This window comes from Tauraco erythrolophus, chromosome 2 (genome assembly GCF_009769465.1).
Source record: "Tauraco erythrolophus isolate bTauEry1 chromosome 2, bTauEry1.pri, whole genome shotgun sequence".
In the NCBI taxonomy this organism is placed as follows: domain Eukaryota; kingdom Metazoa; phylum Chordata; class Aves; order Musophagiformes; family Musophagidae; genus Tauraco; species Tauraco erythrolophus.
The window spans coordinates 62,625,768-62,697,856 of record NC_141466.1 but is presented as its reverse complement, the minus strand read 5'-3'; the positions used below and the strand labels follow the sequence as shown (position 1 = coordinate 62,697,856).

Below are 72,089 nucleotides of genomic sequence, written 5' to 3'. Positions count from 1 at the left end.
GCAGACCCTGTCTGTGTGTAATGCTAGAACACTGGTAGTGGGGCAGAAATAAAACTGAAATCCAGTTAGCCCTTATCGTAGTCTTATACATCAGCACATATTTGAGCAGTGAAACAGTATTGAGCAGAACCATAGCTGTATCACCAGCTATCATAAGAAATTAAAAGGAACCTCTTCCTTGGAAGTAGAAAGACTTCAGTGCCAATTACTTATAGTGTATGGTGGTCTTGTGGGTAATTAGGAAGCATTACAATGACAGCTCTGAAAACTAAAAAATGGACACAATAATAATGAGATTTTAATAAATTTGTACTGTTTCCTGGTAAAACTAAGATCTTGTCTGGGAGCAGAACATAAGTCAGTTGATTTCCGTACTGTATTAGGAGTGTGCATATTAAAATAGTTGTCAATGAGTGTATGCTTGCTGACTTGGTTATCTCACTTTTCTGGCTAGATTTTATAACTGCTTTTGTGAAATTTTTTCCTCTTTATAGTTTAATCATCTAGGTAATGGTAGAACGATGAATCTGTCCTAGGTATAATAGTTCAGATTCAGTTTTGTTCAAGAGACTACACTGCTATTTCCTGCCTACTGTAGGGACTTGGAGGGGCTCAGATAGGTTAGACTCTGTAGATGCAAATACAGTGTAGTAGATTCCTAGCTGAAAACAACTTTGACTAGCACCCTTGTCAAGTTGAATTTTTTACCACTGCAAGACCTGTGCAGTATTTGTACAGCGAACAGAAGTCTTATCAATAGTGCTGACTCTACCACTGTTTATCAGTATTGTGCATGTAGGTTAAAACTGGTGTCATTGAGCAAACAAACTCAATCCTGAAACCAGTGTCTGCCTGTACCTCCTGTTTACCCCAGTCCTTATCAGAGAAGTTATAAAGAAGCTATTCTATCTGAACTCATTTGGATTATAAAGAAGCAACAAGAAATACCATGCTTTAATTACTAAGATCCCAGATACCTGGACTTTGCACATAACAGATCTCTGTTGGCTGCAACCTTTGCACAGCGCAATAAATACGTCTGCTGCGTGACAGTGAGCTCATTGAGTTAGTAACAGAAAAACAAAGAAATGGCTTGAAGTTAGTCATGTAAAAATATTCTTAAACACAGAAGGAACTATTGCTTTACAGCAAATGTATGTTCTAATTTATTTGAATAAAGAAGTTACCGTAATAGAGGAAAAAAGTATTTGTCTTTCAGTACTGTTAATTAATCAGAGTTTTATAGCAATATATGAATTTTACTCAGACACGGAAGTCAGATATAAACAAACAGAGTAAAAAAGTACCTTTTTTTTTCTCCCTGGGAAAAGCACAGAAAATACATGTGATATTTTCATAAATTTCCTCTTTACATTTTTCAGTCAAAGAAACAGACCTATAGTTGTAGAGCTAAAAATAGGGATTTTTAAGGGAAATGGGCCTGAAAGAAAATTTCTTAAAACATCCAGGCAGTGAAGTACAAGTGACATAAATGGGATTGTGTGAAGTAGTGGCATAAATGGAAAACATAAACTGGTATTCCTATCAGGTGCCTTTCTGTATCATAAGATTCTTAAATGCCTTTGGAAAGCTAGTTCTAGCCATTCTATTTTCATTGGTTTTATTTGTTTTAGACTAGAAAAAGAAATGCAAACTATTAGCAAGTCACTGTTCTTTTTTCTTTAAAAAAAGCAACCCAGATGTAAATTTCAGAAATATTCATATTTTGTTAATTCGTAGTGTTCAAAGTTATCTGGTTGTTTGTAACATACCTGTTTTACAGGGACATAGTGTAGAATACTATGCATGGAAGTGCATTGGACTAACACAAAGCCTAAATTTCATCCATTTGCTTTCAAAGGGCAAGGTAAAAAAAGACCTTTGGGCACATGAAATTCAAGACAGTTAGGATTTTAGGCAGCTAAGTTCATTAGAGTTGTTTATATAAATCTTATTTGGGCACCTAAGGTTTTGTAAGTACTTACTATTTTAGTGAAAAATGTGCCAAAAATGTTTTACGTTTCCTGAAGTATCACAGTCTTGGTTTCTCAGTGCTGCTCTCTTCCTTAAGACTGTTTATGATTTACAAACAAGGCGTTTCAGCGTCAGCTCCTTTGAGAGGTCAGTTCAATCAGTGATCTCTTGGCATTTCTAACACACATGGACAGCATTTATTTCAACACAAAGTACAGTCACAGACAGTTTAATCCAAAAGTACAGCTGGAGGAAGCATCAGACTTGTGTATAACAGTCTGGAGAGTTAAACCAATTGTCCAGGAAATGGAAGTCAGGGTTTCCAGACTCCCCTCAGTCCATACGTGTTCTACCTGACTTTGCTCAGCTTACAGGTGACTGGTCTGTCCTTAGCTGATGATAGACAAAAGTGCAATGCGACCCGGTCACCACTCCTCTTGCTAGATAATTTAGTAAGCTAATTTGAAGAACATTTTATTCTTACTTTTACTCAGATGTTTTACCTATATAGCATAGCCCAGCATTTCATGCTCAGTCAAAATTCCTACCTAGATAAGGTAGGTCCTGAGCAAGCAAAGAATACAAAGCTAAGCTCTGTTTCTGAAAAGGTTTCTGCAATCAGGATATCCTGTAACTTAGAAAAAGAAAGCTAAAATATATCAGACACACAGAGCTTTGAACTATAAGAGTAGTCCAAAAAGTTTAAAACTTTTCCGGCTTTGAGGAGGAGTAGATGTAAACTGCAGACAGATCATAAGGATTGTAACCAAAGGCTGGTCCATTTCAGAAATCCATGACCGAAATAGTATTATTTATTTAAAAAAAACCAAAACCAAACCACCTCCAAAAAACCAAAAACGACAAAACCAACTAAATATTAGTATTCAACTTTCAACTCATATACCAGCTCAATTTATTCTGTCTTCAGTATTTATTTCATGTTAGCTAAGCTGATCTAGCAGTCGACGTACATATGCTTAACCCTAAGGAGGCGTGAACTTAACCTGACATTAAGTTTCATTTGTGGCAAGCTGGGAGTGAGCACATGGAGAACTGGTCCAGTAACGTGGCTGTTCGACTAAACCTTCGTTCTATTCCTAGTGGATAAGCATTCAGCCGTATGAAAAAAAAAACATATATGTGTTAATATGTTTTATAATTCACTATAGAGCAGTGGGAATGGTTCACGACCTAAATTGTACTAAACTGCAAAACCTAAGATTTTGAACCATGAAAACTAGTTCTTCAATTTATCTTTAACAAACAATATTTCCTTATACCTCTGTGTAGATGAATAGTGTGGCACTTACTGACATTCAGAGAAACAAATGGTTAATGATGAAGATAGCAAAATAATCTTTGTAGAAACAGTGACCACCAAATAAATGTTTAACTACAATAAATTTGCCCTAGATTTCTTTGGCAAAATAACGAGGGCACTGAAAAGTACACAGAAGTTTTCCCTGCACTTTTCATTCCCTTTTCATGGAAAACAATGGTTTAAAATTAAAGAAGAAGAGCTCCAATCTCAAAATAGTTTGTTTTCTATTAGAATTTGTTTGTTCATGAGAAATTCTTCTTAAATCTGTGGAGAGTTTTTTAGGAGAAATTTTGTGTCTTAAAAAGGCTTTTAAAAGCTCACAAAATATGTGATGAATCTCAGTTTAAAAGATCTGAGTTCAGCAATTTTCCTTTCTTTTTTTTTTATGGTGCATTTTTATAAATATTTGTGGCTTCCAGATAGTATTAGAAGGGAGCAGAAGTGCAAACCAACCACTGGGAGGGTCCGTAGATACGTGGCACATAATTGCTTTTAGCGATCCAGTAGAGCTGTGAACCCAATAGACTCTGAGTGTAACTTTGGACCAAAATCTTTATACTCCAGTAGTCTTTACCTGCTGTCACCTATTCTGTGAGTGGTTTGAGAGTCTCAATCTGAACATGTTCTGTGCCAACCCTTGTCCAATTCGAAGGTCTGCGAGTGTGCTGATTGTATAAAGACAGAGCAACCGGGATTTTTTAGCTTAACCTCTTCCTTTAACAGATGTTTTTTAATGGATAAGTAATGAAGGCTTACAGGACTGCAAGATTTTTGAAGAGCCTGCCTAAGGCAAGCTCTATTCCTCTCTGTGAACAAAAACTCAAAGGATGAAATCCTGGCTCTTTTGCAGTTGATGGCAAAACTCCCATTGACTTCAATGGGGATAGGATTTCTTCCAAAGTGCACGGAGTATTCCCAAGTCAAAATGTAAGCACACCGGCTTATTAATAAATGCATAATAACACAGCAAGCCAAAGGCAGTATAAATACTTAAACGGAGTGTGATTCAGTTTAAATGCCAATAGCAGACTTAGTTTTGGAATCTGTGGAGGATCCAGATGCCACAGCTAAGATCTCTCACGTTCAGACATCTGGATTCACTGATTGCTATTCAAAAGGAAATAATTAATAAGAAAAAAGTGGCAGAGTGGTGCAATATATGTAATGGCACAGGACTTTATAGTGATTATGAGCTATTTTTTAACGTTTAAGTAAGTGAGAGCTGGATTCTTTTTGTACGGTGCTTATTCCACTTTTTTCCAAGAGAAAGTGAAAAATAACAACTGGAGTTAACAGAGTGCATATGAAAGTGTCAGGAAATTTTGAAATTGTGATTTACAAACATGAGAGAAGATGAAGATTTTAATTAATTTGCTTTTAATTTTATAGCTGTCTCTACAAATTAGTTGGCTTTAGTGTATATGTTTGAGTTAGAGAGGAGTATCTCACCACTGACTGCTTTCTACGAAAAACCAAGTAATACATGTTTTCTAGATTCGATTTAGAAGGGAGACATCTTTCTTCTGTGCAGTGTAACTCTGGCTAAGTGTAGTGGTCTATTCATTTTCTCTGTTCTGCAAAGGAACACTTCTGCTAATTAACTTGATGCAAATGAGAAGATCGTCTTATATAACAGCTGAATTTGCCTGTTGCTCTTCAGTGTCTCTTATCAATGGCTAGTCTTGAAATCATTCTTCCTGTCTGTAAGGGCCACAGGAAAGATGCTTCATTCCGTAAAAGAGGCGGGGTGGAGGGGAGAGGTCTTTCTTATGTGTAAGTTGTTTTTTCTGGGTTTTTTAATCCTATCTTTGGAGGACTGGTGACCCTAACTGGGGGTTGCAGCAACAACCTTTTAACAGAGGTCTGATAAGCCTGTGAAGTAATCACCTTTTGTCTAATCATTTCCACTGCCATATCTTATACTGGAAGCATTTGTAAGTCAGGGAGGGAGGTACTCAGTAAAAAAATTTTCTTTGCACTTATTACAACACAATTTTTAGCTTAAGAAAACTATTTTTCCCAGTTTGTACAATCTTAGGAAGACGTATCATACGTTTTGTATAAGACTGCCACTTGAAATTCACACGTCTGCTTGTGACCCTAAGCTTGGAGCAGTGCTCATTTCTATACTGTAGACTCTAAACTTGAGCAAATATTCTCTTTTATAATTTATGTTAAGAGGCAGGAACTTTACACGTGAACTGAATAGTTATTTACAGTGAATTCATTATCCTTGATACAAGCCATGCAATTCCCTTACACTGCTTTCCTGAGGAATGGGTAAAGGATCCCATTTCAAATTATAAAAGGCAGTTTGTGTTATATTCAGTCTCTTAACTAGTAAATATTTTATTATTGGTTTAGAAAGAAAGGGGAATTGTGACATAAACATAGAAAGCATATACAAAAACTACTTAGATATCTATGGAGCAGTAACTTAATTTCATGTTCCATAGCTTTTCTTATAAGGAGGGGAGTAATTAAAGTTCAGACCATTTAAAAACACCCAGAGGGTGAAATTCAGCTCAGTTTATGTAACTGTAAACACACAGTCATTAGGCATCTATTTTAAGTGACTCATCAAAGTTAGACTAGGTTAGATGCACGGAGTTAGATTAAATAATTCCTAGGTAATTAATGTATTTATAATCTCGTTTAATTTCAGCAGGACTTAAGACTCTTGAGGGATGTATTGTAAAAATTCTTAGACACTAAAATGAGAAAATAAGCACCTTCTGAGATTTTATAAAATCTTTTTATACTTTGGAATTTAGGAGAATGCGTCTTATAAATATTTAGTATGTAGCATTAAAATCTGAACCAGCTGCCCAAGATACCTTTATATTCAGTGGAAAGAAGTAGGCATGTTTAGCATGAGTCACTGGCTTTATATCAGATTTACCTTTGGGAGGAGATGACTTTTGCCTAGAGATCCCTTTTTCTCCCATTAGATATGAGAGGAACCTAGGTTCTAGATGAAATACATATATTTGTATTAGAGATTTTAACATGAAGCATTGTGCTGTAATGTGGAATCTACTGGTGTAGGGTGTCCTTTTCTGCAAGTCTAGGAGGTTTCAAGTAGATGAAAGTAAAATGTTCATACTTCAGTAGAAAAATATCCTCCCAGGTTAAACAGGAGTAGACTTCATAGACAAGGAAGAAATTTACTATCTAGTGTACACCTAAATGTTTTTTGAAATGAGGTGGATAAATCAGTAATTTCCCACATATTTTTTTCTGTGGTTTGCTTTACTCCTTTTTCTACGTGTAACACTGTGATTAGAGCATCTACTTGGTTTGTTGGAAACAAAACATTCAGTTCCCTTCTCTGCATGTAAAAGGATAAAAAAATCATGCTGGTACTTGTCAGAGGAACCAACAAGCTTATATAGTACATCTATTTTAATCCTTTAATTCGTGCCTGTTCCATTTTGTATGTTCATCATGAGGAAGAGAGTAATTTAAAAATGAGAATATTCATTTTGTTCTTTCTATATGAGGTTCTAATAATTGTTTTCTCTAGCCATCACGTGTGTAATGGGACTGGTCTGCCAGTAACTGGTTATCTGCGGATGAACTCTGGCTGTATTTGGAACCCTGAGGGAGATCTATTTTTACCCTAACCAGAAGACCACAGGACTCATGGCACTGAGGAAATTGAGGAAATATAAACTATAAAAATGAGAAAAGAATAATAAACAAAGCAAAAAGAATGGAAATTTTGATATAACACAGCTTGCAAACTTTATTATGAGAGAAGAGAAGTAGAATGGAAATCTTGCATAGGTTTTAATCAATTGAACAATTAAGAATACTTTGACTCCGTGTCAGGTTATTTCAGTATGGGCCTAGTGCAGCCTCTCTACTCACACATACTTCAGAAATACAGGCTATAACCTTCGGTGCATTTTTGTGTACCTGTCCTTATTTTTCAAGATGTTGAAGATTGTTTCCTCAAGTGTCGTTTGCTTGCTCCTCAGCTCTGGAAACATCATCTGCTGTCTCCAGCTGGGCTACCAAACAAAGAATTGACATGGAAGCGGTCACATTTCTTGGCTCTGATTTGTCCATGTCCTCAGGTTGTGCTTTTGTCAAATGACGACTCTGTAGTTCAGAAAGGCAACAATGTCCAGGGACTTCAGTAATGCTTGCAACACATTTGACAACAATTAGTATAGGAAGAACCATAATAAGGTATTTAGTTATCCATTTTTTTTAGGACACAAAGCGTCCTTGTCTACTTCCATGGAACGTACTAGTGGTGCCATATAAGGGTGGTGAGACCATGTCAGCTGTAATGGAGCCTGCCCTGATATCCGTTGAAGTTCTTTCCGTCAGATCTGGCTCTTTTTTATCTAGTAAAATAGCTTTTGTCAATCAACCATATGATGGCAAATTCCCTAATATCAAAATACTACTTATTTAGTTTCTTCTTTTGTAACACCTTCATTATCTGTTAGGTTAGCAAGTTTATGCTGAGTTTCTTTACGGTGATCTTTCTTCTTTTGATCCCATGCACTTTGCTCCTTGACCTCTTCCTCAGTTAGGCTGAGCTCGGCTTGACATCTGTCTGGATAATAAGGACGGCAGTGCGTGGAGATGATCTCGAACTTGTGTTCTGCTCTCAAGCAGAGCCAGAGCAGGGCAGAGCTCAGTGCAACTTGACTGTCCCATCATTCACGCAGCTTCTGAGGTGGGTTTTGCTGCTTTCTCTCAGCATTTTTATCATGACTGATAAAAATCTAAAATTGCCCTTCCTTCTATATTGGTACTTGGATTGTAACAAGACACTACAAAATTGTTAGCAGCTGATGCAGAAATAATTGATGCTGTGCATTTTTTTTATGTCTATAATTGCATAAATCCATGTATAAATATGAATGCAAATTCAAAGACAAAGTATTTTTGATGGCACTGCTTACTTTCTTGGAGATATTCCATGGAAGCAACTAATTCTCTGTCCAAGAAGCAATTGTTCTGAGCCTGTGTCTCTCTCCAGGGTTTCACGTAAATTCCCAGTCAAATACAGGGCACACATTTCACATGCAGTGAAATGGTAGGTCAAGGATTATTACCTTTAAGCAATTTCAGATACTTGAGGAAATTTCACTGTTGTGACCAAGAACTCTGGGAACTAATTTATGCCACAGTTTTCCAAATATGGTAGTGAACACAAACCGTCTCACTAGTGCCTTTAAAAATCCACCGCAAAAAAAGAATGAAAAGTACCACTGAGTGGCAATAGGTTATTAGTCTAACAAGGCCAAATATTTTTTAAAACTTAGACTCTCAAGTCTATATTTAGTCCTGGAAACCAGTAGTCTGATTTTCATTGAAACTAAATTTTTAATCAACTTTTATATTGTAATGTAGGCTACTAGATTCTGAAAAATTCTCCATGGTGTTTATTTTAATTGGTTAAATATGCACTCATATTTAGCACAGTTAGAAGCCTCATTTTAATTATCACCATTTTTCAAAATCTTGGCTCAGCTCTTTCTCAGATCCATCATTAACTTTCATGACTCTATCTATATCAAACACCAATAAATATGTAACTTAACATGTTATGTCTCTCTTTTAGCTATGTTCATGACATCATGAGTTTTTCACTGTGCTAGTGAAACACAAAATAAATATTGTCACCCCACATCACTTGGAAATCATTATTTGGCTGACAGAAGTAGCTAACTGTAAGCCAATGGAAAGATATCTTTAAAATATTAATAAGAATTACTATGGCTAATGACATCATAATAGATTAATATACTCCCCCCTGCAAATATGAGAATAGTTGCTGCTTTCTACCAGTAAAGTGTCAACATTAATATTTTATAACAGAAAAATAAATTAAAGTTCAAAGAGTTAGATGAGTTCTATGGTCATTTAGCAGTTCATTGAAATGCCTTCTATTCCTCATAATTCTTTTCTTGCCACAGAATGTTACAAATTGTCAAGCATGTTCTAATAAACAGCAATCTAAAAGGTTGATTTTCTTAACAAAAAGACCCACTGTAGGAAAATTTTTTTACCAGTTTTTTTGGGAGAAAAGCCCATGAGGGGCAAAATGGGACCAGACAGAGTGTGAGTGTCAATAGAGGCGGCTAACCTTCCTGCTAAAGAAAGTTGAGATGATCCATGAGTGGCTTCTTACGGTGTTGAAATATACATCCATGGGAATGACTGTCCTTAAATCCTGTCCACCGCTTACTCCAGACCTTATTACTTAGTTTAGGGGAAATTATTTTAAACATCATTCCTCTACATCAATTAATACTATGGAGTATAGTGGAGGATTTCCCATGGATTTTCCGTGGCAGGGGGGTTGGAACTAGATGATCTTTGAGGTCCCTTCCAACCCTAACCATTCTATGATTCTATGATTCTATGAGTGTTTAATAAAAACAGTGTTTTATAGGCAGATTTCTTGGGAGCAGGCTGACTAACTTGGGTTTATCAGATAGTTTAGAGGAATAACATTGTCAGACCAAACTAGATACCTTCTTGAAAACTGATGTTTTCTACCAGTTCCAGTCAGTGTGGAAAAACAGATCTGTTTCAATATTCTTTTGCATCATAAATGCGTAGATTTTTGTCTGAGGTGTAATGAGGTCCATTTCTCTAGTCAAGGCAAAATTTGACTAAAGGTTTTAAGGGAAAGAATCTCTCAGAGAAAGGATGTATCCAACTGTAGAGCAGCTGCTCTGATAGAACTCTCAGATTTATTACTATGATTGCATGCATTTTTGCATATACTGATACCACTATGTACATTATTAATTGCAGAGATTATGGAATCTTCATGAAAAGAGGATAATACCCCTTAGGCACCTAATTTCCATTGATACCTGTTCTTGGTGCCTTTGAAAATCTTGCTTTTTGTCTTCCTCTCTGTTTATGATTTCCCTGACATCATAATGCGTCTAATAAGAAAACAGACAAAGTGCATTGCTGGGCCTGAGTATGTCAATGTCATAACAGTTTAATAATCTGTGTTTTTCTGCATAGTTGTCAGCAATTGACACTAGACACCGTTCTCACTTTAGAGACAACATTCCTGAAATCTTTGGTGTAGGTTTTTAGTGGGATTTTTTTGATTTTTGGTTTTTTAAAAACCCAGTAGTGTTTGAGGAAAAATACCATCTGATGTTGCAATGAGGGACTTCACCTTTCAGAGTAATGTTTAACCTTAGGGGTAAATGTTCTCAAACAGAAAAGTTTTTCTGTAAGAACTCCATAGATTTAGTCTACTGATCTTGTAAAAGAAATAACCACTGTGTATTTTCATCATTTTCTTAACTCATTTCTACTTAGCAAAGTTCTGCAACATTTCTGAAGCATAAAACTAGAAAGGACTATTGAAATCCTAAGGACCAGAGTGCTGCCTGCTATCACAAGCAACTGTGTTTTCTTATGCTAGTCATAAATGTATTAAACTAGGCTCTTAAAATGTTTAGTTTTGGCCTCTTAGATACTACCATTCCTCTGCAAAAGCTCATAGACTGATGCCTGATTTCCAGTCTTCAGCCTAGATGTACTTTTGACTGCTTTATTTTGGGCCTTTAACAACATCATCCTTAAGCTTGTATGGCTCTTCTCTCTTCCTGTGGATTTACAGGGATCAGTCATAGCCCTCACAGACTTTTGTAGGATAGAGGTGTCAGGCTGCTTTGTCCTCTCTTGAAAAAACGCTTTTTGTTTCTGTATAGATTCAAATCATCCTTCCATTCCCATCTAGTTTGAATTCATGTTTGCTGAATAGGGGTAACAAGAAGTGCTTAGAATTTTCTACATGACGTCTCAGCAGTACCAGGGAAAATAATCAGTAATTGCTGTTATGTTCTAATGAATAATAGGTAATACATCCATATCGCTAGTACAAATAGATAGAGTATAACTGATAGAGCGTACGATGGCAGCTGCTCTCCACTTATCCTACAGCTCAATATTCACAGTTATCCTCCCCATAAATGATATATAAATGCTTCCCTTCCTCTCTTTTTTCCCCAATATACAAGGTTCTAGCTTAAAGCAGAAGTTCCTCCTATCTGTTCTTGAATGACCTTTCCCTTTGTACTTCTGAAATTCATGCTATTCTTAATGTTCTAGTTCTTAAGATCATTTAGTTCCTTCCTGGGTGACCTTCTAATCTCTTCTGTGTTGATTGTAGGCTAGATCCATGAAAAAATATAGGATTCAGTCAAATTTTTAGGTTCGCTGTTTTTGCTGAGTAGCTCACTATCTCTGATGGCATTGCCATTGCTAAGTACCTCTCTGTATCACTAGAAAGTTCCATAGCAATTCTGTTCCTGCATATGCCCCAAGCTTTGATAGTGAGAATTGAGATGGCTGTCAATTTGATTTTCAGACCAAGCTTAACATTATCTTTCTATCAACTCCTTTCTTCCTATCGTTCCTTTGCTTTTCTTTTTTTCTTTTTTTTTTCAGCACTCATGCTTTCTCTCTGGATTTTTGGCAGTTCTTCCTTAACCCTTCCAAGATCAAACTTTTTTGCTGACCGGCTCCTTTTTCTTACTCATTGTTAATGTTCTGCTTATTTTAATAGTATTTTCTGACATAGTTATTTATTCTGTTAGGCTTGGAGTTCTTCTTTTCAATATTTTTCCCCTTGTTTAATATGGAAATTCCAAAGTGATATTGCAGTAAAGCATTTAGTTACATTCTTCTTCCACACAGTTAAGATCATGCTCCTTCATTTGAATTTTTTCCCTGAGAGTAGTTCTCTTTACATACATGCTTGTCTGTGGCTGAACATTTATCGGTTTCCTGGGAATGCTCGTCAGTAATCTACCTATTTTCCTTCCCTTGTCAAATCTTTATCCTCCTTATTTGGAAGAAAAAAATCTCTGAAATTCTACTAGAAGAATCACTGGAAATAACGCTACCTTCTTGAAAGTTTTCCCTAAACTGACATAATCTAGACCTGTTCCAGTATGAAACCAGCAGAGTCATTGCTTTCAAGCTTACCTAAAAATTAATAGAGAGATTTTCAGGCTTCCTCATATCCTTAATTTGGCAAACATTGCATACTTTTCTTCACTAGATACAATTAGATGACAAAATATAATGACTTTGATGGCTTATTAAATATTTCTTGGTAAGATGCTTCCCAGGCTTTAAGACCTGACCTCTCCTGGAGTTTAGAGGAATCTCAGCATTTTTCCTCCCTGCTTTTCTTCAGTCCTCAGGTCATGGCATTCCATTTAATCTTACTGCTCTTTGTATATTATCTTCATGTCTCCTTGGACTCTACTCTCCCAGGCTACACCTACACTAGTAAACTGAACAGAGCTATGGCGATTGGGCAGTACTTTTTCTCACAGCTAAACAGCACAGTTAACAGCGTGTTTTTAGCCCAGCCCAACGAGCACTTTCCCAAATAATGCCCAGGCATTGCTTCAGACTTATCTCAAGTCAGGAGCCATTCTCAATACACATATTGCATGTAAGCACCTTTTTTGGTGACATGAGAGAATTTAACTTGATGGACATGGACTGTACCATAATCCTTGGCCTCGGAGCCAGAAAGTGATCCTTGGCCCATTTCATTTTTCAGTACAAACCAACCCGATTGTCCTCATAACCCTTTTCCCCTAGAACTAGTTTCATTTCTGTTCTTCTTTGCCAGACTTTTTCTGATTGTGACTCTTATTCTCCACTACAGCAAATCTATTTGTCAAATCAGACTTTCCGTAGGAAAGAATATCTTAATTTCTCTTTATGAAAGTTACTATCTGAATTTCTGGGCAGCCCATTCAATCTCCTAACTTCTCTGTTCCATCCCTATTTGAACACCACCTTTCCACTCCTCAGACTTTTTTCCCCTTATGTTCTATTTTTTAAAACACATAGCTCCATTCAGGTCCTCATCCAAAGATAATACACATTCTAGATTTCTGGACCTACTCTCTGCAAACCATCATCGTTTTCTCTTTCTGGACTCTTAACTTTAAAGAAAGAGGGAAAAATTCTGATCCAAAGTAGCCTGTTTGTGGTCTATTTGACTGCTGACCATTTGGTGTTTCCATCTAATCCTAGTTCTGTGCTGTGGCCGAGTTAGATGTCCATCAGCAGTGAGTAAAGGCAGAAAGCTTCCAGCACACACTGAGCTAAGAACTGCAATGGAAATGTTAAACCCATGTGTAATTTCGTTTCAGAATAATTTTTTATCAAAGTGTAAAGTCATGGGGAAAGTTCAAACGCTTTCCCAACATAAATCTCAGATAACTGAAATTCAACATTAGGCTTGATATTAATCCCATGAAACAGAATAATAAAAATGCTTACATCTGAATTTCTAACTGCAATTTCAAAGAACTGGAGAAGTTTTACATTCTCAGCTTTACCTATTTCAGACTCTACCATCCATCACCAAGGAACCTGATTCTACACTCTACATTCTTCCTTAATCTACATTCTACACTCTTTCTTGGATGCATCAGGAATTATTTCACTTAAGATACAGGAAAAAAAAAAGTCTGTTGATGCAAGTGTGTTGAGAGCAAATTTTATGTTAGAACGTACTTGAATCTTTGAAATTTATTTTCTAACTCCACTAGAGTCATGTCTCATGAATTAGCATATGTATAAAATTGGATAGCTATGTTTCAGCAACTGATTCCACATACGAGCACCCCTCAAATGTCTGCAGGAAAAGTCTGAGTCTCTCAGTGCTTTTCATCTTTATATTTGCAAATGTTTCGTGTGCCTTTATCTTATCTCTCATCTCCTCTTCAAAGCAACCAATTACAGTCTCTTCAGTCTCTCTCAGACCGGAATATTTTCCATGGCTCTGACCAGCCTATCTCTGATCCTTCTCATTTTCAACTATACGTTCTTTGAACTGGAACCACAAGAACTGAATAATAGCTCTATTTATTTCTTTTATTATTGTTACTGTTGAGAACATACCATTGTTTGCATTACTATAACACTGTTACAACATTTTGACACTGTTCTCCATTCTGTTCCTTTGCTATGTTACTGCTTTGCTTCTTTTGGCCACCTCTACACATGGACAACAATTCTGAATTGCTCACATCTGTGTGCAAATTATCTGCCCTCCAAATCCTTGCTATTACAGTGGAACACATCTTATCTAAACTTAGCATCTGAACATTGTAGGCCTGAAGTCTACACTGGACTAGGAAACAGTGCACAAGCATTGCATCATGAGCTTAGGAAATGGGCAGAGAGTTATTTCAGAAAGCCACACAGGAAAGCACTCCGAGGTTACGTGTGATTTATGCAGCAGAAGTGGCCATTTTAAGGAGCTGAAGTGGTATGTGATGAGAATCTGCTAGGTTGTTCTCACAGAGGAATTCCGAGTAGGATAATGGATTACAAGGGCTTAGTGAACAGGAAGATAAAGAGAAGATTTCAGCAGTCTAATACCAAAGCATGACTTAGCAAAATGCTAACTATGAGGAAGAAGTAAAGGTGACATTGGGACAGTGTGGAGTATAGGTGATATGCTGAAACAGAGAGAATAGGAAGAAGAAATGAAAGAATAGCACTAGGAAATAAAATTCTTTAAGTGCAATTGTGGCAATGAAAAATCAAACAGAGATACCGGATACATGGGGAAAGACAGTGAAATGTCAAGGAATAGAAAGGCAAATGGTGGAGCAGTGAGCAGAAAAGTAGCCGCTGAGAGCATCAAATAAGAGCAAAGAGGCAGCTTCAGAATTGAGCCAAATCCTCATATCAGATAGAGTAACATAACTCCATCGTTGTCAACCAATTCATTCCTGCAGATAAAGTCACTTGTAGTGTTACATTTCTCTAAGAAACCTATCCTTTTTTATTAAACTATGTCATAATTGGCATGTTGATACGTTGGGGTTTTATGCCAAAAAGTATAATTCAGAAATATTCATTCTTGCCAACTAAATAAATATTTAGATGTTTTATTTAATTTGATTAAGCATGTTTTCAAATAACTTAGCAAAAAATAACTTCTGGAGGTTTTCTTTCTGTTACTAAATAACATCTGAACTAAATAACATCCGAACAACAGGATGTTCCCTTTCTTTTCTGAGCCCCAGCTGCTATTGAAAGATGAACTTTAACCTATTTTTGCAGCATATACCTTATCTTAGTGTTAAATGAGGTCTGGTTTCATTTGAGTGATCAGCCTAATGAATCACTACAGTGTTGATAGCAGAGACGATTGGACAGTCATACACAAACATAAAACAAAATGCTCCGTCTTCACTGAACCCATTATGTACAGGAGTTTTAGCTTAAGAGGCAACAGTTTGCGACTCATTATTATCCAGAGAGACATATTTTTCAAAGGTGCTGTGGACTGATTTTCAAACTCTCAACCCCCAAGAATCTATATCAGAAGGAATTCAGTGCCCAATGTGAGAATCTGACCACATAATTTGATACTTCAAATTGGAATCATGACATGATGTCACTCTAGCCCCTGGGACATCATCGAATGTGTAGACAACACCAATAAGGGGTAGCATGTGTACTTCCAACACCATTCTTTCTGACTGTATGATGGAGTTAACAAAAATAACATGATTTTACTAATAAAAAGGTACTAATGTTGGAAATAAGTTTTAACCAAAACTTTAGATTTGGAAACTCCTTGATTTTGGCAGAAGTCTATATTAATCAATGCATTGAAGTGTGTATCTGTAGACAAGTAAGGAAATAACCATTCCACATGCAAGGTGTTCACAGTAGAACTCCTATTTAGTGTGTGAAGCAATAGGGACAAGTTAGTATTCTGAATAAATACACTTCTCTTTTGCTGATTTATATTCCATCAAGATCATATTCCAACAAAACTGAACATTTAACTCTTGCTAACATGGATTTTAGGAGACACATTTCCTTCTTCAGCAATACAGTAACAAAAGACAAGTCTTACCTTAGTTAGAAGATTGCCACTTTTTTCTTAGTTAATCCAAAATGATAGCTTCCACATACCCAGTGCAAGCTGTTGAACTCATTCTACCAAGAACAATGAATTCATCTTTTGTTATGGCCACGTGCAGAGGTGGATTTAGCTATACATACTTCACTGACCCACCACAGACCCACAACAGAAAGTATAGATGAAAAAAAGTTGCCGTCCCCATCTCCTCACTTCTGCTCTCCTGCCTCCCCTCCTCCTCTTCCTTCCTTCCTTGCTTTCTTCCTCCATCCCTACCTCCTTCTTTCCCTCCTTCCCTTTTTATTACTGTATTTTTACCACTAACTGAATGAAAGGAGTGAAAGAGCATGCAGAAAGAAATAAGAGCTCATATATAAGCCTAAATTGTGCTATAGGGATATAAAGTCCTTTAAAAGATAATACAGTAGAACTGACAATAAGATCACTTCAAACAGGGGTTTCTGGAATAAAAGCAATATTTGAAGAGGATAATATTTGTCACTGCAATTTTGCTGGAGAGGAAAGGAGTAATAAGAAATTATTGCAGGAAAGAGGATACTTACCAGTAAACCGAAAAATTCATGAAGTACAGACAAATGCTTTTACTTAAAAAAATACATGAAAAATATCTAAGATTTGATAGCACATTTTAAATTAGTAGTTTAGATTACCTGCAAAGAGGAAATATGTAGCATTTTCCTGCACCACAACGTTTCTTAGCTAGGTAAGGATATAAATATTTAATGTAGTAATTAAACATAGCTCAAATATCTGTCTTTAAAATATGAATTCAATTCCTGTCAGTTCTACCTTAATCTAGGCTGCTATATTGAGTTTAGAAAGGAACCCAGAGAGAGTAGAAAGACTTCTGAGAACACTTTTCTAAAAATCAAGCATTTTCATCAGTAGAATTGGACTCTTTAATTAGTAAAATACTCAGGTATATGGGTAAGTGGAAGATATTACAGTGATAGAATGTGAAGCCTCTTTAGGGATACAAGGCAGGGTTTTTCTCAAATCTCTGTGACTCTTGGCCTGTCGTAGAGTTTATAATCACAATCACTACAATAATGTTTCTAATTTTGAAAATATATTTACCCTGGGAAGCAAACTGAACCCACTGCTCATTAAGGCTATATTTCCAAAGGTGACCAGAAAGTGAAAAGCCTTTGATGTCAGTACCAATAAGCTGAATTACTTGTCCCTTTCCTTTCCAACTTTTCAGAGCCTCAAGCCTAACAGGTGCAGTTCATCATCCAGTAATGAAATTTATAACCTGGTCCGTATATAAATTAAAGTTCAGTCCCCACCTGACAACCGTATCTACTATCACTCTTGTGGCTTCATACATTTCATTATCGTTTCTGGTAATGTCATGCCAAAAGTACTGACTCATTTTTTTTCCTTCCTTATATAGCATCAGCGCCTCAGTAGAATGAAAAAAAAAACAACAAACTCTTCCTCTTCCTCAGGTGAGGCATTGGGTAACCTATTTCCTTAACTATCATGTGCAAGCTTAGTCCATAGAGCCTTACTTGTGGCCTTCGAGCAGCTAGTATGTCACAGGGGTCATCTTCTGCCATATTAATTATCTAACATTAGGAGAAAGCTAGTAGTGAGGGCTTCCTATGCTCTGTAAGGCAAGTTAGTGATGGCTAATGTGAAGACATTTTCCCTGTCTAAGGAGAACAGTGCCTTGGAAAGGCTTAGGAATGATCTAGTAAAATTCCAGGTAATATTGTGTGCAAATCTGTGTTGCACAATACCAATCAGTTAAAACTATCAAATTGATGGATCAGCTCAGACACTGAGTGAAGGTGACCTGTCAGACCCTTTGACTTTGAGTGATTATTAAACAGGTCTCAAAAGCAGAAAAAACCTGAACAGAGTGGTGGAAAAATGGGCTCCCAAAACAACTGGAAAAACTTTAAACGTTACTCCTCAGTGTATTTGTGAGCAGCAGAAGCCAGCAAAAAGAAAAACAGCAAGGCAGTAGTTCTGTAAATGATAATTCTTACATTCAAAGCTTCCATTTAATTGATGTGCTGAATGCTAAGTAACTATAGTGTGCATATTTGAGGAACTTGTTATTCTGTAGAAAATTAACATATGACAGATGAGTATTTGAAAAAAAGTAATAAAAATAGGAAAGAAACTGTTTCTGTGTTGATGAACTCAACTTGTAGGTCTGGAAAACAAATTGTCTCTGAGAAGTGGCCAGATGCGGAGATGAGGGAAAGCATCATAGAAAGCACAGTGGTGGTGTGAATTAATTTTGGGAAAGCAGTTGGAATTTTGCAGGCAGAGATGGCATCCTGTGTACATGAAAGCCTGTGGAGACAGCATGAGCTCTGGCAGTATGAAGATGATGGAGGGTTGAAACCATGGGAGAGATGAAGCAAAAAGGTACAAAGATTTTCAAGTTGGAGTCCTCAAAAAACATGGTTCACTGAAGCACTTATTTCATAACACTCCACTGGAATACGATATTTTGACAGGGCTGGCCATACTGAAACATTGCTACCTGGACAAAAAGGATGAAGAAAATGCCACTGTTTTAATGGAAGTTACGAGAACAGCAGCGTGTAATTTTTCTACGGGAAATCCCTGGATTGTCATTGTGAAAGTAAATGAGTTATTTCTTATTCTTACCTTTTTCACAGATGCACTGAACATCTGTCCCAGTGTTGCTAGTACTAAAAGAGACAGTAGAAGATCAATTTTCCAGTGGTGAGCTTAGAACGGGGCATCTGAATGGAAAATATAGATAAATAAGAAGTTGGAAGAAAAGAAAAAAAAATTGAAAAGATGCTGGTTCAGAAATACATTGAGCACTTTACCATGTCACCTTGTTGGTGAGAGAGAATAAAGTAGATGTTTGCATCATCTTTGTAGGAATCTCTCAGCAGAATTCAAAACTGAATTTAGAGATCCCAGCCTACCACAGTTCAAAAGCACATTTCTTTGCCTAGGGACAAAAGAAAATGAAGGAACTGGAGAGGTTTAATACTTTGAAAGGAGAGTGTGAATAAAAGGTTCAACAGAATCAGTACATTTTCTTGTTAGTGCAAAAAGAAGACAGACCCTTTGCCCAGGGATATACTCAAAAAGACTAAATAAACATGTAAAAAGGAAACATTTTCCACTACCTACAAGGAGAGAAATTCTGGAGGAGATGGCTATGCCAAATATTTTTCTACTCTTGATGCCTCAGCAGGCTTCTGGCAGCGGTTCTTAGACAAACAAGAGTGTATGTTTATGCATCTCCAACACCTCCTTTGGGAGACATGGTTTCCCCCAATTGCCATTGGGTTATAGTTAGCACCACAGGTGTTTCACCAGAAAATACAACCATTTTTCTCTGATGAGGGACATGCTCAGACCTGAACAGATGACACTGTGATCTGGGAAACACAGTAGTAGACCAAGACCAGTGTTTCCAAGGAGCTCCCAAAGAACCAGAAGTGCTGGTCCTTGACCTGAATGAGTAACAACAAAAAAGAAAATGTGAACACTGTAGCAGTTATATTTGTTAGGAAAGAGAAGAAGAAAGGAGGAATAAAAAGGAGAGAAAGGAATGTGGAAGGAAGGAAGGAAGGAAGGAAGGAAGGAAGGAAGGAAGGAAGGAAGGAAGGAAGGAAGGAAGGAAGGAAGGAGGGAAGGAAGGAAGGAAGGAAGGAAGGAAGGAAGGAAGGAAGGAAGGAAGGAAGGAAGGAAGGAAGGAAGGAAGGAAGGAAGGAAGGAAGGAAGGAAGGAAGGAAGGAAGGAAGGAAGGAAGGAAGGAAGAAAAAGAGAAGAGAGAAAAGGATGGAAGGGAAGGTACACAAGGATTCTTTGGAATATAAGCAACTTAGTACCAAGCATAATTACTTCCATAAACTGTCTGTATTGCTGTCTTGCAAAAGTCGTTGAGTGAAAATGAGATTCAAAACTTAGTAAAGGATCTAAATGAGTTAATTGAAGAGGGTCTTATCATAAGACTGCAGTGACAAGTCCAAGATAAAATTTCTAGTGGATGTGTCCAGTGGAGGAGTTACCACGTCCCTCTTAACAGTACTATCAAAACATTTGACCAGTGATAGAAAAAGGAAATGTCAGTATCACCAAGCAGGATAAAAGACCGTACTCTAAAATGTATAATATATAATATGTACTATAGAATAGAATATAAACATAATATTATACATATAAGTATAGAATATCTAATTAAAGGATAACTGATTTTCTGCATTTATATTACTATTAGCAAAGCCGTTGTTGGCATTGCTAAAACAGGCAAAACCAGTTCCTCACTGGAAAAGTCAAGTGTAGGAAGGAGAAAATTCAATTTCAGATGAGTGATTTGATGCAGCTTCCTCTGTGCAGCTGTGGAAAAAAGTGTAGTGAAGTGAAGTCTGAATACAAAATTTGATAAAATAAATTGTTCTCTCTAGAATTAAATCTAGGCTCTGAATGCCAGGAGAACTCCTACAACTAAGGCTTTACAGAAACTGAAGTGTTAATGCACAGTGTGGCTAAGAAACAAATTTGAAGCCCAAATCCTATCAGTTTAAGGGGCTCAGTTAAAGTCTGAGTGTTAGGCAGATTTTCTGTTTACTGATGCTCATGTGACAATCCCTAAATACAACAGAAGAAATGTTTCAAAGATGCACACTGAAAAGAAAGCCATCAGTGAATGTATTGCCACACTACTGTGGAGGCCATCAAGACATGCCATATGTACGTACCATAAACACAGGACACCATAGCATGTGTTATAGAATAGGAGCTATTAAAAATGCTTTCTTCTGCTGACTCCCAGCTATATGCTGGCATTAATTTACTGTGCTCGGTTTCCTTAGCTTTTCTGGATTCTACAGGTAACTGTGACCATCAAATCCATTTTCATTGTAAGTGATACACTCATGTGTATGATGTGCCATGGCTTATGAGTGAGAGTTTAAGCAGTTTGAAAGTAAGCAATGCATGTACTCAGACCTGAGCCCTGCTCCTGCTACACATATTATCTTTGCATCTAACCCACATGTGCAACACACACGTAGCTGAAGCTAGGACTTCGTACTCCCAGCTACATGTCCCAACATGTGCAGGAATGTTTAATTATTTACTTGTTCAATTTTCTAGCTCTACAAACTTCAAATCATGGCTATATAGAAGTCCAGGTTCATCAGGAAGGCTGCTCCCAACCAGAATTACATGCAGCCTTATATATAGGGCACTTAAACATAGGATCAGACCCTCTGTCATGATGGCAAAACCGGACACTTATCTACTTCTCAAGCAAGTGCTGTACTTCCAATGGAAATGCAGCTTTTCCAGTCATTTAGAGTGCAGCAGTGCACCCAAATACATAATTTCTTCATGTGTATGTGAGGAGACAGTAGCCTGTTAATACTGCAGCTAGATTGAAATCCATGTAGGACACAATGTCAAATGATCATGCCTTCATCATTTCATTGGACTCCACTGTACAAGGCCCAGAGCATCTTGATCTATTAAGATCTATTTTGAGTGTGGAGTTGGACTAGATGACTTTTAGAGGTCCCTTCCAAACCAAGTTTATTCTCTGATTCTACAATTGCTAAGACTTCCACATCATGTCAGAGATTTTCCGTATCCATAATACCTATGCGCAAATCATCTCGCCATACAAAATTAATTCATCATGTCAGAAATATTGTCATAATTTCTACATTTCATAAGACTGTTAATTCGGTCCATACACGGTATGTCTGATGAATGCATGAAGTAGTGGACTTTGTGAATACCCAGTCCATGCGTGTACATGTGACACCTTCAGTTTATCAGTCATCTTTACATATATGAGCTGCACTTACTCTGTGTTCTACAAAGAATCTGTTCATGTTCTATGTTTTTCATTTTTAGGTAGTACCAACGTATAGAGATACAGAACATCCTAAACCAATGGCAAGATTTTTCAGAAAGAAAGAAGATGTAATTGGCAAAACTAGTGAAATGTATGACAGCTCCAGCTAGCTTATTCCATCAGCATTAATAAATGCCCTGCATTTGCATCAGTCAGCCATGAAGCTTCATTTCAGTAAAGCTTAGTTACCACATGCTGATGGCATTTTTATCTCCTTTTGGGAGTCTTCTCCTTACTAAGTTCTCCTAAGAAAAAAGATGCGAAATGTCCAAAAATAGTTCCTCTCTAAATATAATTTCATAATTGTTTTTAATAATGTTTAATATTGGTAAATAAATTTTTTGAAGAGAATGGTGAACAACCTTAATGGTCTCTGGCAGTACCTAGTGCTTCAACAGTGCTACGTTACCATGGTGAGCACCAAGACCCAAACTGTCCCTATTGCTGAGTAATGTGGACTAAAGGAAAAAAAAAATTCTTAAGGGAAAAGAAACATGGAACACAGCATGCACCTCAGATGGCTCGATCCAAAGACAGTTGGAGAATTTCCATGTAGGTATTTATTTTTAGATCACGACCAAATCTATGCACATTAGAGTTATACAGCATATCCCAAATATTGGAGCTACTTCCAGTGTAGAAATCAGACAGTGAAGTTTGATGTTTCTGATCCTTTCTCTTTTCAAATCTACACCAATACCCTCTGCCTGTCTTTGTCATACAGAGTGCAAAGACACAAAGGTGTAAGACCTGTGATGCAGTCACTGGGCTTCAGAATGGTTTAATCTCTGAAGTCTTCATTTCACTTCCAAGAGATGCACTCAGAGAAGAGTGAGACTTAGCCAAAAGTAATTGAGAAACACAAAGAATGAAATGAGATAATACGGTTTAAAACAGCTTGGTCTGGTGGATAAACTGTATTCTGAGCTCAAAGCCCACAATTTCACAGAAATAGCTGAAATAAGAACTTTATGTTGTGTAACTCCGTGTGAATATTGACTTCTTCCAGTGAGCTGAAAACATAGGATATCTGTAATGATTGAATAAAAAAGGTGACATTTAGTAGTGATCACTACTGTAGGTGATGTTTTCTGGCACCTGTTGTGAAAAAACTGCTGTCCCTTGACTAGGTAATAGAGCAATATAAATCTGTCACAGTAGAGTACTGAGTACTCCAGAGCTCTATTTATCTGCAGTGCTAAAGTGAACAAATAAATAGATTTTAAGTAATAGTCAAAATCTCTTGATGTTTGAATGCAGAAAGGGATCAACTACTATGGGCAAAAATATGATATTTTTGTACAGTCTCTTTGGTAGAATCATAGTACAAAGTAAAATCAATGTTATATGTCACAACGCATGTTGAGGCAATTGTGGACATGAAGTTAAATGTTGCTTTTGGGAAGTGAAAAAGTAATAATCTCCTATTGATTGTTTTATCGTATCTGTGATTGGTATAAGCCAAGGACAGAAACCAAAATGGAAAAATCTAAGAAATACCTTCTTCATGATGCCTCCACTACTGATGAATGCAGGAAATAAATTTCTGCAAGAAATCTCTCTGAAACTGAATGCTTTTGTTAATGTCATCAGACAAAATCCTGATTACAAGAAAGATGTGTCCCGTATTGGAAAGTGCACCCATCATACATCAGTGCTTACCATTTGGTTGAATGGATGTTAGGAGTTACATGATCGTAGTGCATCCTGGGAAATGTAACCTAACTATGAAGCCCAAGAGAGAAAGGGTATAAGAGACTTTAAAGATAACTGCTGTGATGCACGGTAGCATGGTAACATTTCAAGGGAAAAGAAAATACCGCTTAGCTAAGCCAAAATTTGATTTTTGATTTAACAGACTAAGAGGAAATATTTGGATTTGGGAATGTCAAAACATTTCCATTTGATCAGATATGTGATCAAATATATCAGTAAAATTAACTTTACTGAACAAAATATTCTTTACTATTTCTGTTTTTACTGTAATTAGCTTTGATAGATACGAGTAGAGAGAGAATTCAAACTACTAGAATTTTTCATGACATAAACCCAGTCTTTTTACCAATACACGTATTCATAAAAAGAGGGTTGGTTTGTATTTTGATAAGGTTTATCTTCTTCATAGGTTTATCTTCTTTAGATAAATTTTATCATTTTCATATTTTTGCTATTATTAGCAAATAAAAGGAATTGAGTCTAAAAATAAGGAAACAAAAGAGTTATACAGAGCTTACTTTTGACATAAACATATGATTTACCAGAATATTGGAAGTACATGTAAAATTATTTTTAGAAAGTTTTATGATGAAGTCTGGTACAACAAAGGAAAAACTTTCATTCTCCTGCCTGTAAATGGAAGATGTCTAAACTGCACAATACTCTCTTTTTCTCAAATACTCATACTCTTAAGCCTCTCAACATCTATACTGAAAGCATGCTGCAGTCATCATTTCTTCCAGCTATAATTTATGCATTGTAATCGTTCCTGTGTAGACGTGGGAAATTTATTTGAATACATTGTTAGAGTCTTGTAACTGAGGGATTTTGCTTTTAAAACTCTGCTAAAGAAAAAAAGCCAATGACCTGGAAGAGTGACTTATCTCCAGTATATGCTCAGTCTTCTGCCTTCAGGGACTCCCAGCAACGAAAGCAGAGCATTGTCTGGAGCGCAGTGAGGATCTGGGACTCTCACCTTTGGACCTTTGGCAATTTGCTCTGAGCTTTCTAAACCGTTTGCCTCAGCTGCTTGCTACATACTATATAAATGAAGGTCCAAGTCAGAAGGCTCACTCTCCCTCTGAGGCGGTAGGGAAGAGGTGAAGGGGAGAGAAGAAAAAACAGGAAAAGAAAGAGCAGCAAGAGGGTTCGGGGCTCGCCATGGGCCCTGTGCAGCTCTTGCTGCTCTTGCTGCTGCTCAGCAGTGATGTTCTCACACGTAAGTACTGCCTTTTATGTTAGTGCTTTTCACTGCTTTATTTATGAACTCATTAAAACAGTAATACAAAAATCAACAGGACAATGGCTTTTAGAATTAGAATAAGCATGGCAAAGATGTGATCTCTTCCTTTTGTAGGACTGTACAATCACAGGAGAATCCCAACATAGAAAAAGTCACAAATGTTACCTGGTGTCTTTTGATCAGATTTAATGTAGCTTGGGGATACCATACAGACTTCTCCCAGCTGTTCATAACCTATTTTGTGGCAAATGTGAAGATAGAGAGCAATAAAGCAAAATGTGTTGGGCAGACAATACTGACATTTAAAATACAATTTTGTATTAAAGGGACATAGTCATCAGTAGTAGTATGAAAAGAAGTAGGCCAGTAGAGTTTTTTTCCTAAGATCAGAAAAGACAGCCTAAATGAATATGTTGCTGTGGATTGTGAGCTATCCTCACTTCCCAAGAAGTGGATTTTTAGAATATGACACTGCAGTGTTATTTAAGACTTCAGGAGCCTTAAGGACAAAAGTGAGTCTGGGGCCAATTACGCAGGTCTGATTTTATATGCAGATTGGATTCAGCATTAATACACCTTTGTTGAACTAATATGCTGTTGTTGACTGATGTTATACAATTTGAAAGGATGCACTTGTTTCTAATAGTTACTAATAATGTTATTACTGTTACCATTGTAATAATAGTAGTGTTACTGTTGCTATTGCTGTTACTGTAACTAATGTTAGGCACTATTTTTATTGAGTGGTCAACAGTAGAATTCCTAGAATGAAAATCTGGAAAGTGTGCCAAAAATATTGTGAAAAGTACTGGTATTCATGTGTGATATCCCAAAGATTGAAATAGCATCAAATGAATGCAGAAAATTTACTAGATTCTATTTTATTGTATTTTATTGTTTTAAATAGAGTCATCTGGGACATACCTAAGACAGATTGGGGCAAATTATTCTTCTTAACTTGAACAGATTTTCCTCCAAAGAATGAACTCTCAATATTCGGAAAGGATTTAATAGCAGAGAATTGTAGTATTAATCCTCAGTTGTCCTTTTTTAAATGTACAAAAAGCAAAATATAACCATTCACCCATTATGCAATATTTTGTGTGCTCAAATAGACTAAAATTTTAAGGAAACCATGTTGTATAGTACATTTCATCTGTCTACCTGTACATTTTATGCCCATCATTTATAAACTTTCTATTTCACATACTGTAGGGCTTTTAAAAGTACTTGTTAACCTAAAAGCTGATCCTTCTCACTTTAAATCAAAATTATTTAATTTGGTGACTTAAAGATTCTATTCTGAGGTCTTAGTTCACAATATCAAGGAAACTACTGTAAGTCTTACTAGATTTGACTCTCTACTGTCGATGGTAATTTCAGCTTGGTTATTTATATCAGTATGCCAAACTACATCAAAAGTTGGTATGAATTAAAGAGATGTTACAATGAAAATGTAGTATTTCCATTTTTATTTCCATAGCCATTGTTTTATAGCTATAAACTGCTTTTCCAGCTTTTAATTCTTGATTTTATTCTTTACAGAAGAAGAAACACCTGAAAGTGGAAATCCAGGATGTTCAAGTAACTGATTTCTTGCATCTACTTTTGTTACCTTATGTCGCTATATTAACTGAATATGTCTTTCAAAGCTTGACTTTCCCTATTCCATAAGTCTCTTCCCCTGAAATAGCTGAAACAAAACTGATGGCAATATCTGATGCCTTTATTGCTATTTATTTTAGGTATTTAATTGTCTATAAGGTTCGGCTCAAAGAATTTCAAATTTCCTGAGATCAGAGAAGCTGAGATTGCATTTCTAAACTTTTAAAAAGCTCTTATTAAGAAACTACTTTCCATTGCTTTGTTGATTTCTTCATTATCAGGTGCAAATTCCTTGATCTAGAAATCCCTATTTATCAGATGTGAAGCTTTAGCACTGAGGCTATGTACCTTACACTTTACCATGGGCTGAATCTCACTTCTTGTTTACCCTTCACTGTGGCTGCTAAACCCACAGAATTGCAGTTGGATATCCAACTAAATACCTGTAGAATGAATCATCAACTCTGTCAGCAGGACAGCAATTTCTTTAAACAAGCCAAGACTCAGGAAATGCTGACTTTATGCTCTGTCTTTGTAATGAACTCTGACTGGCCCTGACTGCTTGGTTAGATACATAATGTTCCACCATAGGGTCAAAGTACAGAGTGAGTTATCTTGTTCTTTGTCCCTTTGGATCTTCAGGGTTTTTTTCCCCTTGTTGGATGCTTTAGCACCATCTCCAGGCAATTTGGTTTATTTCAGCGCCTGAACCAACTCAAAGAATTCTGGGCTTCATTGCCAATTGTTGTGTATTTTTTATATAATGAATTATTTAGTATTTGCATTTTTTCTAATCTTATAATTTCCCTATTTCTTTTCCATTTATTTCTATTTAAAAGCAGGAAATGAAGCAATAGTTGCAAAAATTTCTGAGAATGTACAGTTAAGCAACATTATAGTCCAGGATAGCTAAAAGTGACAGGGATCGTGTTGAAATTTTTAATAGCAGTTAATTTTAAGGTTAATTAGATAACTTAATTCAGTTTTCAAATGTTTGTAAAATGCTGATTATTATATGATAGCTAGTATTAATTATATTAATTCTGTTGAGCAATTACATGAAAGTAATCTCAGTTAAAACACTATTAAAGTATGTAAAGCTTGTAAAAATGGTCATCCAAGGAAGAAATACAAGATTTATGGTACTATTCTATTCTCGTCACTAAGTATGCAATTCTATGAATTTATAAAAGAGGAAGAGTAAGCTACATTCATGCTGGGTATGGCCAAGCAAAGTCATACAGATTTGGTGGTAGATATGTGGGTTTACACCGAGATGACTTTACCTTTCTTTTTCTATAGAAGTAGATCAAGATTCTAATATGTTCAGACAGTCACGAAAAATTCACAGAGGAGCAATTTTGGCAATTGCTTTTCACTCAGCATCACAACAGCATCACAATCCCAGTGAGCTGCTCAGTCTAAACAGAAGGAACAGTAACTTACTGGTTCAGTTAAATCTAAACTGCAGTGACACAGTTACTTAAAATGCCTGATCATCATATGTTTAGATTAAAATGATGCCTGCGGTTATAATGGGAGTGAATTGTAATTGAGGACATTGTTTGGCCTACATTATGCATTCCACACACCAACAGAAGATCTTATAGCCCTGTATATGACACTGAGACAAAATATGTTTTTTCTTTATGTGTCTATTGCCATGTTCATTCCTGCTTGTAGGGTTTAAAATTACAGAGGATTTGCCTCTGAAAGCAATGGGGACAGATTAAATACAGGTGAAATTTATCCCTTTGAGGAAGCCCATTAAGTTTTGGGACTTCCTTTGGTAAAAAGAAAACACCACTGCAAATATTTTTTCCTGCCTTATTCTTACTGATAAATTAGTGCTTTTGCCTTTTCTGGATGCTTTTCATATAAGTAAAGTTTATGTCCGTTAAAAAGAGTCTAGTAAAATTTGCTAAGCTAATAAGTGAATTAGAGAAGATCATGTTTCAGGAGGGTCTGGGGCAGAAAGATAGTCTGTAGAGTCAGGTGAAACAGTATTGAGCAATGCTAGTTTTGGTTTTCTCTCTCTGTGTTTATTTGCTTTCATTCTCAGTCCTGTGACTTAGCTAAAGCAGCTCCTTGCATTTGAACTATGATGGAAAAATCTGAGCTGAAACAAATCATTTTATTACCAATTCGAAAAGTATCATTTGATTGGTTTAATTTAGAAGCAGTAGGGTCATTTTTAAAACAGTTCCACATCTTAAGTTTTCTCTCATTTTTGTCATTATCTTTAATGGGGCATGATTTGAAGGCCAGATGGGGTGATATCATCAGATCTCATCAAATAGAGCAGTAGACTCCAAAACTTATGCATCTCCTACAAGTTATGTCTTATGCTTCAGCAAATATCCAGCTGACATGAAGGCATTACTTCTTTGTCTGAAAGCTATTCTGTAAAAGGAAGTAGTGGGAGGGTCCTCAGGCTTCCTTTATATGTGGCATTCATTTTAGTTACACAACACAAAGCGTGTATTGTAAGGATCTCCATGTGCATATCTTACCCAAGTCATAAAAGCACTCTTGTTTTCCCAATTGCAGAAGATACAACCAGGTTTAAACTCTTCAGAAAATATGTTTACTTATATGAAGCAGAAACATCAAATGGGATCACGGGAACAGCAGATTCTCGAAGCGGTTCAAAGATCACTTGCAAGGTAGGCAAAAAGGAGTAAATACAACCCATTGGGACTCTATAGTGAATAACATGGGAGCTGACTGCTGGGGAGCATCCTTCAATATTTTCCAAACAAGATTATTCTTTTGAAAGGCACATGTTGAGAGTCCTGAAGACTAAGCCCTCCCAGTCCTAGACAGAAGGCACTGAGGATGACAGAAGTCCTTCATACCACTGTGCCAGTGCATTTCAATCCAGATCTGGCTGTACTTTTACATGAGAGGGGGAAGACCTGGTAGTTCAGTTTTCCGTAACTCCCAGGCCAAATTTACCGATGTCCGTTAAATAATTTTAGAAGTTGAACTAAACCAGCTCATTGATGCCATGAAAACTACTTGATAGCCTGTTGATGGTAGCAGTCAAGCCAGAATCAGGGCTGTAGGAGTAAAAGGTCCTGTAGGCCGTTAAACTACACAAACTGTCCCTCTATATTGCTCAAAACTTTCCCATTGTGATTTTTTCCTGAAATGGAGTAACTGGGAAAAAGAATTTTTATTTAGCATACACTGTTCTGACAGAGTCTAAACATTTATCAGTGTTAATGACTCAAGTTTTCATACAGTTCTTCTAGTACTATAAATTTTCAGATACTGAGTTGGTTGCTTACCATGTATATAGCATACTCCATGCCACCAGCCAAGCAAATACCTGCTTTCCTATCTTCTCCCTCAAGTTATCTTAAATTATATAGAGAACTTTGGAATCTTTCTCAACAGCAGGATGATTCTGATACTTTAAAAAACCCAAGGAATACCATATTTTCAAAACTGTAACTGGATTATCCTAGAAACATGATAACGAAAAAAGGATAAATGCATCATACTTGTGTTTTCAGGTTGAACTGGAGGTACCACAGCTGTGCCACTTCATCCTGCGGACAACACATTGCTCCCTGAGGGAGACATTTGGTGTTGACACTGAGGGAAGGGCCATGCTGAAAAAGTCAAAGAACTCTGAGGACTTTGCGAATGCCATGTCCAAGTAAGCAATATCAATTATCATCAGTACTTGTAGCCTTAACATGGAACAGGCTGCAATGTTACAGTCCACCCTATGTTTTCCAGGCATAGAATACACTTCATGATAACGTGGTAGATATACAAGCTGGTTCCACAGCAAAACTTTCCTTGATATAATTTAACGCTAACTTGGCACAGTTCTCAAATGCTAGTAGGGAAGTTTTTCTTCCATCCAGAATTTTCACCTGGAATGTTTTCGTCATTTATGTCATCTACATCAGGAAACTGTTGAGTAGTTCCCTAAAAGATTATTGCAAGTGGAATATTCCTTCTTGTAAGCGAATTCTCAAATGACTGTGTGCAGCCACTTTAAGATAATTTCCCTTTGCTGACGTGGTACAGAAACTGTGCAATAGGAAGGCATTCGAGACTGAAGTCCAGATCTCCTATCATGATCTTTAATGACTTGTGTAACTAATCTTTTCCTTACTTATCTGCTTTCGTAACTTACTGCTACTACTCCCTCCACTCAACTAGTCTGGTGCTTGTCAATGCGTGTTTTACTTGTGCACCTTTATGCTTGTTCCAGTGCCTCAGTATCCACTCCATCTTGTTTCACAAGCCATAGATCTCAAAACAACTTGAGACAGTGGTAAAATATGTTTTTCAGAAAAAACAATCAAGGTTTTATTTAAAGACTGGAACTAGTAGAGAATCTTTCCCATCATTTGTAGCCTATTGCAGTAGTTAATAATTATCTTATTCTAAAAATTTACTTATCTCCTCTCCGAATTTGTGCAATTCCAACTTCCAGCCATTGCTCTTGATATTTGCCTGTCCTTAGATGGCGTAGTCTGGTGATATCAGAATGTCCTTGGTAAGAATTTTGCTGCTTTTGAAGTAGTATTCTCTAATAGTAACAACAGTGAATAGTAAATAATGATAGATCAAGATAAACATGATGCTTTAGCTATAGCCCAACATTTTATTGATAACATGTTCTTCGCTGAGTGGCTTTAATGTGATTTCACACTAATGTTGGGTTTTTTTGGGGCAGGCATGAGCTAAAATTCAACATTCAGGATGAAACAAAAGTCAAGCTGTATCCAGAGAAGGATGAACCTCTGAATGTACTGAATCTCAAGAGAGGGATCATCTCAGCTCTACTTGTGCCAACAGAAACAGTAGAAAACATAAAAACGATTTCAATGGTAGGTGTTTTGAAAGCATTCACTTTATTTCCTTAACAAATGGAAGAAATCTCTCTGTAGTGAGATTAAACATCATTAAATAAAAAAAAAAAAAGAAATTCAGATGAGAAAGGATGCCTTTCAGCTAGATCAGAAAATGTCTGACAGCATGAACAAAGACACTGATTTCTTTCTTCTTTCCAGGATACTGTATATGGAAAGTGTGACAGTGAAGTTGAATTCAAATCTAGAAAAGGAAATGTTGCAGAAGATATTTCAATTAACAGGGACCTGAAAGCCTGTGGCAACTTCAGTCCCATCAGAGATTATGTCAGCCCTATTGCCATTGTAAAGGGACTAGTAAGTACGCCATTAAAAATTATATTGCATTCTTCACTGCATCACTGAAAATGATAAAAACTACTACAACAACTAGATTCTGTATTTGTCTTCTAAAAGCTTAAATGGGTTTTCTGCACCTTTGCATTAGATCAGACTGTGATTTTGTTGGCAGTCAATAGATAAAAACAGATGCGTAGAAAGAGTGTAATTACCTTCTTTCATGTTCTTGTTATTTTTTGAAGGAGAGCTTTTCGTGGATAGATTCAGTGCTATTGATTACATGACAATCTGTCAGATCATATCCAAATTTTTAGTTTTATGCATCAAAATTTTCAACATTCCAATTTCATGTAAAACACGTCGACCACCACAACTCTGATGTGTGTATGATATGCAGAAGAGGGCTCTAAATGCCCCCAAGTAAATGGTTTGACATGCTGTTCAGGCTGCCTGTGAATCCACAATGTCTAAATGCATTTGCTTGCATGCATATTGGCAAGATTTCTTCCCAGTCTCATGGCATCTGTGCTTTTGAGTGTTTTCCCTCAAAAAAACCCAAAAAATTAGGATTTCATACCATGCTAAAAACACGTTTCATGATTCTGCCACTTCTCCAGCTTTTTGTAGAAATCTTTAAAATTTGTGTAAGAAGAGTGAAATTTAAAAGAGCATCTGCTGTTATGACAATCCTGAACTACTCTAAAAATTACAGACTCATTTCTATGAAGGAGCCCTTTGTTGTAGGCAGCAGGGGATCAATGATGAAGTGACCACTAAGCCAAACACCTTAGTAAGGCCTGATGGAAAATTTCAGTGGGATTTTTGCCTGTGAAGAGACTTAAGACTAAAGATGGATACTGGCACAATTTTGTCTTTGTGTGAAAATGATTCCAATTATGCACCTTTGTTTCCAATATACTGTAACTGTTAATGTTACAGTAAAACTGTGGCAGCCTTTAAAACTATGTTTGTTTCCTATACTGTTCAGTAAAATGACTGCCAATCTATTTATTTTACAGAACACCCCATTATCTACCCTTCTAAGGAGCACTCAATACTGTCATTACAATATTGATGCAAAGAAAAGACACATAAGAGATGCTGTCTGCAGTGAAAAACACCTGTTTCTGCCTTCCTCATACAAGTAGGTTACTCACTATTTATCATTACCCTTTTTTTATAAATATTCATTTTAAATGGTGACAGTATCACATTCTGCCCTGACTTCATCCCCAAATGTGCATTCTATTCTTAAGAAGGCAGGAGGCATGACAAGAGCCCTCAAAAGTACTTAGACGTAACTAAAGCACTGAATTTTTCTTTGTTTGCTAGAAATCGCTATGGTGTGATGACAGAGGTCAACCAGACTCTGAAGCTTGAAGATACCCCAAAGATCAATAACAGAAATTTTGATGGAGGTATAGCTGCAATTCTCAATAATACAAATATGACAAAATGTAAATGCAGGTTAAAGACAGGGACAATTTTTTTAAAAACAATGAATTAATTAAAGATGTAGTTGAGAGGACCAAAACAATTCATAATTTTTAACAAAATGTGATCAATTTTGTCAGGAAAAAGGTTGGAGTATAAAATGGGAAAACCCGAAAAGTTTAAAAATACTCTGTAATTTTAAATAATCTTTGTCTTTTAATTTTAATTTTGAAAATATTCTTTAAAGTTAAAAATTTATAGTTCACTTGGAAAGTAATTTTAATCTTATCAGAAATCAGTTTAATGAGCCCTTTTTAGCTAAACATAATTTCTTATGCAAGTTTTAGCTTCAGCTGCCAAATGTAAGCAGTCCATAGTTACTATATATTTGGTTCTGAAACACACTTTTTTCACATGCAGTTGTTACTCCTAGTCTTAATATCTAAGATATATTTATTAAAAGTTGAAAAAGCAAACTATGCTAATATAAAAGGTGTTAAGGAATCATCTTCATAAAAATTCAGAAGAATTTATGCAAGTAGGTATTATTCAGCTTTTGGGAGAATTACATTTCAGTTCCATTCCATTATTTTTAGAAACTGTTCAGCTGTTAAAATTAGACAGTTATCATCTGAAATAATCTACAGAGTTTATATTTATACTGCATGTATGGCAGAAGGTAAAAATGAATATCGCTGCTCGATAAAGACATAAAAGATGCAATGTTTTTAATTGCTAGATGAACTGGAAGAGAAGGGACTTGCACTGGAAAGTACAGATGCCAAATTTCACAGGCAGGGTGATGCTGTTCTGAAAATCCTTCAGGAACTGCAGAAACTTACAGCCACCCAGCAGAACCAGCAGAGAGCAAGACTCTTTTACAAATTTGTTTCTGGACTTAGAAGTTTACATAACTCCACTCTTGGCTCTCTTGTACCAAAGATGATGGAAACTTCAAGGTATGTTACAACAGTTCATTGTGCAAGTACACCACATTTCGATGCCATAGCAGATCCATTCTGAAGTTGATGATTTACTGCAAATGGTTTTAAATTGAAGGTTAATTAGATGTAAAGTGTCTTTCAGACAGGTAAGTATGATCAGAATTATCTAGAGAGACAAATAAGGAAGAGAGAGTAAAACCTGTGGATTTCACATTTTCCATCAGAAATGCCCAGTTAATGGGAACTTGAACATTAAATATATGAGCAAAATATAAGAATTCAAGTAGATCTGAAAGTTCTAACCTTCTATGAAGAACTAATATTGTTTTGATCATTCTCCCATCAAATCTTCCACACTTATTGGAGATGCTGAACTATAAATTAGAGTATAACACAGCCCAGTACAGGTGTTTTCTCCCCACTACCATCCCAAGTGTGTATGCCAGATGCAGGCCTGTAGATATGTTTTTATAGCCACATATCTTTCATGCAGTTTTACTCAAGGGCAATGATTTTAATTCCAAACCCCCTAGTCTGACTTAGAGCAAAGAACAGTTTTGAAAGTGAGATTTTTGGAGACACGGAAGGGCACAATTCTTTGGTCTGATCCTGCCCTCCGCTTCCCACCTGTACTCTTCTGTCGTATCTGGACTTGAGTCAGTTTACACATACTTTATGTCCTCATTCTGTAGAGGGACTAGAGCCTCAGTCTGGTTCAATATAGTATATTATAATACTTATAATTGTGGGAAAGTCTGTTGTGGAGAAAAAAAAGATATGTCGGTGTAATTATAGTATTGTTAATACTTTCTTGTTGTTCATAGCTAATCATGTTATTAGTATGACTTGTAAAACTGAGAAGCTTCTTTCTGATAAGCAATTGTGTTATTTGCTTCAAGTCATGCAAAAGCATATATAATTTACATTAAAACAACTTAATAAACCTGTCAAATGTTGATGTCAAACATACAACATGCAGCAATAACTGCAAACGAGCAATTAGTTAATCAGAGTCATCTCTTTTCCTTTCAGTTCCATCACAGTTCAGGCTCTGACTCAGTGCGGGACTCCAGAGTGCTATGGTGCAGTCCTTCAAATACTGAGAACTGGAAATGTGAATCCATTTGTGGTAGACTTGGTCACATATACCCTGGGACTATTGCCTTCTCCAACTCCAAAAAGAATACGGGAAATTCTTAACATGGCTGAGTATCAGCCAAGTAGAGCTTCGTTTTATGGCTTGAGTCATTCTGTTACTAAGTAAGTAATGATAGCATGTAATTGTACAAAATAACCTCAAGAAAACATTACAGTGCTTAGAGTAAGCACTAAGAGTAGTTACATTTCGAGGATTTTTTGTTATTCTCATTAATTTGCTCTTTGGGAATAAAAAATAAATAGGTATTTCCCATTTTCTCGTTTTGTTTCTAATGTGTTTCTCTATTTCTTTAGGTTCTACAATGAGAAGATGATTGTGACAGAGGAAATAACAGATGTTGCAGACTTCATGTTTTCACTGCTCGGCACTGATTGTTCTGGGGAAGATGAACTTACATACCTCACACTTCGGGTATTCCTATTTCCTTCTTTCCTTATGCAGGCTATTATTTTAAATTGTAGCTCATATATTACTCCTCTTGGTGGAGAAAAAGCATTTGTCATCTTTCTGTGTTTTCTTCACTGACAGGCTATTGGAAACATGGGTGCAGTAATGGAGAAGGCTAAACCCAACCTGAAATCTTCTCTTAAGACATGTATCAGAAATGAAGCTGCATCACTTAAAGTTCAGAAGGCAGCCATCCAGGCATTCAGGAAAATGACTGTAACTGAAGAGGTAAATTGTGTCACAAGAACTAGCATAAACTGCAGTTGACCTTGACTGTTCACAGAAGTTACTGAATATAAGAAAACATTCCCATTATTTCATAATTTTGCTCTCTCCCTTTTAGCTGTCTCCATTTTTTTTTAGAACTCCTTTAATTACTTTAGTTTCCATCCACATATCTGAGAAGTTTTGCAGACTTCTGACTTAGTGGGTGTTGCTCCTTTGAGATGCAGTTGCTTTGTATAGATAGTCTCAGTTTAAATGGGAAGTTTGTATCTGTTCCTGTTAGAGTGTCTTAAATAGAATTCTACTTATTTAAAGGTGGTTTTAACTAACAAATTACTCCACATTTAAATAGTTTTAACTAAAAAAAAATCAAATCCCTGTTTTAGATGGCATTTTGTTGTTATTGTTATTAATAGTACTAGTCAGATTAATGTTTACATTACAGTGACATTAAAGCACCTCCTACAGAATGGGTGTCATTATACAGAGCTGTTCAGCTTAGTATAGTGAAACAGTTTCAATATCAACAGGTTTCTACTCTAAGAGACACGCTCTTGTTTCCAGACAAGGCTTAACAAGTCTGGAAGCCTGGAAACACCTGGAGCTTACATGCTCAGATTCAGTTTAATTTAAAGCATTTATTTTTTTTAATTGTTATTTATTTTCAAACTATGTTTTTAATTTTTCTGCAGAAGATTTTCGTCACCTTTGTTCTGCAGACCAGAACACTTCTGATTCCCAACAATCAAATCTCAGCATTCTGAACAAAAAAGTAACCTGCCAGATATAGGATAAGAAAACCAATTTTAATAAAACCATAAATTCTATGACATTTTCTATCAAAAGAAACTTTATCAAAATAGCTTCAATGAAGCATTTTTGGTCAATTATAGAAATAAGGTATAGAAATAGTTACACAGTTCTGAAAAAATTACATCCTGGAAATTATTCCCAAAAGAGTTTAGCAATATCATCTACTAGCCAGCTCATCAGTGCAAACCTTTCTCTATTTATGTAGGACCGTTCAGCCCTTCTGAAAGTGTTCCAAGAAGGGGATGCACCTACAGACAAACGTCTATCAGTCTATCTCTTACTAATGAAAAATCCTTCTCCAAGTGATCTCGCAAAGATTTTGAAAGTCCTCACGAGGGAGAAGAACGAGCAAGTGAAAAGCTTTATTGCCTCACACATTGCCAACATCCTAGAATCTGAAGAAGTAGGCATTGAAAAGTAAGTAAAATTTAGTTATATACTGGTCTCCTAGGAAGAACAAATTTCTGACCATAATTGCAGTGGTAGTTATTTAGCAGTGTGTTTTTTGCTTGGTATTTGTTTGCTTGTTTGTTTTGTTTGGTTGAACAAGCATATCAACTGAGTGAATCTATGGCTTTGTCAGAGCAGTGCCAAATTACAGTCTTTCCCTTAAGTCTTATTTTTGCTGTTAATATGTGCAGAGAGCTAGCCATTTACAATCATCTCAATCGTATGAATGTCTACAAGTGACACAAGAAATCCCTCAACTAAGACTAAATGTGGGTTTGGAATTTATACTAATCATATTTTCACTGCTGTCCTCTTTTCCTAGTCTAAAAAGCCGAGTTGAAGAAGCTCTGAAAGGAAACCAGATTCCAACAGCCAAAGATTTCAGAAAATTCTCACAAAATTATCAGCTTTCCAAAAGAGTTTCTATACCTGGAGTTGATCCTGCCTCTGCCAAAGTAGAAGGAAATGTAGTATTTGATCCAAACAGCTATGTTCCTAAAGAAACTATGCTAAAAACCACCCTGGATGTGTATGGATTTGGCCCAAGCGATGTCTTTGAGGTACAAAAATTATCAAAAACTTTTGCCAGTATTCAGCTGTTTTCTTTCTCGTTTCTGTTTGCTTACAACAACTTTCTCTGAATAATGTGTTGTTTTTACAAGCTTTGGGAGAAATCTAAAGATCACTATGCTTACAAGGGGACTTTCATTTGATCTCAATGGGCTTTAGAGCAAGCCATCCGTTACGTGATGTCACTTGCCACTGACTGGCTGGACAACCCTGTTGGAGTTATTAAAAGCCTCAGCTTGGGTAAAATGAACCCAACTGTAACAAATTGACTTCATGCTAATGAATCATTACTGGCACACTGAAGTACTCATAGTAGATTTTAAGTGAGATACAGCCTATGTGTCAGTTCTTTGTTGAACTTCACCACAGAGGCAAAATAACAAAATTAATTGCTAGGCCTAGTATTCTGTATCTTCCCTTAAAATCATAGACTCGCAGGATAGACTTTAAATGCATTGTTTGTTCCCCAGAGAGTCTGTTTGTTGTAAAACTCCAAAAAGTGGGGAAACTCAGTTATTACATTGTCCTCTTTGTTTCAGCTTGGCTTGGATGGACAGGGGTTTGAACCAACGCTGGAAGCTTTGTTTGGAGAGAAGGGATTTTTCCCAGACTCCGCAAGCAAGGCTTTGTACTGGGTTGATGGCAGAGTGCCAAAGCAGGTTTCCAAGGCGCTTTTTGACTATTTTGGTTACTCCCAGGATGGCAAGCAGGATCAGGTACAGCTTGAAAACATTCTCTGTGCAGCACGGCATTCCTATCTTTACACAATAATTACATCACTTCCCTCTTTATTGTATATAAGTCTTATTCTCTTCTGATAAGCTAAAATAGAAATCCTTAATGCTATTTAACTTTTTTTTTTCTTAATTGTATGTGGGAGGAACCTTTGTCTAGAGACAAATATGTAAGAAGTGCATATGCAGATTAGCTGACATTCACCAAGTAACTCTTTTAGATATGTGATTTTACAGATTCCTCATAAATCTGTTTTACTACTTTCTGACTGAATTTTCAGGATGTTATGAAAGGAATAATGCTAAACCTTGAAAAATTGATAAAAGAACTGAGCAACAAGGAAGCTCCTGAAGGAAGAGCGTATCTGAGAATAATGGGAGAAGAACTTGGGTACATGAAACTCAATGATTTCAAATTGCTGGGAAGCATGATTTTAAAGAGCATTAAAACTCTTCAGACTATTCCCGAAATGGTATGTTTCTGGTGCACCAATGTGTATTATTAATTTGGGGGTTTTCTACAAGATTTTTTTAAGGTTTAGGTTGAGTTTCTCTATGATGTAAAGAATGGATATTTGATACCAGCATGGAGATAAAATTATTTTAAATAAGATATCCAGATTTAGTCTGAAGGACTCTGAGAAACCCATGAAGACTCCTCGATAACCAAGTGGAATCCTCCTGGAAGATGAGTGAGAGGAAGGAAAAAGGGAAGGTTCAGATCTTATTACATGATTGAGATATCTACTGGAACAATGCCCAAAATCTTAGTGTTGACCATTATGTTATAATACTAAATTTCTAATTATGAAAACATATATTACTATTAAGCCATAGTTCATCCTGTTAAAAGGAAAAGAAGATGTACTACAGTTTAGGAATATTTGGTAAAACCTTTCTTTCATTGAAATAAAAAACCACTTTGCCATTGACTTTGGAGAAGCCAGAATGTTACATGTTATCTAAACTAATTCACTTTTATATGTCTATGTTAAGGTAAATGATCTGCGTGTATCAAAGCAGGTGATAAAATCTAGTATTCGTTTAAAGCTGAGATTTTGATAAGCAGTCTTTAGTACATTTTTTGAAGCAAGGAATCTGTAGAAATTAATTTCTTTACTCTATATGAAATTATGCAGTTACAATCATTCCATGATCAGTTTTTAAAGTACAAAATGTACCTACTCCAAAGTTTAGATTTGTTAGTGTTCATTTCCTTGTTTGATTCACAGATTGCACAAGCCATCTCAAAGGGCATTGACAGGGATTTATTTGTCCACTACATGTTCATGGACAATGAGTTTGAGCTCCCAACTGGAGCAGGTTTGCAACTGAAGTTTGCCTTGTCTGGAGTAGCAACACCTGGGGCCAAAGTGGCTGTGAAGCTTCATCAAAAAAGCGTAAGTCTCAGCAACTGTCTATATTTTTTCTCCTCCTAATAATCTACAATCTTATCTAGGGATAAAACTGTAACAACGGAAGAATTTTTAAGACCACAAAATACTCTTGAAAAGAGAAAAACGTGTTACTTATTAGAGACCTCCAGTTAATTTGTGGATGACATTTACATTAAGAAGTAATACATATGATAAATTAAGTATGTGATATAATAAAATTTGTGAATTAAAAGTACTTTAGTTACCCTTTCAAAAATAATCTTTTTAATCTCTGTTTATTTCTCTCCCCCTCCTCTCAAATGAGAATGGCACAAAAGCTACAGCATGGAGATTTGCTGTTCAAACCAAGCAGTTAATAAAAAATTTTGATGTGGCCAGTTGAAAGTGAAAATTTTGATTTTCAGTTAAAAGAAACATTGAAAATTGAGTTAAATGAAACATTTTTTGATCTGAAAGGAAACATTTTAAAACTGTTACAAAGTAAAGAGCATGTGACATTAGTTAGCCAGTTCAAATAAAAAAAGTTATTTCCGTTAATTTTTTTTCACTTCTAATAACTTTTTTCTCTAATTTAGTCAATATTTTTTATAAATTTCTCAATAGTTTCAATTCACTTAGACTTTTAATTTTCCACCATATATGTGATATAAAATAAAAAAATATGTCTTCAAATTTAGTACTGGTTGCGTTTTAGTTACGTTTGGAATCTTTTCCAGAATTTTGCATTCTATCCCATCTTTCTGTAATGGCCAAACCGAAAGCTTGCAAATAAACTGGTTTCTGTTTAGAGAAATTAAAATCTTGGATCCATTTCTTTTTTGTCAAATAGTTTACTCATTGGTTTTGAAAATTGCTTTTTTTTTTTTTTTTTACAATGGAAAATTGGCTCTCGTCTTCAGTTTTAGAAAATAAATACAAGTAGCTCCATGTACAAAATCTTTCTGAAGCGTGACTATTTTTACATAGAAGTAAGTAAGATTCCTTGGTGTTATCATCTTGCTGCTACATTACAGTTACCACTTACATGGTCCCTCTGCTTATGTGACTTGGGAATCAAATTTTTTGAATAGCAAAATAAATTATGTAAAACCTACCTCTAGATTATCAATATAGTACATTTGTTTTATAAAACCATTAAGAAGTGTATTGGGCAAATAAATACAATGTTTTGTTTTTATTAAATAGATGCAAGCAGAATTCATTGCTAAACCGTCAGTAGCAATTGAGTTTGTAACACACCTGGGAATAAATATGCCTGAATTTGCTAAAAGTGGCGTGGAGATGAATTCTAATATATTCCATGAATCTGGAATTGAAGCACATGTTAGTATGAAAGCTGGACAGCTGAAATTCAGCATTCCTGCTCCGAAGACTCCAACAAAGCTCCTAAGTATCAGGTAGTGAGACCTGAAGGAGAACTTTCAAAGCTATGTTCTTCCCTTTTTTTCTTGATTGTTATTGTGATTTAATTGAGAGGCTAGGGCAGGCATGGAGAAATTTTCAGTTCAGAAAAATCCCAGACATTGTAAAACTGGGATAAGGTCTTTTGTAAGATAAGCAATGAGCCCAGATCAGTGGCAACTGGGAGTCATGGCTTACAGATTCTTTGATTTGTCACTATTTTCTGAAATTTTCAACAAGACTCTCACCGTTTCTATTATTTTGTTTTCCTTCACATAAAATGATTACAAAAACAATGCCTATTTTTAGATTTAATTTAAATGAACTACTTACATTAATTTTAGAGAGGGTAAATGGTTCAATACACAGAATTATAATTGCCAATAATAATACTTATAATAATAAATTATTTGATCATTCAGTCACCAAATGTTATTTCATTAAGCTCTTACCTTAATAAGTGATTTTTACTCAGAAAGTAAGCTTGTTAACAGGGCAATGTCTGAACACCTGTCCTGGGAATAAATGGCTCACTTTTCTGTTCCAGCAATACGCTACATTTGGTGTCTTCAGCCAAAACTGAAGAGATTCCACCTCTGATCGAGAACCGAGAAACCTGGACTTCTTGCAAGCCTTTCATCGCTGGTCTAAATTTCTGCACCAAATTATTGTACTCTAATGCTAGTGCCACAGAGGCAGCTCCATATTATCCCTTGACTGGAGAATCTAGGTAAATCCTATCAGCTTTAACTATGTTTATTCTGTGTTAACTAACCTTCCATCTTAGGGCTTAGTATCTACAATACCCTCTCACATATCTTTAAAAATCTTTCCAAACAGACTAGCAGGAGCAGCTCAGAAAAAGAGCTATTGAGAATGGTATAATTTCTGCTGTTTGTGGTCATGGACAAAATAGTTACAAGGCATTTGTTTACTCCTTCTTTAGATTTGAAGTTGAAATAGTGTCCACAGGTGAAGTGAAGGAGTACTCTGCAAGTGCAAATTATGACCTGCAGAGAGATGGAAGTGACCTGATAGACACCTTAAAGTTTGCTCTCCAGGCAGAAGGTAAGAGTCTGAAAAAGCAATATGGTTTAGCTCAGTTCCGAACTGTGTCATTTAACGGGAAAAAAATTTGTATGAATAAATCATAATAGAATTATTTACAGTATAAAATAGAATACTATTTTTCCACCCAAACAGGTCAACACTTTAACTCACATTTCATTTCATATATGCAATCTCAGTGCAAGATTGTCATGATCAGAGGTTGATTATTTTATCCCAAAAATGCTTCCTCATGATTTGACTAAAAGTGTGATGTTGGTGAATGGAAGCAAGGAATAGAAGTTAATGGGTTCTATATAAGCAAAAGAAAAATAGTTTTGATGAAATATGGAAGTAAAGCATACAAATTGAGAAGAACTGCATAAACAGCAGAAAAAAAAACATTTTCAAAGGGAGAATCTGTGGGATGGCAAGTATGTGTAACAGAATTAGTGACGGGATTAGTGGATCAGCCCATTGTGGGTTTAGAAAATGAGGAGAAAGAAGATGATCCATTTTCTGATTTAGACTCATCAAAGGTTGCGTTAGATCTTCAGGGTGATATAATTTTCAGTTGATCCTTTTTTATTCGTCTTTTAAGAAAAATCCAAACAGATTCCATAGTTGTGAATAACCAAAGTACATTATCTTTTCCAGGTGTAAAGCAGCATGAGGCCACGTTGACCTTCAGGTACAACAGAGACAGAAAGATTTTGACCAGTGATGTCCACATTCCAGATGTTGATGTTGACTTTGGTACAAACTTCAGAATTACTGATGAATCCATTTCTGGGAAGAAAGCATATACCTTTGTCTTAGACTTTAACAACAAGAAGATTTCTGAAGTTACTCTTACTGGCCAGATAAGGTAACTCAGAAAACCACTTAGACTTTTACAGATACAATTGAATAAGATATCTGAAGGTTTTATTGAAGGTAGAAAATGTTGGGAAATTTTATCCCATTTTGGAGAAATTGCTTATATATAGGGACATACAAACTTGTCATTCAAACCCTCTTTAAAAACCCTTGAAGTATTTTATTTGTAATCCATCATGTATACATCAAATAAATACAGCTAATACAACAACTGATCTTTCCTACTATATGTATGTATATAATTAGTATTACAAGATCCTTGAGCTAGTTCTTCCACGTTTGCACACACATGACTACAAGAATGACATTGTACTAGTGTTATTGCAGGTGTGATAATCCAAAGATATAAACAAGGCAAGGTTTGTTCAGAGAGGTATTATCTTTTACTGGATATGTTCGGCTCTAAAAAAGGTTATTACATCTCCCCATGAAGAAATCTAATGGCACTCAATAAGCAACAAAACCAAAAATAGCTGAGAGCTTCCTGTAAAAATTCCCACGCTTCATGATGAGAATATTTCCGGGAACATCTACAGGGGAGCTAACAAAAATGTTCAGCCTGCCAGGGTTTCTAAAATGGTCTGCCTCACAAGCCCATAGTGAAATGAACTGATCACATTCTTTAATAAACCTCAATCTTCCATGGAATTCTGTGATCTTGATGGTGCCCCAGGGAGTCTTTGTCTTTGCTGTTCATGCAGAATTGCCTCTGATATCAGTGGGAGCTTTGGACAGATGTCAGGGACCTCAATTCCCTTTCATTTGCACTAACATGGTATGAGAAGTTTGCTCAAGTCAACAAAGTTACAGATATATAAAATAAATGTGAAAGAAAGGAAAATGAAGCCCAATGGCATAATATATTTTGTGAAGTGTTTTGTTTCTATGTGATTCATGGCCACAATCTGTATCCTTTAGTAGAGAATTCAGCTTGAGTAAGGAGTTTAGAATTTGATTCAGGTATAACTTTACCAAGACAGGTACATGTTTCCATCCATTTCAGTATTATGGAATTAATATGGAATTGTTATTGTGTATGTCTGCACAGTAGCATTATAATAATTTACCATAGATTTCCCAAAGTAACTAGCAGAAGCTGAAAACATTCATTGAATTGGAACAGAGTTTACAAGTTGGATTGAATCTATTTTTCTTATAACACCTATCATGCCTTTACTGTAGATTTAAATGCTGAAATTGCTCCTGAAACGTAAGTGAAAAATTAAATGTTTTAGATACACATTTACTTTTTGCTTTCACAGATATGCTGGAATGGAAGAGGCAATGTTAAGAGGCACCATTTCTATTCCTCGCCTGCAGAGTGAATTTAGAACTGAAGCATTGGTGAATTATTCACCAGCCAAAGGATATCTTCAGATGAGCTCCACTGCAACAACTCATGGAAACTCAATTTCAGAAAGAGTTCTTCTCAGATATGGTAGGGGCAAAAACACAAGTACAACCTATAAATTTAAACATCTTGTTACATTAGTTTATAATATATCCCTAAATAGAATAAGAATATTACTAATTTTACCCTTTTCTTCTAAATTTGTGACTTTCAGATTCTGAGAAAGTTGAGCTAGAATGGAATTCAGGCGCCAGTGCTGCTGTGAAAAAAATGTCTTCTGGCTTCTCAGTTGACTTTTCAGACTACCCAAAAACTTTAGAGAAGCATGCCAATGAACTGCTGGATCGGAAAGTGGCTCATACAGATATGACACTGCGACATATTGTGTCACAATTTATTGTGGTATGTTTCAACTTACAGTACATATTACAACTTGACCACATAGCCCTAGTGAATTCTTTCCTTCCCCATGGAAGCCAAAATGGGAACGAGTTGTAAAAGCACTCATCAGATTGAATAAGATATATATTTCCAACTTCGAGGAAGCCACTTTATCAGATGCCTAGGGCTTAGTATATGGCTTTCAGATAACTTACTGTGAAGTCCTAAAGCTTGTTACATACTTCGAAAAACTTGTCTCCTCATTGCAGGCGACCAACACTTGGCTGCAAAAGGCATCAAAAGATGTTCCTTATGCCCAGACTCTGCAAAACAAACTAAGTGGACTGCAGGAACTGAACATTCAGAAAATCAACCTGCCCGTTATCACCATTCCTGAGGAACTTTTCCTGAAAAGGTAGGGAGAGAAATTAGGATAGTCATAGAGGAAACTATGTGTTATATAGTAATGAGAACTGAACAAAAATACAGTGTTCTACAATCTTTACTCTGAACCACAGAACTAATGAAGCCAAATTTCCCATAGAATTGTGTCCTGTATCCCTACAGACCTTTTGTCTTTGGCCATAACCCTAGTATCTCTACTTTTTCCTGTGCAGTCCTACTGGACAGTTCTTCCCATTCCCTTACATATACTGGTTGACCTCCACCAATCATATTCTATGATAATATAGTACCCTGACCTCTTCCCATGTCTGACTCCATCTGTCACCTGCTCAAAGGCAGCACATACCGTGCTTACACACATGTAGACTGGATGCTTGCACTGGTTTGGGCTCATCTCCTCCGCCTAATAGAGAGTTTCACAGGACTTGTATGAACTTAATTACCCTTTAGGCTTTTACCCTTCTGTCAAATTTGATAGAAATCATCCAAGATGTTAAATATTCCTAAAAAGTAGGGTTTGACAAACAAAAGGGAGACTGGAAGGCAGATAAATAGTATATTTCTTCAGTTTCTAGGAAGCTAGACTATAAATCAGCCAGAGTTGATCTAGACTTTAAAATGCTCATGCACCTGCCAGAGTTTGCTCTCATTACAGTTCCTAGCACATATTGTTCTTGCCAGTTAGCGTTCCTATCATATTGCTGCTCTACCTATGCATTCAAGGAACAGTGTTGCTTTTTAGTATCTTTAGAATGTGCCCATAGCTGCAACTGAGATAGATACAAACATGTCTGTAGAGTTTTTCCATATGCTAGGGAAATATTGATGGCTGAAATGAATGTAAAGGACAACAGAAGCTAGTGTAAGATTGGATTACAAAAACAGAGAAGTCTTGTGTTTTATCTCTCTTAGTACTGCTTTTCCGTTTACTATCTCTCACTGCAGTAATATGAAACTGTATGTTAATGACACATCTCTATTGCTCCCATTGCATCCCTAAGCTAAGTATAAGCAAGGAAAAAACTACTTTTTCTCCTACGTTCTTATCAGCAGTGCACACTAGAATAATAATTATAATAGGAATTTCTACTACTCTGTGATGTTGCTTTTTTAACCATTTGATGCAACATAACAGATTTTTTAAATGTTTCCTTAAATTTTATCTTAGAATGTAGTTCTAAGTGTAAAAAGAAGATTTTGTAATATAAAAGAGAGTTAAGCAAAAAAAGAAAAGCATCTTTGCCAGGTTATTGTTCATGCACAAATTAAAGCAGAGTTTCCTCCTGTTTTGCCTTCTCATAATTACACTTTTTTCTCACAAACTTTTCAGCTGACGATCCATTTTTTCCAGTCCTAGCTCCTGGTCAAATAATTAGATTTGTATTTAGTTTTATTCAGAATAAAATAAATGCTGAACATTTGGATGAAACTTTTCAAACTACTATAATCAGAAATAGAAATTCTTGATAATGTAGGTTCTTATAATTTCTAATGAGACTTTTCATGTATTTCTTTAAAAATATGTCACTTTTTCAAAGAATATAATCACCTTTTTCTGATGCTTGGCATCACACATTGCACAAGCGGTTTTGGAGGAATTATTTTTCCTATATGTCAGCTATTTTCATTCATTCCTTCATTTTAAGGATCATTTTCATGCCAATGCATCTTGAATGTCTATAAGGCAGATTTGGATTCTCAGAGTAGAAAATCAAATGCAAGATTCGTAGAAGTTGTTTATTTAGCCCCTTGAATGACATCCTCCACCTGTGAGCTAAAATTAGTTAATCTCTGAACAAAGAATCAGGAACCTTTGAATTCTAATGCAAGGTCTTACAGAAAGAATGTGTTTCTGGACTACTTGACCTGTCAGTCTCCCTGATTATGAAAGAAGGAAAAAAAACATTGACAGAATTCACTGGTATCAAAAACTTTCAGTAAATTCTGGTAGATGAGTGCTTCAAAAATGCTGGTAATAATAGATGATCATTACATTTGTCTCTAAACTGAAAGTCAAGACATTGATATAAGCATGTAAGTGAGCTCAGTGTTATGGGAACAGTAGGAATCATGGAAATTTCTGTATACACATCGTGGACTTACAGGTTTTAATAGAGTCACTATTATCTTCTAGTGAAGGCCGGATCAGATACAGCTGGAATAAAAACAGTTTTCTAATTAACATCCCATTGCCGTTTGGTGGAAGATCATCCCATGACATAAGGATGCCACAGACTGTTAAAACACCTCCTCTGGTAATGGAGTCAATGGGAATAAGTGTGCCGTCTCAGGAATACAGAATCCCGACATTTACTATTCCGGAATCCTATCCTGTTCGTGTGCCTTTACTTGGCTCTTTAGAGCTCTCTGCCAATGTGTACAGCAACTATTACAACTGGACAGCAACGTACACTTTGGCTAATAGCACCACAGAGAAAGCATCCAGCATAAGAACTACTTATACCACAAATGCTGATTCAGTTTTTGAGCTACTTTCCTACAGTGTGAAAGGTAAGAAAGTGTGTTAATACTGCAATGTTGGCAAAACTATTTTAATGACTTTATTTTCCATGTATCAGGATACAGCACATTCATTTTCCTGTTGCTTATTTAAAGAAAGGTGGTGTATAATCTCAAATCACTTTCTCTTTGTTTTTAGATATGTGAATCTGTTTATTCAGGCACTAAAGGTGAAGTCAGATTAATTCAATAAAGACTTGTAAGGTCCATATTTTCCTAGACATTCCCTACTGAAGAAAAAGTCCTTCAAAACTGAAGGCATGATTCTATAAGCGCTTAGTATCTGACAAGTCAAATGTTTTCAAAAACAAGTGTGCAGGTGTATGTTTAGGTATGATCACAATTTATTTCTCACTATATTTGTGTGTATATATATATATCTAAAATATTTTTTAATTATTTATTTATGTTCATATACTGCCATAACTACATAGCAGTTATCCTGGACTCAGACTGGATAGGTCTTAAAACTGGTATTTTTAAGGTAGTTACTCTCAAATTGCAGTTTGAGTTCTCAAATTGCAAAAAGACAAGGTAACTTCAGTCTTTTCTAAACTCTGCGCCATAAATGAAGCATGATAAAGAAAACATTAAAAAAAGAGAACGTTAGATATGGATTGTTCTTGAGAGTCCATCTTTTCAATTTAGCTTTAAATAATGACATAACTTCATGCCATTTCACATAATTGTATTTAGTAGAGTACTGTAGAGATTTAATTTATTCACAGTTCAAAACTTCAGCCCCAAATATCAAAATAATAACATTTTTAATAGAAATATTCAGGATTACTAAAACATTTCAGCCTTTAAAACAAAATGGTATAATGACAGTAATTGCAATTCAAGCAGTAACATAAAGCTTAGTGGCATCAGATAAAGTCTTAGAGAAAATAAGGTATAAATTACACCATTATCTTTTGTCTCTTTTTCCTATTTCAGGTTCTGGAGAAGCATCATATAATAGAAATGGATTCACCTGTGCGTATGAAAATCACCTGAAGCACAGACTCTTAACATCAGTTTTTAAGTTGTCCAGGACAAAGAGTTACGAACCTAGTCCAGTTGCAAACTACACCATATCACTTATGGCATCCAGTACTCTGGGTCCTCAGCTTTCATTTTCCAGTGATATTGTTTCTGAAAAGACAAATAATGTGAATATCAATAACGTTAAGATGGAAGGACAGCTGGAAGTGGCTTCTGTCTTTGCAAGAAGTATTTACACTCTGTCAAGCTCATACAATGAAAAGAGACGGCTTTTAGAAGGAAAATCAAATCTGAAGCTGGATTCTTCTTATCTTCAGGCTACCAATCAGTTATCTGGCAGATACAGTGATGATTTATTTTCCATTACTTCAGTTTCTGATGTACAAAGCGGACTATTAAAAAACACAGCCTCACTGAAGTACGAAAACAGCCAACTGAAAATGACATCTGAAACAAATGTGAGGTATCGATATATTGCAGGTGTCAATAAGCTTGAATTAATTTTGTCAAAGAAGATGGCAGCACTTCGATCTGAGTACCAAGCCACTTACAGGCAAACCCAATGTTATGCCTTGTTTGCAGGTTCTCTCAATTCCCAGGATCTTATTTTCAACACTGATTTCTCCATGACTGATCAAAGAAATAGAGCTGCACATAAGTCATCACTCAACGTAAATCAGTATGGTCTAGCCAGCAGTGCAACCACAAACGTGCAGTTTAGTCCCCTGACAATGCAGAGTGAAATGAATGCCAAACTCGATACTGCTGGAGGCTCCATGTCACTATCCTCTTCTGGGCGCTATGGTAAAAACAATGCAAAATTCAATCTAGGTGGAAGAGTGAGTCTAACGGAAATAACGCTGGGAAGTGAATATCAGAGTACCGTTCTGGGTATGGACAACAAACATGTTTTAAACTTCAGAGTTAATAGAGAAGGACTCAAGTTTTCAAATAATTTGCAAGGATCATTCAAAGAGATTAAGTTGGAGTACACAAATGACTTGAATATTCCTGGCTTATCCTTAACGTTTGCTTCCAAGTTAGACAACAGCTTCAGCTTTGACAAGTTCCACAAGCATGTTTTTGACCTACAGCTGCAGCCTAGTTCACTAACAGCTAAACTGAGCAATAATATTAAATACACTCAAACAGAAGTTTCCAACAAAGCAGAACTGCTCCTCGAGCCTCTAAAGCTGAACTTGGGCGGCAATGTCAGAGGAGCCTATGGAGCAGATGAAATAAGGCATACCTACACCATTACATATGCTGATCTAGCTGCAAACTTTAAAACAGATACGGTCGCAAATGTTCAAGGCGCAGCAGTGAGTCACAGAGTTAATCTGAATGTGGCAGGACTTGCTTCCTCAGTTACTATGAACACAAACTGTGATTCCAAATCTCTCCGTTTCAGCAATGCTGTGCGTTCCACCATGGCCCCATTTGCTGTCACTGCTGACATACATACTAATGGTAACGGAAAGCTGATTGCTATGGGTGAACATACAGGAGACCTTTACAGCAAATTCCTCTTTAAAGCAGAACCTCTTGCTTTCACTTTCTCCCATGATTACAGAGGATCTACCAGTCATAGCTTGAAGTCTAGAGGAAGATACACTACCCTGCTTGATAACAAAGTTCATATGCTTTTTACTCCATCAGAGCAGTCAAGTGCTTGGAAATTGAAAAGTCAGCTAAATGATAATGTATATTCACAAGATCTCAGTGCTTACAATGATGCAGAAAAGACCGGTGTGGAACTTAACGGAAGAGCTTTAGCAGATCTCTCTGTAATGGATACATCAATCATATTACCATTCACATCTGAAGAAGTTAATTTAATTGATGTGTTGGGCCTCAGGGGGAGTGTGTCAGAGCCTCAAGAATTCAGCATCTCTGGCTCTGTGAAGTATGACAAAAATAAAGATATGCATGTTATTAACCTACCATTCTTGGAACATTTGCCAGTTTACTTTGAACAAGTCAGAGGCACCATTCTATCCACACTGCAGGCGATACAAAGTTACCTAAAGAACATTAACATAGAGCAACAGATGAGAAAATACAAGGCAACTTTGGATGAACTCCCACAGAACATTAATGATTACATGGACAAGTTAGATATTAAAGGCAGAGTTAGCAGCATGAAAAATAATTTGGTTGCTTTCACAAAGGACTACAGAATAACATCTGATGATCTCCAAATTATGCTGGAAAAAGCCATGGACAATCTTCAAGAAATACTGTCTCAGCTGCAGGTCTATCTGATACAAATTGAGCAATACATCAAAGATCGTTATGAGCAGTATGACTTTAAAGCATTTATTGCAGAGCTTCTGGACCAAATAGTTGAAACAATGACAGCTCTAGATAACAAATATAAGATAAGAATGACTGTAGTTGACACTATTCAAAAATTGCAGTCTTTTTTGCGCCAGTATTATCCTAGCAAAATTGGAAGCAGCACTTTGGCTTGGATTAAAAATGTAGATGATGAATACAGGATTACAGCTAGGATACAGGAAAACCTAGAACAACTCAAGATTCAGATTCAGAATATTGATATCAGACACATTGCAGAAAATTTGAAACAGCAGATTAAAGTGTTTGATGCAAAAGAAGTTTTAGAAAAATTGAAGGATTCATTGCCAATTGAAAAAATTAATGAAGTTCTTGAACAAATCAAAAACTTTATTCTAAATTGGATGGAGGAGTATGAAGTGTCTGAGAAGATCAGTGCTTTCCGGGGTCATGTGCACAAACTGATTGTAAAATATGAAATTGATAAGCAGGTATATTTTTTAATGGACAGAATGATAGAACTGCTTAACCAGTACAGAATAAAAGAAACTGTCCAGAAACTGACGATCTACCTGAAAAATATTGATGTGAAGTCATGCTTCGATAAAGTTATTGCTTTTATTGATGATGCAATCAAAAAAGTGCAAACCTTTGATTATGAATTGATGATAAAGGAAGTCAACAAGTTCCTTGACAAAGTTATTAAAAAGCTCAAGTCTTTTGACTATAACCAGTTTGTTGATGACACAAATAACAAAATCCGAGAAGTGACCCAGAAAATAAATGAGGAACTCAGAAATCTGGAACTTCCACAGAAAGCGGAAGCACTGAAACAGTATATCAGAGATTTTAGAGCTGTGATTTCAAAATACATGGAACAACTAAAGGACACCAAGCTTGCTGCAATAATTAACTGGTTCAAGGAGCTCATAAACTCAACAACGTTTGGTAATCTGAAAGCCAAGATAAATGAACAGCTGGAAGACCTGCGAGAGAGGATTTCTGAAATGGATATTTCCCAGGAATTCCAGTGGTGTCTTCAGAAGATAAGCCAATTCTACAGTTCTGTTGTCATATACATTTCTGATCAGTGGAACACAGCTTTTAAGAAAATCGTTGCTTTGGCTGAAGAGTATGATCTAAAAAATTGGGCTGAAAATTTAAATCAGTTTGTTGAAACAGGATTTAAAGTCCCTGAAATCAGAGCTGTTATAGTCACTATACCTGCCTTTGAGGTTAGTCTGCGAAGTCTTCGGGAAGCAACATTTCGAACACCAGACTTCATTGTGCCACTGACTGATCTGCATATCCCCTCCTATGAGATAAATATTAAGAGACTAAAGGACATGAGAATCTCAATGAAATTTACTACCCCAGAATTTACAGTTCTAAATACCTTTAAAGTTCCTTCCTATACAATTGACTTGAATGAGATTAAACATCAGATTGTGAGAGCAATAGACAAACTCATGTCTGGTGAATTTCAGTTGCCAGCAACTGATTTGTATTTTAAAGATCTGAAGATGAGAGATATGCCTTTTTCTGACATTGCTTTCCCAGAAGTACAAATCCCTCAGTTTCAAATACGAGAATTATTGGTTCCAAAGCTAAATCTAAATGAGCTTCAGATTCCTAACATGAAGATACCAGAGTTCCAGCTTCCACGTATCCCACATACTGTGACTGTCCCTACATTTGGCAGATTATCTGGTACTTTCAGAGTCACCTCTCCATTCTTTACACTATCTACACAAGCTGAGGTTCATAATACGACAACATCTGCAAACAGTCCAGAATTTGTGACCTCCCTTTCAACTCAAACAACATCTAAATTAGACTTCCTAGTTTTTAGTGTTATTGCAGATTCACGTCTCTTGGCCCCTGAGATGAAGCAGCTGAACCTTAAAAATTCTGTGAAGGTCAACCACAGGTTCCTTAAAGTTGATCACACCAATGAAGTTGTGTTTTTAGGGACTTCGGTAGAAGGAGAAGCTGAAACTAGGGCAAACTTACATACAACGAAGAATTCAATAGAACTACAGAATAATTTAGTGGTCAAGCTGCAAAGAAAAATTTGGATGCGGAGTGGAATGGCATATTCCCACAGATTGAATATTCCACAAGCTGATTTCTCCAGCCAGGCTGATCTGGTCAATAACATGACAACAGAGATAGAAGCAGGACACATATCATTTACCTCCACTGGTAAAGGAAACTGGAAATGGGCTTCTCCTAATTTCTCTGATGAAGGCACTCATGATTCGCACGCTACTTTCAGGGTTGAGGGCCCCATTATTACATTTTCTGCCAACAACAGAATAAATGATAAGTACCTGAAAGTCAACCAAGCTATGAGATATGAATGTGGTTTCCTAAATTATGCAACACTTCAAATTCAGTCTGAAATTGAGTTACAGCGTGTGGGACGTAGTGTTCTGAATGTAGAAGGCACAGGACAGCTTGGAGGAATGAAAGTACAATTAGCAGGCTCTCACAATGCTCGACTCAATGGACGGATTACTGGAACTGTAAATAATGAGGTTTCCTTCTTGGCACAGCCTTTTAAAATTCATCTGTTAACAAACAATGAAGGAAATGTGAAAATCAGCTTCCCAATGAAACTGACTGGCAAAATTGACTTCCTGAATAACTATGGTTTTGCACTCAGTTCCTCTGTTCAGAAGGTCAGCTGGCAAGCTACTGGCAGGTTCAATCAGTACAGATATTCCCATAATATGACTGTTGGCAACAACGATGACAGAATTGAAGCTCGTGTCGAAATGAATGGAGATGCCAACCTGGACTTCCTAAATATTCCTCTAGCCATTCCCCAGCTTCAAATTCCCTATACTGGAATCAAAACTCCTCCGCTAGTAGGTTATTCACTGTGGGAACAGGTAGGCCTGAGGAATTTGTTGAAGACAACACGACAATCCTTTGATTTAAATTGGAATGTTCAGTATGAGAAAAACAAAGACATGCATGTAATCCCACTTCCTTTAGCAGCAGTGCACGAAGCACTTAATAAATACATCATTTTCTTCAACAAGCATTTTGAGAGAGGAAGAAACACCGCTTTAGATTTTCTCACAAAGTCATATAATGAAGCCAAAACAAAATTCGACAAATACAAAATACAGACATCACTGAACAAGCTACCACGGACCTTCAGGATTCCAGGATACACCATTCCAGTTCTGAATATCGAGGTTTCTCCTTTTACTGCTGAGATGCCAGCCTTTGGTTACATGCTCCCAAAAGAAATAAGCACAGCAGGATTCACAGTCCCATTTATTGGCTTTTCAGTACCATCTTACACACTAGTCTTACCTTCTCTGGAGCTTCCAGTCCTTCATGTCCCACAGGATCTACGCACTCTGAAGCTTCCTAGATTCAGAATCAACAGTCCGGCAAACCACATCTTAATTCCTGCCATGGGAAACATTACTTACGACTTCTCATTTAAGTCCAGTGTCATCACTTTAACTGCAAGTGCCGGGCTATTCAATCAGTCAGATATTGCTGGGCAACTCAGCGTCTCATCCTCTTCTGTCATTGATGCACTGCAATTTAAGCTGGATGGTTCAACAAGCTTGACAAGAAAAAGGGGGTTGAAGCTGGCCACAGCATTGTCTCTGAGTAATAACAAATTTCTAGGAGGAAATCATGACAGCACTATTAGTCTCACGAAGAGGAACATGGAAGCTTCAGTTGCAACAAATGTAGAAATCAACACACCAGTTTTAAAAATGAATTTCAGCCAAGAACTTTCTGGAAATACTAAGTCTAAACCCACTCTTTCCTCAGGATTAAAATTAATTTATGATTTTAATACTCCTAAATATGGCACCAGTGCTAAGGGAGGAATTGCTCACAAACTTGCTTTAGAGAGCCTTACATCTTACATATCAGTAGAAACTTCTACAAAGGGGGATATTGATGGAGTATTTTACACTGGAAATGCATTTTCTGGAAGTCTAGACCATGAGGCAAACACCTATCTGAATGCTAATGGAGCTCGGTCATCTCTCAAGCTTGAGGCCCACTCCAAAGCAGATGGACTCTGGAACACTGAAGTGAAAGAAATACTTGCAGTTGAAGCATCTACCCGTCGTGTCTATGCCGTCTGGGAGCACAATGGGAAGAACTATGCACGATACACACCTCTTTTCACAACAACGGGGAGTCAGAGATGCAAAGCAACCTTAGAGCTGGCTCCTTGGGGTATATCAGCAGATCTTCAGATTCAAGCCACTCAGCCAAATTCCTTCCTCGACACAGCCTCAGTTAATGAAGTTGTCACAGTTAAAATCAGTACTGCAAACCAGAATATTGGCTGGAAGGGTGAAGGCCAAATTCAGTCATTATCTCTCAGTCATGATATGCAGTTATCAAATGAAAAATCAAAGGTGCAGTTTGATATTTCTGGATCTCTGGAAGGATATATGGACTTCCTCAAGGACATAAAGTGTCCCATTTCTGAGAAGAGTTTATGGGATATCTTGAAGTTGGACGTCACTACCAGTGCTGACAGAAAACAGTACTTAAATGGTTCAGCATCCCTCATGTACACAAAGAGTGACGATGGTTACTTTTTCCCCATACCTGTGAATAAGCTGACCGATGGCTTCACTTTCAGTATACCTGAGTTACACCTAAAGGCTCCAAGCCCTGTTCTCAGCACTCCAGAGTTCAGAGTTCCTTTCACCACTCTCCAGGTCCCAGCATACACCATTGACTTGCGCAATGTAAAAATTCCGCAGACACTCAACACAATGCCATTTGACATCAATTTGCCCACACTGCCAAAACTGAGATTCCCTAAAGTGGATGTAGGAGCCAATTATATTACATTAGAAGAATATAAAATACCATATTTTGAGGTGACAATACCTGAACACCAAATAACTGTGTCTCAGTTTACTCTTCCAAGGAGTATTTCTCTTGGCGGTTTTCATGTGGATCTGGACGAAGTAGCTAATAAGATTGCCGATTTTGATCTGCCTACAATTACAATTCCTGAACAGAAAATTGAGATCCCCCCTCTCAAAATATCCTTGCCTGCTGGAATTTACATCCCATCATTTGGTGCCTTGACTGGATCTTTCAAAGTTTCTTCCCCTTTGTACAATGTCTCCTGGAGAACAGACTTAACAAACAAAAAGGACTCTTTTGAACAGTCCATTGACTCTACCTGCAGCTCAACATTGCAGTTCCTGGAATATGACTTGAATGGTAAGACATTAAAATTCTAGATGCCACAATTTTGGGGGAAATACTGTATACTGGGTTTTTTTTCAGATTCTTTTTTTTTCCCAGCACTTTGTATATAAAGGTGTTGCCGTCTATTTGGCATTGTCTTTACATTATACTCCTTTTATCATCAACAGTATTTTTTCGTAAATTATTATCACAGTCTCAGACAATCACCCAGAAGGCTAATGACTAGATATATGTATAACTAATGGCATACTATGAAAAAATGGAAAAGATCTCTTTTCTGCGTAGCTGTTTCTTACTTTAAATTCTGAACAACATAACATTCCCTTGTTACTAATGATAATATATGTAAAGGAGATAAGACAGGCTGACTTTTTATCTGATTCAGTTCAGATAAAGAAATACCTAGATTTTCCCTAGGAACTAGGCATATTTGATTTCAAAAATATTTCAACTTGGAGAACCTTGAAGTCCCAGATAGTATTGAGTTCTAGACTTTGTAATAATACTAAAAATATACTTTAGAATAAAATTCTAAACGCTCAAGAAATTAGAATCCTCATTTATGATTTGCATGAATGCAAAATGTTATATCCATGTCGTTCTAAATATAGGGGAAAATTGAATTTTAAAATACTCCAGTTGAACAAATATTTTCATATGTTTGGGGCATTGTGAGCATGGTTTCTTGAGTCATAATTTTACATACTACTGAAACACCCCACAACTGGCCGATTAACATGCAACTGTAAATGTGTTTTGTACTGTTTGCTGGTAAGTTCTGGAAATACACACATTTGAAATCCTTTTCACAGTTATTTCAAACTACAAATATGAAGAAGGCATGTTTGTTATGAAGACAACTGGCAGCTTTTCACATCGTGACATGAGCGCAAACTACAAAGAAGACCTTACTGTTTCGGGAATTAGGTAAAGATTTGCTCTAATAATATAGTTTATAATAGACAAAATTGCCAGTGATGTATTGTTACTTTTAACTCTAATGCTCCAGAGTGTTTTGCTGTAATTAATAAGAACCTATGTAGCTACACTGTTGTTATCAGCTGTGACTTTTTTCCTTTCCAGATAGTTGGAAAGCTGTTCCCTCTCAGCATTTCTAGAACAGCTTTTCTCAGCAGCCCCATTTCAGAAAACCGCTGAGATTTAAACACAATTTTTTGTAATCAGAGCAGTTCTAGACCATCGACATAGTTTTTTTTTCACTGAAGCCTCTGTCACCACAAGCCATTAAGGAGTAATTTTTATTCACAAGTACCAGTAGGGATTCACAAGTAGGGATTATAGAGTTGCCCTTCTAACTGCCTGTTTTGATCTGCAAGTGTTGTGTTGATATATCAAAGGGAGAGAAGTCTGCAAAGGTGAGTACAAATGCAGATAAAAAATACTGCCTATACTGGTGTCAGTGGAAAAAATTGCCATCAGCTTGCGGAAATCTGTAGAAAGCCAACAGTGGTACAGCTACAAGTTTTGTTTTGCTGCTATAATTAACTGAAAATTCTCAACCGAGCTCAATATAATTTTATCTAAAACAGAAAGATTGGAATAACATGAAGTTTTGAATGCGTTAGGCTAAATCCTAAAAAATATGGACAATAAAACTCTACATTTTCTTTTAATGACAATGGCATTGCTTTCATACATATATACGTAAAATAATAGGTGGTATTGTATTTAGGCAGCAGTCTTCTGCTTTGTGCATTCCTTCATAGCTGTGTATTCACTGTTGTTGTAGAGTCATGGACCACACTGCATCCCTAGACGTCTTCAGCCCAACTTTTACAGACGTTCATATGCATTATCAAGGGACTGACAGAAGCTTATCCGGCTCAGTATCTTCACCCTCTTCTGGAACCTTGGGCTACCTTATTGAAATGGACGCTGACATTCTCACGGCGAAAGTGTACTACCGAGCTCGGGTAAGTTTGATACGAGCAATAAAAAGCAAAAAGGTTGAGTGTGGTCAGAGGGAAAGTTCCCTTTTAAAGTTTGTGTGTGTTTATGTTAAGACATAAATTAACAGCCCTTTGTGCAAAGAAAAAGTATATTACCAGTAATTATAGGTTTTTTTTCTTATGCTGGCCTTTCCAGTACTAAAATTAGCATCTGTGTGAAGAGGCTGTTTCAGCTTTTCCACACAGGTAATTTTGTCCTCTTCTACAATCAAGAAGACACACTCACTAAAAGTGAAGAAAGTACAAAGCCAGTTATAGATAAGCCACACATCAGGTTTAATGTGTACCGATCAGACTACTTACAATTACTACAAAAGTGGCCATTATAGGAATCAGGCCACTGGAAGAGCTCAGACCATCTGTAAAGTATCTTTTTTTAATCCATTAATATATCACAATACATCATGAGAATTAAAAAACTTACTAGATTTGGTAACAAAGCATGCTATTATTATTGGCATACTACAATTTCAAACTTAAAATCTTACCTTCCAAAATGATATACTAATTTAGAAATCATAAGCAACTCATAATTCTCTATTTACTACTCAAAACTGGAAAATTTGTTTATGTAAATAGATTCTAATTTGAGAATCTTCAATTACTCTCAGTAACTGTTTAAATTGTTTCATTGATTTAAATGATTACAACATGAAATCCTCTAATATTTGCATATGAAGAAAATGCTTTTTGAATTCACTTTAAATGATTTCAAGAATGAGTATAAGTCCAATTTTCCCAAGTAATTCACATGCTTTATGAGATATGATAAGTATTTAATACAAAGGAAGGAAAAATCTTATTTGCAGTCAAATATTAAAAAAGGCCAGACTGTTATATTCCAGTCCTGCTGTTTGAAGAGGCACAAAGTATCGTGATAAAATATAATTTCTTCCAAAATAACCTTTCAAGATGAGATCAAACATACAGTAGACAAGAAATTGTAGTGTATTTGTCCTAATATGTAATAAAATTAACGATGCAAAGATGAGAATGTTGAAATACACTCATAAATAATATCAGATTTGCTTTATATACAAGCTACCTTTTTCTTATCCTGTTCTATATTTTCAGTCTGCTCCTCAGAAGGACATCGATATATTAAAAAGTGAGATATCCTTCAAGAAACCTGACCTGATTCAAATGAAATTCAACTGGCAAGAGGATGCTGCCAAAGACTTGCTGTTTGGTCTAAAAGAAAAAGTACCTAAAATGACAAATGCAGCCTATAGGTACGTTAATCGGTATCATAAGGAGCATATGGGACTGGAAATCAGTGCTGCCACCTTAAAGATGAAGAATATAATGCGGAATAATGCTGACAAAGCATACGCACTTGCTGTAAAACAAATAGATCAAATAGATGCCCAGCTTCGCACGGCTGCCAATGAGGCCTCTGGCAAATATCAGGAGGTGAAGGTCAAAGCTAAACAGCTATATCAAAAAGCAGCAGATCAAGCTGAACAGTTTGACTACCAAAGAATAAAAGCAAAGCTTTTGGATGCTACGATAGACATAATAGAAGAGTATCACAAGAGAATAAAACACCTAATTGACTCAGCCATTGAATTCCTGAAGACCACAAAATTCCAGGTCCCTGGACAGTCTGAAAAGTACACTGGTGAACAAATGTACCTTATGACTACAGAAAAGGTAGCAAAAAGTGCTGATTTATGCCTTTCAAAACTTCAGGAGTACTTCGATGCCTTGATTGCAGCTATCAATGAGCTGGAAGTCAGAGTTCCTGCTTCTGAAACAATTCTTAGAGGTCGTAATGTACTTGATCAAATTAAAGAAATGCTGAAACATTTGCAGGAAAAAATCAGGCAGACATTTGCCACTCTTCAGGAAGCTGACTTTGCAGGAAGGCTTAAAGAACTGAAACAAGTAGTGCAACAAGTTTTTCAGAAGGTAGAACAAATTGTTAGAAGCTTGCAATCCAAAAATTTTGAAGACATCAAAGTCCAAACTCAACAGCTGTACAAAGATGCAATGACTTCAGACTATGCAGAGAAGCTGAGATCCTTGGCAGAAGATGTTAAAAAATACATTTCTCAGTTTAAAGATTTTAGCCAGAAGACGTTCCAGGACCTTTCAGAAAAGCTGCGCCAGCTGCTCCTCTGGGTAAAAGCATTGCGGGAGGAATATTTTGATCCAACTACACTTGGATGGTCAGTGAAATACTATGAGGTGGAAGACAAGGTACTAGGATGGCTGAAGAATCTAATAGATACACTAGTAGAATGGCACAACAAGTATGTTGGAGATTTTGCTGACTCAGTTACACGCCTGACAGACCAAGTAAGAGAACTGGTGGAAAGCTACAGCCAGGAATATTATGACCTTGTAACTGATTTTGAAGGAAAAGGAAAACAGAAGGTCATGGAGCTCTCATCTGCTGCTCAGGAAAAAATCCGATATTGGTCTGCAGCTGCTAAGAGGAAAATCGATGAACATAACAAGCAAATCAAAGAGAAGCTCCAGGAGATCTATGGGCAGCTTAGTCATACCCAAGAAAAGCTAATCGGTGAGGCCAAAAGGTTAGTTGATCTAACTATAGAAAATTACTCTGCATTCCTGCAATATGTCTCAGAGCTTCTTCGTTGGTTTGAGCAAATAACAGCTGAGAGCATAAAGCCATATATAGCTGTTCGTCAAGGAGAGCTTAGAATAGATGTGCCGAAGCCATTTGACTGGGAGTCCGTTTACCAAATGCCCCAAAAAAGCAGAGAGGCACTCAGAAAAAAAGTTGAACTAACACGCACACTGATTCAGCAAGGCGTTGAGCAAGGCTCCAGGAAATGGGAAGAAATGCAAAGATTCATTGATGAACAACTTGCCACTGAGCAACTGAGTCTTCAGCAGATTATGGAAAATATACAGCAGCGCATGAAGACCTGAATGGACACGCAGAAGAGAAGTAATAAGTTTGTACCACAATGTATTTAAAAGTAACAGCAATCAACATACTGGAGCTTCAGGTAGATACAGTTTGAATCTGAATTTGTAAATGACAACTGAATAATCTACACTAGGTTATTTTAATAAGCTTAATAAGCAAATAAATGAGTTCTTTATTACATTTCTGTGTCATTCCTTACAGCTACTTTTACTTGGGCCATAGGGCTTAATCCGACGATTTTCAAGGTCAATGGGAAGTCTTTGCTTTGATTTCACTGTATGTTGGACCAAGTCAATAATGTGCAATACATACTGTAAATAGACACAAAAGCTACGGAATACATAGAATAAACAGGTTTTAAGGTAAAGGTCACATTCATACGCCAGTTGAAGAACGACTTGTAAACACATGTATTTCCCAACACAGAAGTACCTTCATAGATAAGTTTGGGAGGAAAAGAGCATCTGCAAAACATGAAGAAAAAAATTGATGAATTCTGAAAATAACATCAAAAAGTGAAAAAGAACATAGAACTATAAACATATATATAAATGTGACTCCTGGTAAACTGCAGATAATAATGTTCTGTTAAGAAAAATAAATTTATCCATGTATGAGTTTTCAGAAAACTATGCCAAGAATTTTAGATGGGTTTTCTTTCTAGTGGCTAATTTATGATTCAGAAACACAGGTTTTTCTTACCTGTTTCCCCATGATATTTCTGGTTTCACATCAAATCGTCTAACATTTACTTATCACAAGTTTAGTTGTTCACTGACATCATTCAATATGATAGGAGTCAAAAAGGTTTCCTCTCAGTCTCCTAGACTGAAGCCTAGACCTCATTTAAATGAATTCTAGATTTAAAGATGAATTTAAATAATGTTGAAGAATTCACTCACAAAATAGGACTACTTTTGAGTGGAAAATATGTGGACCTGTTACTGTTTATTTTCAGCTGTTGGAATGTTATTATAGATAGTCCTCGAGAAAGGCGTACTCAGGCTGAAATAATGTTTCCTCTTTGAGAATAAACTCTTTAACAAACAATACTAGAAATTTTGTGTACATGTCTGTTTTGATACAGTCAGTTCACTCCATAATATGGTGTTGCTTGTTCATTAATGGGAGAACTGAGTCTGGTTTCATCCCATGGTACAATTGGTTAAATACATGAAGCAATGAAGCATCGGTTCACAAATACCCAAGTAAGTTTTGAGGCAGCAGGTACATGCTTACAGCACAGAGCAGCGCTATGCAAAGATGCTAACTCAGACCTTGGAAATGGGAGAGCCCAGTGCCCGAGTTGAGTTTGTGCAGCAGTAACACTTCCACCTCCACAGCCAGTCCACACCGATCTAGCGAGATCTCAGAGCAAGTTGGGCTATACGACTTTGATATCCCTATTGACAGATAATATTATTACCCGAGTGGGTCTGCCAGTAATGATTTTTCTTTCATTAGAATCTGGCAAGCACAGTAGTATACACACACCTATCTAGCTGTCAGCAGAGTGGGCTTCTCTTAGAAAGTAAGGTAAATCCATTTTCTCTTTAGAGCTTTCAGCCATGACGATAATATGCAATATAGCAATAATTTGCAGATAAAGAGATAGAGGAGTCCCCTGTGAATCGTAAAATGAGAAGTTTTCATTCTGAATAGAAATAATCTGAAGAGGTATAAAAATACTGTTTACACGTCCTACTGAATATCCCAGTAAATAAAGGTGTTGGCTGCAGAGCCCTTTCACCTTCATTCGCAAGGAAACTGAAGCCTGTGGGTCATCTGATCTTTATTTGATGTCAGATTGCACAACTTGTTTCCCTGAATTTCACAAATGTTTAAGCACAACCAGATTTCACAGACAGTGTCTGATTCTTGCTTCCCTTCCTCATGACAAATAGCCCTGTGAAACAAAGGACAATAGAAGAAATTACAAAAGTTATGGGAGAAGAGAGATTTAAAGTTTGTTTTCTTTTGTTTCTCCCTCACGGCTATTTATTTCTGTCCATCATCCATAGTTCTTGGAAGGGTTATAAATTCTAAAAAAGGATTTACTTATAAGGAATGGGTTAACTGAATGATAAATATGCCAAATAGCATAAATACTGGCTCTCTTTGGCAAGAGTGAAGCTTCCCAAGAGCAAACACAATAGTTTGCACACTAAACTGTGGTTAGAGGTTAGAGGAGATTTCCAAGTCTCATAGCAGCATCGCCGCCAATTGGATTAAAGCTCTGAATCCTGTAATCAGCGTGACAGCCATCTTGCAGTCATCCCACAGTTGGTTTTGAGAGGGCCTGGAAGCAGAATGTTATTCTCAAAAACGAGGTCTTGTGGAACTGAGCTGTTGTTAAATCTCCACACCGGGGCGGTCATCCCCTTTGAAACTCTGGTAATGTTTTGACGCAGAAAGGAGTGTGTATGTTTGCACGTGTGCATAGGTATGCAAGCATGTACAACCAGGTGTAACTTCAATTTCCATGGCTTTTCCTGTTGTTTGTTTGTTGGTTTGTTTTTCTTTCAGGTTCCAGCAAATTTTAGCCTTATTTTCTATGTAATACTTTACGGAAATGTAGACAAAACCACCATTATTCAAATTATGCTGTAATTCACTCCACTTATAAAACATTTGCAGTATAATAATTTGAAATATTCCATTTTGGCCTCTTTTTCAGTCTAGTTTATATAATAAGAAGTATTACATTTCATTAAATTGAATTGTGTGGGAGATAACTGGGAATCAGCAACTATCTGGGCCTCAGTGACACTGGTTCTTTTTTTTTTTTTCTATAGTTTTCATCATCTGAATTCTCATAAATGCCAGAGGGACTTTGCTTTATAATTTACAGCAAGTATCAGACATAGAGCAGAACTGGTTGTAAAAGTTTAATTAAGTGAAACATTTTAACAAGAAATTCAGAGAACAAAATGCCCTGCTCTAACTAAGTGATTGTAGAAATAACATTGACAAGAAACGTGTGTGTTCCTAAATGAAAAACTTTTGCAGACGTACGACAGCAAAAATGTTCCAGAATTTTAGATTATGCAACTAACTAGAGCTGTTCTTCTATTAAGTCATTTTAAAATACATGTATAATTTGCTGCACATACAGAGATTCTGCACACACATTCGCATCCACATGCTCCATGCAGTGCATCATCCACCTCTGGCTCTAAATTGTGCTATTGATACTTTAGAGCAACTGTCATCATGGGCTACTGATACCTTACAAAGTTTACAGTGAGACATATAGTTGTTCAGTAAGTGACACCAAATTTTGTACTACTCTTCTGCTGGCAGATTTATTGCTCAGATGGGAAACCAGAAATTATTGAAGGCCATATGGACATACAGAATTGCTTATATTCCATTTCTACACAGCCAAATCCTGGCCCAAATGAAATCGATGGCAAAGTGTCTATTGGCTTCAGCAGGAGTTGGCTTTGGCCAGTTATGTGTATAACTTGAGAAGCACTTTGGGATCCTGTAGGACAAAGGCTATATTATTATCTATAAAAATCTATACAAAAATATCATTGAAAAACCATGCAGACAGGAAAATTAATCACTAACAAACTCAAGACAGGTCAGAATGAAGGTTGCCTGTGTAATGCTAACCAGAGCCTCTTTATATATTTTTACCCAGTTTTACCTAGTATCACAGAGAAAGTCTGCCAGGACCAAGAATCCTGGGTTCTGGTCCCATGCCTTAGACATGGAAATATCCTTATACCTCTCATCACCCTTTCCCTCATTTCGTTATCCATCCGAGGCGTTAAGGGAAACTGGGACCTTGTAGAAAAAAAGCATATGTTGGAGGTTTGCAAGACCCAACTGGGCAAAGTCTTGAGCAATCCCGTTTGAGTTGAAGACTTCCCCTGTTTTGAGCAGGAGGTTGCACTAGAGACTGACCTCCTAAGGTCCCTTCCAACCTGAGTTACTCTGTGACTCTCTGTGACTAAACAGATATGGCTTTAGGTGAGGTTACTATACTTAACACCGTGCTTACACTTTGGTAAATGGTTTATGAGCAATTGGCTTCATCATCATTCTAATATATCATTATACAAAACCAGAGAAGTTTTATGGTATCCCTGCATGTAAACGCATTATCATTCTGATTGCAACCATGAGGCACACGCCCCAGTATCAAACTCAGCTGCAACCACCAATCTGATACTTTCCGTCACTAGCCTACCACTATTCTGGCAGCATCAAACACCACACATGTACATACCAGTGTATTTCTGATAAAACCTTTATATCCACCATTCAACAGTTCAGTTACAAGACTACCAGAAGTTTTAAATGCTATTGAACTGGTATAACGAAGGCACATTTCAATAGAAGAAAATTGAAATGGTGTGATAAAGGCAAACTAGTTAGGTCCATCCATGTTTTATCTTCAGTTCAAGCAACCTGATAACCAGTCATGGCTGAACTAAGGGGAAGCAGACATCAGGGCAAGTTTGCTAGGAGGCTTGAACCTCTGTCTTTGCATAGATAGATACTACAACAGCTCTTCCACCATGTTTCTCTTCCAGCTGTCTTCTTCCCAGCAAATTGCTTCATTCTTAACCATACATGAAACCCACAACATCTCTACCAAACTGCACGGTTCCCAGGGTGTTACCTGCCAGCTATCTGATATTATTCTTTGGCATAATACGTAATTTCCTTTGACCCTCAGTGCCTGTAATACTCACTCGTATCAGCCTGGACCATCTTCTGGAGAAATCTTCCTTAATTTCTCTTCAATATTTCTGGGTTCCAAGCCCACCAGAATTTTGGAGTCCAGGGGATTTCAAACTTGCTTTAATCCATAGTGTTGGAAACCTTGTCTTCCAGCTACTTTTGCCCAAGAAGCAACACCTCACTGTTTCTTTTATGGATGAGAATGTCTCTGCAGTGGGAATAGGCCAAGACCTGCCCTTGTCTTTACCTTAAAGTATTTTTCTCTCTGAACTTGCTATGCATTGGGATAAGTAATTGTGTTCACAACCAGCCAGTCAGTCCTATAATACTGAGTATGTACCTACACGAGTGTAAGTTTGGAAAACCAAGTGGATAGTGTAAGTAACAATGTAGGACAAATTCTTCACGGCTAATGCTATCATACCTCACAACCTTATCGCATACTTTTCCTCTGGTCCATACTCACTTTGCAAGCATACTAAATTCCCCTGAAGCATTCCAGCAACTGAAATCTTCTCAGCCAGTCCTGCATCTTTCGTCTTCTGTGTTATTCATGTCAATTTAGACAGAAGTACCCCTCTAACTTACCAAACCATGAACGCTTTCCCAGCATGCAGGAACTGACCACAAAAGCATGCTGTGCTTCTTACCATTTATATTCTGACAGTGTTATTTTGGTAGCTCTTAGAATGAACAGCAACATTGGATCTTCTCAGAAGGGCTAGAGAATGGTCATGTGCTAGTCTGGGCATTGGCAGTGAGAGAATCAAGCACACTGAGCAGCAGTACCACCACCATCTTACAGAAGTAACAAAGGTCGTGCGAGATGCTTACACCACGCTTCTGTTGTGAAGCATTTGCTGGGTGTTTTCTGTAAGCAGAGACCCACCACAAGTATAACCTCATTTTGATTTCCCAGCAAATTATTTCAAGAGGACATGCTAGAAACAATCTTGATTTTATAGATAAATCTATACTGCCTTTGGGACTCAAGGAGCAAGTTCTGATCTCTGAACAAGTGATATGAACTAGCTCAAATGTTATATAGCCTGTAAGAAACAGGGCTTGGAACAACTCTCTATTCAGTGTCCAAGTTCCTTAAAGAGGGAACTTTTGGTTGTTTCTGACTGGAGCCAAAAGCCATATGCAATATAGATGTCTCGGGGACCTGAGACTTAGCCTGAAGCAAGGAGTGAACCAGATGGACAGCAGAGAGAGCATACAGAAAGAAAATGCTCACTACATCTACCGTACAAACATCACGGTTAGATACTTAAAGGAAGCCACTGGGATGAGTAAAGATGGTCTCAATCAAGGAGATGCATGGGGAAAAGTAACAGATCTGCAGCCTGCCACTTCTGTAACTACTGTATGGGAGTTAAACTGAAAGAGACTGGGGACTTCTGGGTTTCTGGGCAGCCTGGTTATCCTTACAGAGGTAGTATTCTACTCTGGTTTTGGGTACAGCTTTGGCTAAGCATGGAAAGCAAACAGTCTACATAAAATACTTTTGTTTCCCCTGCTAGCACTACCTCTGCCGTGGTTAAGATATATTCCAATATTATTGCCAAGTAGAGGAAAAAAGTGGACATACCCAATATTTTGCAGTAGTACCATTTCTGGTATTTACTATGATCACAGGACTTTATTTCTAAAAAAGCTTGATGGTGTTTTTATTCAGAATTGTCTTCTGCAGAACACGTTTTATGTATGGCCTTGTATTCTACTTTACCATTACTTTGAAAGCACTAGCAATTATAGCTCTATTGGTAGGTTTCATGTCTGGAAGGTTTTTGTGCTGGAACCCTTAGAAATCACTTCAGCTACTAATAAACTGTTTTGTCACCAGTCTCTTAAACATCCCCACATGGCACCCACCAGTGACCCTGAAATGCCTCTAATATTCTGAAGTTTTAAATCCGTGTCTAGCCTGAGAATCAGTTAAGATTCAGTGTCAGTAACAAGATGACATTAGACCCCTATACTAAGGGAATCAAATCAAGCTTCTACATCCAACCAGAAAATCCCTGTTTTCCAGGTACGTGCTCACTCCCTCACACTGCACACTCCCATTGAGTCTGCATTGCATTATACTGAAAAAAAAGGAAAAAAGTGGAGAGGTAGTATCACTGTCTCTGAGGTTCAGCATAGATTACTACCTTTGAATGTTCTGAAAGAGACATTAATAAAAAATAATAATAAATAACACCTACTACTTTTGTGTTGTGTGACACTTCAGACAGACATGTCACATTGTGAGCAGGCTGTTTGTCTCTCCGTAATGGCTATTTCCCGGTTGTTATTATATTTGTTTGTTTATTAAGCCTTTGTTTTTCTCTATGGTAATGACTGGCTTACAACTGCTTACAAACAATATGGAAAGTTATGCAAAAGCATTTCATGTTAAAGTTGCAGAACAGAAAGCCAGCCAAATTTGGAGGCTCCCAACACATCTCTCACACATAGCCCATGTACGCAAAGCTATGAAGTCAAACGCATTAGAGCAGTACAAACCCCACCTCGTCTCTCTCTCAGACACATCCTCTATATGTGCACACATTCATGCAAACACACGCACACGTACAATGTATATTACAGTCAAGTTAAAAGTCTAAAGCTAATCCTTGATCCTTAGGTCATCCCCTTCATTTCAGCACATTGAGCCAGCCAAGTCCTCCCAGCATGCCTGTCAGCAGTCAGCTGACGTAACTCTTCCCACTCAGGTCCCATTAATTCAGCAGCTTCACCAGTGGTTTTCCACAAAATTCATCATCTAAAGCTTCAATTTTTGTTTAAACACAAAATCAGAAATTTATATTTTTAAAATGTTCTTGTGGGGCAGATTGACTTAATTTTGGTCTTTTAGCTGAAATGCGCTGATGAATTTCATGTACAATTTTGTGAAGTGATATGGTTGATCTTATTCAACATTGGCCAGTTCCACCTCCAAAAGATTTGAACTGAAATTTTCCAGTCTTTTTAGAAAGACACTTCTGTTTTAAAGAAGTTTGTTGATATTTTGCTGGCCTAGTAACCACCTGATGACTTCTTTGTGGCCATGAGTATGTGTGTGTCATAGAATTATAGAATGATCATCAGACATCACCAGACATCATCTGGACTTCTATGTCTTCTCTCTTAATATTTCCACTGAATGTCACTATCTTTCTGCTTTTTACAAATCTTCTGAATATATATCCCATGTCTGATTACTCTTACAACATATTACCCATTACAGGGACAGGATCTAGTTTAAACAGCTTACATTCTAGTTTGGGGTTCAGTTTCTAGGCCAGCTTTAGATCCACTGCATGACTAGTTCACCTCATTTTCTCGTATATTAGTTTCCCAGCAGCAAAATGGGAATTATACTTCTCTACTTTTCAATGCAGTTGTCAGAATAAAACTAATTCATGACCTGGAGATAATCTAATAATTCTAATGGTGCTGAAGACCATGAAGTAGATAGACACACCGTAATGGCAATGAGAAATCAAGATACATGTATTGACTTCTCTCTCCCATCATTATGTTTATTGTTTTAGAAACTTGGAGTTGATTTCATGTGCTAAATCACTCAGAAACACTCTAGTCCACCCCAAAACCATCATACATACCAAGCATCAAACATATAACACTCTCCTACAGATAAATGATCCGAGGAATGGACTCAACGGCTGCTAGCAGTTAATTTATATAGTGGTTTTACCATAAACTTTTAAGTTTGGAAATAATCTGCCACCCGTTTCAATTTTTGGCTGCCACATAATGCACCTTTGTGAAGTCACTTTTCTGTCTAATAGAGATGTTTCTTTTTACGGGTGAACATTTGTTTAAAAATAACAAATAGTTATCTCATTTACCGTTCACAAAAAGCGTGCCACTTAACTGTATGTAACCAAGCCCCATTTCATCTGGTTTAATGTTTAGCAAGGCATGCAAACTCGTCGATATTACAGGGAGAAGGTGATTTATTTAATAAAATTACATTACTTTTTTTTCCATTAAAAAACCAAATAATTGCAACAAAAAAGTGTTTAAAGTAGAAAAGCATAGCCTGCAAAGATTGATACCGAAAAGTCAGCACATACTGGAAAGTCTGAGCTAAGCTCAGCTGCTTCTTCACCCTCTCTCCATTTCTACTCTGTGTCTGGTGAGCAGCCAGTCTCTGTTTCTGAAGTCGAGAACTCCCTTAGTGATTACTGATACCCACCATAATGTAGTTAGCAGATAGCCCATTTGTTCGCTGTGGGTAAGTTTGCAACAGAACTTTTTTAAGCACACTTTTTTCCATTGGGGAGGATGAAGTTTAGGATATATATAGATATAATATGTGATATGCAATGTATAATGTATACATTTACATGTTTTATCTACCTATCTGTATTTTCCTTGTGAACAAGAAGTTGAACAGGAATCAGCAGTATGGTCTTTTGCCCAAGAAGGCCAACTGCATACTGTGTAGTTGTAGCTGGCAAGTCGATGAACACGTTGTCCTCTATTTGGTGTTTGTGAGACCGCATCTGGATTACTGTGTCTGATTTGGTGATCTCCAGTCAAAGAGAGACATGGACATGCCAGAATAAGTCCAGCGGTGACCAGCAACCCGGTCAGGGTGGAGCACGCAGCATGTGAACAAGAGGGAAACAAGTTTGTTGAGTCTTGAGAGGAAAAGACTAAGGGGAGACAATATTGCTGTTTTCCACTACCCGTTGCATGGTTATAAAGAATAGAGAATCACAGAACCATAGAATGGTTTGAGTTGGAAGGGATCTCAAAGATCATCTAGTTCCAATCCTCCTGACATGGGCAGGGACACCTTTCACTACAATAGATTGCTCAAAGCCTCATCCAACCTGGCCTTAAACACTTCCAGGGATGGGGTAGCCACAACTTCTCTGGGCAATGTTTCAGTGCCTCACCACCCTCAGGGTGAAGAATTTCTTCCCTAGATCTAATCTAAATCTCCCCTCTTTCATTTTAAAGCCATTACCCCTTGGTCTATCATTACATGTCCTTGCCAAAAGTCCCTCTCCAGCTTTCTTGTAGGTGCCATTTAGGTACTGGAGGGCTTAGAATCAAGTTCTTCTCAGAGTGAAATGATGAAAACCAATAGATAGAAGTCATATGAAGAAAAAAAGAGTCACCCTGTGAGTGGTCAAACACCAGCGCGGGGTCCCAGAGAGGCTGTGGAATCTCCTTCTCTGGAGATGTTCAGAAATCAGATGGGCACAGCTGTAAGGAACTTCATCTGACTTCGAAGTTGAATTTAACTTCAAAGTTGACCCTACTTTGTGTAGGGTGTTGGATTAGAAGATCTCCAGAAATATCTTCCACCCTGAATTTCTCAATATCATAGTAACACCTAAACCCTGTAAGCACCCAAAAAAAGTGAAAGGCTATGAGTTCACACCTATTTAATGCCAGAAATCCCTCAAAGGAAAGCTTATTTATTAATATCCCAGCCACAGGAAAATGAAGACAACACAAATGCATGTTAAACCTGGCTTCAGCGCTTCTTGTGCTCCCAAAACTCTTTAGTATAATATAAGTGGAGGAAGTTCACTTTTCCCACTCACATTGGAAGTCGCAGAAAACTGCTTTTGATGACATTTTATGGTCATAGACTCCCTGCTGTGCTGCTGTTGTTTATCTTAAAGACATGTAGAAACTGTTTTCAGGAAAAGACAGGCCAATAAATGTGATCTTTTGTTTTGACGTAATGCATTCCTCTTACTCGTTAGATGCCTTTTTGAGATTAACCTAAGAATGTTGCTCTTGCAGTCAACCAGATAAGACTTCTTTTTCCTTTCAGGGAAGGGAAGGGTGGGATGTCTATAATTTTTTTGGCTAGTGCAACACTGATACTTTATGCAATTGGGCCTTTGTTCTTAAAATAAACACATAAACTTGGCTTAAAATAAGAAGTAGTAGAATTTGTTTGTTATTAAAATGCACTTGTGATTAGCAGAACCATTAACCAGCAGCTGTCCTTTTGCACTGTGTGAGATG

General features: G+C 36.8%; 1 protein-coding gene across 2 annotated transcripts; it reads left to right on the top strand.

Annotated features, from left to right (window-relative positions):
* The first annotated feature begins 24,978 nt into the window (after window positions 1–24,978).
* APOB (apolipoprotein B) lies at window positions 24,979–61,378 on the top strand. 2 transcript variants are annotated; one of them, XM_086623520.1, is made up of 29 exons: window positions 24,979–25,036; window positions 26,609–26,644; window positions 29,216–29,331; window positions 30,187–30,332; window positions 31,368–31,521; window positions 31,705–31,860; window positions 32,862–32,986; window positions 33,175–33,260; window positions 34,016–34,235; window positions 35,253–35,480; window positions 35,673–35,790; window positions 35,908–36,054; window positions 37,070–37,281; window positions 37,637–37,874; window positions 38,424–38,600; window positions 38,900–39,091; window positions 39,851–40,018; window positions 41,201–41,412; window positions 41,964–42,146; window positions 42,363–42,490; window positions 43,121–43,331; window positions 44,605–44,780; window positions 44,908–45,095; window positions 45,344–45,489; window positions 47,614–47,990; window positions 48,939–56,519; window positions 57,320–57,434; window positions 58,258–58,441; window positions 59,552–61,378. In XM_086623520.1, the coding sequence occupies exons 1-29, from the start codon at window positions 24,979–24,981 to the stop codon at window positions 61,376–61,378; spliced, it is 13,905 nt and encodes a 4,634-aa protein (XP_086479646.1). The 2 variants fall into 2 exon arrangements, with proteins under 2 accessions (XP_086479646.1, XP_009980149.2); XM_009981847.2 differs by having other exon boundaries at window positions 26,606–26,644; window positions 42,363–42,484.
* Window positions 61,379–72,089: the final 10,711 nt, after the last annotated feature.

Bases quoted from the DNA above. Each gene is read 5' to 3' on its own strand.
- APOB (XM_086623520.1), top strand. From the start codon at position 24,979: ATGGGCCCTGTGCAGCTCTTGCTGCTCTTGCTGCTGCTCAGCAGTGAT. The intron at 36,055-37,069 runs GTAAATTGTGTC...CTATTTATGTAG, and splicing joins AAATGACTGTAACTGAAGAG to GACCGTTCAGCCCTTCTGAA. The intron at 38,601-38,899 runs GTACAGCTTGAA...CTGAATTTTCAG, and splicing joins AGGATGGCAAGCAGGATCAG to GATGTTATGAAAGGAATAAT.